Source organism: Triticum aestivum, chromosome 1A (genome assembly GCF_018294505.1).
Source record: "Triticum aestivum cultivar Chinese Spring chromosome 1A, IWGSC CS RefSeq v2.1, whole genome shotgun sequence".
In the NCBI taxonomy this organism is placed as follows: Eukaryota; Viridiplantae; Streptophyta; class Magnoliopsida; order Poales; family Poaceae; genus Triticum; species Triticum aestivum.
The window spans coordinates 598,313,600-598,385,688 of record NC_057794.1 but is presented as its reverse complement, the minus strand read 5'-3'; the positions used below and the strand labels follow the sequence as shown (position 1 = coordinate 598,385,688).

Sequence of the window (72,089 nt, the reverse complement as noted above, 5' to 3'; positions counted from 1 at the left end):
CCTTTGAAGAACAAGATGAGCTTGGCGCTGGGTTGGAGGTTCTCGTCAGAGGGATACCCGAGGTCCTCCATCCCCAGCTGCGCCAGCTCCCTGTCAATGTCTGTGGCAACATTCACAAGACTCTCCGTCCAGTGCTCCACAGTCTCCTTGAAAGCGTTTTGGGCGGCGGCAGCACTCTCCAGCAGCGCCTTGTCGGCCTTGATCTACTCCTTCAAGGCCACCTCCTGCTCCTTGGCGCCGTCCAGTGTCTTGGTCAAAGAGGTCAGCTTCAACTCAAGATCCGCGTTGGAGTCCTTGGCGGCGCTGAGCTCTTTGCCCTTCTCGGCGAGATCGGCCTCCAGCTGCGCCACCTTCATCTCCAGCTCCTTCTTGGCGGCCTTGGCGGCTGCGGCAGCATCCTCTGCTTGCTTGAGGGCTCCGCCGAATGTTCGCTCGCGCGCGGCAAGCTCCTCCTCGTGGGCGTCAAGGTTGACCTTCCGCTGCGCCAGCTCGCCTTCCTGCGCAGACAGCTTCTCAGCGGCAAGCCGCTGTTGCTCTTCAACTTCGGCCTTCTCGAGGAAGAAGGCCTTCTGCTCTTCGGCGAGTTGCTCCCGCTCCTCTGCCAGGGACCGGAGAGTTTCCTGGTGGAGACCCCGAAGCTCCTCCGTGCGCTTCTTGATGTCTGCTCCCGCCCTCGCGACAAGCGCCTCGCGGGACTCCACCTTGGCTTGCCGTGCGCGGTAGAGCGACAACAGCTTCCGCAACAGAAGCTCCTCTTCAAGCTCGCTGCTGCTGCTGCTCGGCGCGTCGACCAGCGTCAGCCCAGCGGAGGCGAGCACCTCTCCGTCGAAGCTCTCTCCCTCGACCGGCGCCCTGGAGCTTGACGCCTAGGGGAGGTTGATGAAGACGCCATTGCCGGCCTTCAAGTAGACGCCTGGCTGGGGCTCTTCGGAGCCTGGTGCTGCGGCAGCGGTGGACGGGTCGGCGGTCGACGTAGCGCCTGGCGCTCCTGCGGCCTCAGGGCTGTCAGTGCGATCACCAGACCCCCCGCCTACTTCGGTGGCAACGGCGTCGGCGGCGGCAACCTCAGCAGATGGGTCTGACGGCCGGAAAAGGGAGAAGGATCAAGCCAATATCCAAAAATAAGATCAAAAGAAGAAGAACCCAAGGGAAGTTTCGAAGCAAGAGGATAACCTGTACCGGGTTCTGCAGTCGTGGTCTCCGCCGTCGGGGGGCCGCTGGTGCTGTCTCTTGCCGGAGAACTCTCCCTTGTTGGAGACTTCTCCCTTACCGGAAAGCTCTCCCTTGCCGGAGGACTCTCCCTTGGCTCCTGGTGGGGCTGCTCTGCTCCTACACAGACCAGCAGTCAGATATCAGCAAAGACAGAGTATCCATGCGCACCTCACAGCGGAAAGCAAACCAGATACTTACGCTGGGGGCTGCTCTGGAGAAAAGTTGCCGGGTCCGGCAAGGTTGTCTCGGGTGCACCCCCCGCTGTCGCCGCGGGTTCGTCCTCGATGATAATCACCGGGGCCTTGGCTCTCTTTGCTGCTCTCTGGGCCAGAGTCCTGAAGAGGAACAAGTTCAGAGTAAAGCAAATGAGATACAAGAAAAAACAGCAAGAATTGAAGAGCTACAAGTACAACAAGAGGATCTTACTCTTCTTCTTCTTCCTCGTCGGAGCTGAACGCGGAGAAGTCGAAGTCCGGCTCACGTCCGGCGCGAGGAGGCGGAGGAGTGGCTTCCCTCGGCCGCTTGGCGGGAACAGTGGCGGTGGTCTGCGACGACCCCGCTCCAGCTGTCGCCGCGGCATGAGAAGCGGCAGGAGCAGAAGCGATGGTCCGGGAGGACCCCGCTCCAGTTGCCGCTGCAGCGTGAGATGCTCCCGTGGCAACAGTGCTTGCCGCGGTGAAGCGTGTCGCGCGGCGCGGCGGCTGTTCACTCGCTTGCTGCCCCGCTACGTCCCCGGCCTTGCGGAGACGCCTTCTTGGTGGAGATGGAGGCTCTACTTGTGGCGAGCTGCCCGAAGATGAGGAGGAAGAGGAGTTGATCTCCAACGAGCCGCTCGTATCATTGGCGGGCTTGCTCGACTCGACGTTATGCCCGACAAGCTCTTTCTCGCCGACGCGCTCCTCTTGCTCAGCACGGCTCCCCGCCTCTGCTGCATCTGCCTCCTCCATGGTGAATCCAAATTCGCCCGCGGCTGCGGCTGCCGCCGCCTCTTCCAGCCTAGTGGCGATGCGTGTCATCTCCTCATCGGTGGTGTCGCTGGTGAGGCTGTCCTTCTCGTCGGGGCGGATTGGCACTTCTACCAAGCCATCGAAGAATTGCTGCACGACGTCGTCCGCAGGCTCTTGCCAAGTTGGGACAATCCCGTGCGAATCGCATTGCGGCATCATTGCACGGATGCGGTCGAGCGAGGAATTGTTGCACAGCGGAACGACGCCCCCCGGCAACCTGAACACTTCGGGATGTTGAGGGTCGTATTTGAACAGCTCTTGGAGCATCGCGTTGAGCTCCAGAACAGTGAAGTTGAAGTTGAGGCCCGGCCGCAGCCTCATGATATCCGCCGCATTCTTGAACTCCCAGGCGGGTCTCCCCCGTTCCTGCAGGGGGGCGATGCGGGGATGAAGAAAATCCGCGCCAACAACGCCTACAGTGAGCCCGGCAAGCCTGAGGCGCAGGATCCGGGTGACGGCAATCTTCAGCCTATCGTCTTCCGGGGCCACGTCACTCCAATCGCTGCCGCGTGCTATTGGGGTTTGGCGCCGGGTGGTAAACGGCTGCGGGTTCTCCTCGTCAATCCAGCACCAGTATGCTCTCCATTCCTCCCACTTGCCGCGGAACTCTCCCTCCAGATAAGTGTCCTTCTTGCCGGCCCTCGAGATCCAGGCGATTCCGCCGGACAAAGGCTCTCCTCTCTCTACTCGGGGCATAAAGAAGTGGCGAAAAAGGGCTACATTGGGGTGGACTCCGACAAAGTTTTCGCAGAGATGTGCGAAAACTGCCATGGTCAGAACGGAATTGGGGGTGAAATCAAGGAGGTGGAACCCGTAGGTGTTCATGATGTCACAGAAGAACTCAGAGAAAGGCGGGCAGAGCCCGCAGTAGAATAACAAGGCGAAGAAAGAATATCCGTTTGGAGCCGTCTTCCAAGCGGTGGCTGGGAGTACCTGTTGGAAATATGCCCTAGAGGCAATAATAAAAGTATTATTATTATATTTCCTTGTTCATGATAATTGTCTTTTATTCATGCTATAACTGTATTATCCGGAAATCGTAATACACGTGTGAATACATAGACCACAATATGTCCCTAGTGAGCCTCTAGTTGACTAGCTCGTTGTGATCAACAGATAGTCATGGTTTCCTGGCTATGGACATTGGATGTCATTGATAACAGGATCACATCATTAGGAGAATGATGTGATGGACAAGACCCAATCCTAAGACTAGCACAAAAGATCGTGTAGTTCATTTGCTAGAGCTTTGCCAATGTCAAGTATCTCTTCCTTCGACCATGAGAGCGTGTAACTCCTGGATACCGTAGGAGTGCTTTGGGTGTATCAAACGTCACAACGTAACTGGGTGACTATAAAGGTGCACTACAGGTATCTCCGAAAGTATCTATTGTTTTATGCGGATCGAGACTGGGATTTGTCACTCCGTGTAAACGGAGAGGTATCTCTGGGCCCACTCGGTAGGACATCATCATATGCGCAATGTGACCAAGGAGTTGATCACGGGATGATGTCTTACGGAACGAGTAAAGTGACTTGCCGGTAACGAGATTGAACAAGGTATTGGATACCGACGATCGAATCTCGGGCAAGTAACATACCGATAGACAAAGGGAATTGAATACGGGATTGATTAAGTCCTTGACATCGTGGTTCATCCGATGAGATCATCGTGGAACATGTGGGAGCCATCATGGGTATCCAGATCCCGCTGTTGGTTATTGACCGGAGAACGTCTCGGTCATGTCTACATGTCTCCCGAACCCGTAGGGTCTACACACTTAAGGTTCGATGACGCTAGGGTTATAAAGGAAGTTTGTATGTGGTTACCAAATGTTGTTCGGAGTCCCGGATGAGATCCCGGACGTCACGAGGAGTTCCGGAATGGTCCGGAGGTAAAGATTTATATATGGGAAGTCCTATTTTGGCCACCGGAAAATGTTCGGGGTTTTTCGGTATTGTACCGGGAAGGTTCTAGAAGTTTCCGGAGTGGGGCCCACCTGCATGGGGGGACCCACATGGACGTGGGTAGTGGGGGCAAGGCCCCACACCCCTGGTCAAGGCGCACCAAGATCCCCCCTTAGAAGGAATAAGATCATATCCCGAAGGGATAAGATCAAGATCCCTAAAAAGGGGGGATAACAATCGGTGGGGAAGGAAATAATGAGATTTCTTTCCTCCCACCTTGGCCAACGCCCCAATGGACTTGGAGGGCAAGAAACCAGCCCCTCCACCCCTATATATAGTGGGGAGGCGCATGGGAGCTATACACGAAGTTCTGGCACAGCCCTACCTCTCTCCCTACTCCTCCTCTCCCATGGTGCTTGGCGAAGCCCTGCTGGATTGCCACGCTCCTCCACCACCACCACGCCGTTGTGCTATTGTTGGATGGAGTCTTCCTCAACCTCTCCCTCTCTCCTTGCTGGATCAAGGCGTGGGAGATGTCACCGGGCTGTACGTGTGTTGAACGCGGAGGTGCCGTCCGTTCGGCACTAGGATCATCGGTGATTTGAATCACGACGAGTACGACTCCATCAACCCCGTTCACTTGAACGCTTCCGCTTAGCGATCTACAAGGGTATGTAGATGCACTCTCTTTCTACTCGTTGCTGGTCTCTCCATAGATAGATCTTGGTGACACGTAGGAAAATTTTGAATTTCTGCTATGTTCCCCAACAGTGGCATCATGAGCTAGGTCTATTGCGTAGATTCTTTGCACGAGTAGAACACAAAGTAGTTGTGGGCGTTGATGTTGTTCAATATGCTTACCGTTACTAGTCCAATCTTGTTTCGACGTATTGTGGGATGAAGCGGCCCGGACCGACCTTACACGTACTCTTACGTGAGACAGGTTCCACCGATTGACATGCACTTGGTGCATAAGGTGGCTAGCGGGTGCCAGTCTCTCCCACTTTAGTCGGAACGGATTCGATGAAAAGGGTCCTTATGAAGGGTAAATAGCAATTGGCATATCACGTTGTGGTCTTGCGTAGGTAAGAAACGTTCTTGCTAGAAACCCATAGCAGCCACGTAAAACATGCAACAACAATTAGAGGACGTCTAACTTGTTTTTGCAGGGTATGCTATGTGATGTGATATGGCCAAGAAGAATGTGATGAATGATATGTGATGTATGAGATTGATCATGTTCTTGTAATAGGATTCACGACTTGCATGTCGATGAGTATGACAACCGGCAGGAGCCATAGGAGTTGTCTTTATTTATTGTATGACCTGCGTGTCATTGAAGAACGCCATGTAAACTACTTTACTTTATTGCTAAACGCGTTAGTCATAGAAGTAGAAGTAGTCGTTGGCGTGACAACTTCATGAAGACACGATGATGGAGATCATGATGATGGAGATCATGGTGTCGTGCCGGTGACGATGATGATCATGGAGCCCCGAAGATGAAGATCAAAAGGAGCAAAATGATATTGGCCATATCATGTCACTATTTGATTGCATGTGATGTTTATCATGTTTATGCATCTTGTTTGCTTAGGACGACGGTAGTAAATAAGATGATCCCTTACAAAATTTCAAGAAGTGTTCTCCCCTAACTGTGCACCGTTGCTACAGTTCGTCGCTTCTAAGCACCACGTGATGATCGGGTGTGATGGATTCTTACGTTCACATACAACGGGTGTAAGACAGTTTTACACAGCGAAAACACTTAGGGTTAACTTGACGAGCCTAGCATGTGCAGACATGGCCTCGGAACACGGAGACCGAAAGGTCGAGCATGAGTCGTATGGTAGATACGATCAACATGAAGATGTTCACCGATGATGACTAGTCCGTCTCACGTGATGATCGGACACGGCCTAGTTGACTCGGATCATGTGATCACTTAGATGACCAGAGGGATGTCTATCTAAGTGGGAGTTCATAAGATGAACTTAATTATCCTGAACATAGTCAAAAGACCTTTTGCAAATTATGTCGTAAGCTCGCGCTTTAGTTCCACTGTTTAGATATGTTCCTAGAGAAAATATAGTTGAAAGTTGATAGTAGCGATTATGCGATCAGTAGAAAGCTTATGTCCTTAATGCACCGCTCAGTGTGCTGAACCCCAACGTCGTTTATCGATGTTGCGAACATCGGACATACACGTTTTGATAACTACGTGATAGTTCAATTAAATGGTTTAAGTAGAGGCACCAAAGATGTTTTTGAAACGTCGCGGAACATATGAGATGTTTCGAGGGCTGAAATTGGGATTTCAGGCTCGTGCCCACATCAAGAGGTATAAGACCTCCGACGATTTTCTTATCCTGCAAACTAAGGGAGAAAAGCTCAATCGTTGAGCTTGTGCTCAGATTGTCTGAGCACAACAATCACTTGAATCGAGTGGGAGTTGATCATTGCCACCAAGCTGCTAGAGCTTCGTGATTAACTATAACATATCAGGGATAGATATGATGATCCTTGAAATATTCATGATGTTTGACACCGCGAAAGTAGAAATCAAGAAGGAGCATCAATTGTTGATGGTTGGTGAAACCACTAGTTTCAAGAAGGGCAAGGGAACAAAGGGATACTTCATGAAACGGCAATTCAGCTGCTGCTCTAGTGAAGAAACCCAAGGTTGAACCCAAACCCGAGACTAAGTGCTTCTGTAATAAGGGGAACAACCACTGGAGCAGCATTACCCTAGATACTTGGTAGATGAGAAGGCTGGCAAGGTCGATAGAAGTATATTGGATATACATTATGTTAATGTGTACTTTACTAGTACTCCTAGTAGCACCAGGGTATTGGATACCGGTTCGGTTGCTAAGTGTTAGTAACTCGAAATAAAAGCTACGGAATAAACGGAGACTAGCTAAAGGTGAGCTGACGATATATGTTGGAAGTGTTTCCAAGGTTGATATGATCAAGCATCGCACGCTCCCTCTACCACCGAGATTGGTGTTTGCGTTGAGCATAGACATGATTGGATTATGTCTATCGCAATACGGTTATTCATTTAAGGAGAATAATGGTTACTCTATTTTTGAATAATACCTTCAATGGTCTTGCACCTAAAGGAATGGTTTATTGAATCTCGGTCGTAGTGATACACATTTTCATGCCAAAAGATATAAGATAGTAATGATAGTACCACTTACTTGTGGCACTGCCATGTAAGTCATAATGGTATAAAACGCATGAAGAAGCACCATGTTGATGGATCTTTGGACTCACTCGTTTTTGAAAAGTTTGAGACATGCGAACCATGTCTATTGGTGTATATGCATGAAGAAACTCCATGCAAATGGATCGTTCGGACTCACTTGATTTTGAATCACTTGAGATATGCAAATCATACCACATGGGCAAGATGACTGAAAAGCCTCATTTTCAGTAAGATGGAACAAGATAGCAACTTGTTGGAAGTAACACATTTTGATGTGTGCAGTCGAATGAGTGCTGAGGCATGCAGTGAATATCATTATGTTCTTATTTCACAGATGATTCGAGTAAATGTTGAGTATATTTACTTGATGAAACACAAGTCTGAATTATTGAATGGTTCAAGTAATTTCAGAGTGAAGTAGCAGATCATTGTGACAAGAGGATAAAATGTCTATGATATGATCATAGAGATGAATATCTGAGTTACGAGTTTTGGCACACAATTAAGACATTGTGGAAATTGTTTCGCAATTAATACCGCCTGGAACACCATAATGTGATGGTGTGTCCGAACATCATAGTTGCACCCTATTGGATATGGTGCGTACCATGATGTCTCTTATCGAATTACCACTATCGTTCATGGGTTAGGCATTAGAGACAACCACATTCACTTTAAATAGGGCACCACGTAATTCCGATGAGATGACACCGTATGAATTATGGTTTAGAGAAACCTAAGTTGTCGTTTCTTAAAAGTTTGGGGCTGCGACGCTTATATGAAAAAGTTTCAGGTTGATAAGCTCAAACCCAAAGCGGATAAAATGCATCTTCATAGGAAACCCAAATCAGTTGGGTATACCTCCTAATTCAGATCCGAAAGCAATATGGATTGTTTCTAGAATCGGGTCCTTTCTCGAGGAAAAGTTTCTCTCGAAAGAATTGAGTGGGAGGATGGTGGAGACTTGATGAGGTTATTGAACCGTCTCTTCAACTAGTGTGTGACAGGGCACAGGGAGTTGTTCCTGTGGCACCTACACCAATTGAAGTGGAAGCTTATGATATTGATCATGAAACTTCGGATCAAGTCACTCCCAAACCTCGTAGGATGACAAGGATGCGTACTACTTCAGAGTGGTACGTAATCCTGTCTTGAAGGTCATGTTGCTAGACAACAATGAACCTACGAGCTATGGAGAAGCGATGGTGGGCCCGGATTCCGATAAATGGCTTGAGGCCATAAAATCCGAGAGAGGATCCATGTATGAAAACAAAGTGTAGACTTTGGCAGAACGGCTCGATGGTCGTAAGGCTAATGAGTACAGATGGATTTCAAAAGGAAGACGGACAATGATGGTAAATGTCACCATTAAGAAAGCTCGACTTGTCGTTAAGATGTTTTCCGACAAGTTCAAGGAGTTGACTACGATGAGATTTTCTCACTCGTAGCGATGCTAAGAGTCTGTTGGAATTATATTAGCGATTACTGCATTATTTATGAAATCTTGCAGATAGGATGTCAAAACATTGTTTCCTCGACGATTTTAATGAGGAAAGGTTGTATGTGATACAACCGGAAGGTTTTGTCAATCCCGAAAGATGCTAATAAGTATGCAAAGCTCCAGCAATCCTTCTAAGGACTGGAGTGAGCATCTCGGAGTTGGAATGTATGCTTTGATGATGATCAAAAAATTTGGGTTTGTACAAAGTTTATGAGAAACTTGTATTTCCAAAGAAGTGAGTGGGAGCACTATAGAATTTCTGATGAGTATATGTTGTTGACATATTGTTGATCAGAAATGACGTAGAATTTCTGGAAAGCATATAGGGTTATTTTGAAAGTGTTTTTCAATGGAAAGCCTGGATTAAGCTACTTGAACATTGAGCATCAAGATCTATAAGGATAGATCAAAATGCTTAATAATACTTTCAAATGAGCACATACCTTGACATGATCTTGAAGGTGTTCAAGATGGACCAGTCAAAGAAGGAGTTCTTGCCTGAGTTGTAAGGTACGAAGTTAAGACTTAAAGCTCGACCACGGCAGAATAGAGAGAAAGGACGAAGGTCGTCCCCTATGCTTAAGACGTAGGCTCTTCAGTATGCTATGCTGTGTACCGCACCTGAAGTGTGCCTTGCCATGAGTCAGTCAAGGGGTACAAGAGTGATCCAAGAATGGCTCACAGGACAGCGGTCAAAGTTATCCTTAGTAACTAGTGGACTAAGGAATTTTCTCGATTATGGAGGTGGTAAAAGAGTTCGTCGTAAAGGTTACGACGATGCAAGCTTGACACCTATCCGGATAGCTCTGAGTAGAGAGACCGGATACATATAATGGAGCAATAATTTAGAATAGCTCCAAGTAGAACAGTTGTTTGGAATAGCTCCAAATAGAGCGTGGTAGCTGCATCTAGGAGATGACATAGAGATTTGTAAAGCACACACGGATCTGAAAAGTTCAGACCCGTTGACTAAAACCTCTCTCACAAGCAACATGATCAAACATAAAACTCATTGAGTGTTAATCACATAGTGATGTGAACTAGACTACTGACTCTAGTAAACTCTTGGGTATTAGTCACATGGCGATGTGACCTGTGAGTGTTAATCACATGGCGATGTGAACTAGATTATTGACTCTAGTGCAAGTGGGAGACTGTTGGAAATATGCCCTAGAGGCAATAATAAAAGTATTATTATTATATTTCCTTGTTCATGATAATTGTCTTTTATTCATGCTATAACTGTATTATCCGGAAATCGTAATACACGTGTGAATACATAGACCACAATATGTCCCTAGTGAGCCTCTAGTTGACTAGCTCGTTGTGATCAACAGATAGTCATGGTTTCCTGGCTATGGACATTGGATGTCGTTGATAACGGGATCACATCATTAGGAGAATGATGTGATGGACAAGACCCAATCCTAAGACTAGCACAAAAGATCGTGTAGTTCATTTGCTAGAGCTTTGCCAATGTCAAGTATCTCTTCCTTCGACCATGAGAGCGTGTAACTCCTAGATACCGTAGGAGTGCTTTGGGTGCATCAAACGTCACAACGTAACTGGGTGACTATAAAGGTGCACTACAGGTATCTCTGAAAGTATCTATTGTTTTATGCGGATCGAGACTGGGATTTGTCACTCCGTGTAAACGGAGAGGTATCTCTGGGCCCACTCGGTAGGACATCATCATATGCGCAATGTGACCAAGGAGTTGATCACGGGATGATGTGTTACGGAACGAGTAAAGTGACTTGCCGGTAACGAGATTGAACAAGGTATTGGATACCGACGATCGAATCTCGGGCAAGTAACATACCGATAGACAAAGGGAATTGAATACGGGATTGATTAAGTCCTTGACATCGTGGTTCATCCGATGAGATCATCGTGGAACATTTGGGAGCCATCATGGGTATCCAGATCCCGCTATTGGTTATTGACCGGAGAACGTCTCGGTCATGTCTACATGTCTCCCGAACCCGTAGGGTCTACACACTTAAGGTTCGATGACGCTAGGGTTATAAAGGAAGTTTGTATGTGGTTACCGAATGTTGTTCGGAGTCCCGGATGAGATCCCGGACGTCACGAGGAGTTCCGGAATGGTCCGGAGGTAAAGATTTATATATGGGAAGTCCTATTTTGGCCACCGGAAAATGTTCGGGATTTTTCGGTATTGTACCGGGAAGGTTCTAGAAGTTTCCGGAGTGGGGCCCACCTGCATGGGGGGATCCACATGGACGTGGGTAGTGGGGGCAAGGCCCCACACCCCTGGTCAAGGCGCACCAAGATCCCCCCTTAGAAGGAATAAGATCATATCCCGAAGGGATAAGATCAAGATCCCTAAAAAGGGGGGATAACAATCGGTGGGGAAGGAAATAATGAGATTTCTTTCCTCAACCAGCCCCTCCACCCCTATATATAGTGGGGAGGCGCATGGGAGCTATACACCAAGTTCTGGCACAGCCCTACCTCTCTCCCTACTCCTCCTCTCCCATGGTGCTTGGCGAAGCCCTGCTGGATTGCCACGCTCCTCCACCACCACCACGCCGTTGTGCTGCTGTTGGATGGAGTCTTCCTCAACCTCTCCCTCTCTCCTTGCTGGATCAAGGCGTGGGAGATGTCACCGGGCTGTACGTGTGTTGAACGCGGAGGTGCCGTCCGTTCGGCACTAGGATCATCGGTGATTTGAATCACGACGAGTACGACTCCATCAACCCCGTTCACTTGAACGCTTCCGCTTAGCGATCTACAAGGGTATGTAGATGCACTCTCTTTCTACTCGTTGCTGGTCTCTCCATAGATAGATCTTGGTGACACGTAGGAAAATTTTGAATTTCTGCTACGTTCCCCAACAGTGGCATCATGAGCTAGGTCTATTGCGTAGATTCTTTGCACGAGTAGAACACAAAGTAGTTGTGGGCGTTGATGTTGTTCAATATGCTTACCGTTACTAGTCCAATCTTGTTTCGACGGTATTGTGGGATGAAGCGGCCCGGACCGACCTTACACGTACTCTTACGTGAGACAGGTTCCACCGATTGACATGCACTTGGTGCATAAGGTGGCTAGCGGGTGCCAGTCTCTCCCACTTTAGTCGGAACGGATTCGATGAAAAGGGTCCTTATGAAGGGTAAATAGCAATTGGCATATCACGTTGTGGTCTTGCGTAGGTAAGAAACGTTCTTGCTAGAAACCCATAGCAGCCACGTAAAACATGCAACAACAATTAGAGGACGTCTAACTTGTTTTTGCAGGGTATGCTATGTGATGTGATATGGCCAAGAAGAATGTGATGAATGATATGTGATGTATGAGATTGATCATGTTCTTGTAATAGGATTCACGACTTGCATGTCGATGAGTATGACAACCGGCAGGAGCCATAGGAGTTGTCTTTATTTATTGTATGACCTGCGTGTCATTGAAGAACGCCATGTAAACTACTTTACTTTATTGCTAAACGCGTTAGTCATAGAAGTAGAAGTAGTCGTTGGCGTGACAACTTCATGAAGACACGATGATGGAGATCATGATGATGGAGATCATGGTGTCGTGCCGGTGACGATGATGATCATGGAGCCCCGAAGATGAAGATCAAAAGGAGCAAAATGATATTGGCCATATCATGTCACTATTTGATTGCATGTGATGTTTATCATGTTTATGCATCTTGTTTGCTTAGGACGACGGTAGTAAATAAGATGATCCCTTACAAAATTTCAAGAAGTGTTCTCCCCTAACTGTGCACCGTTGCTACAGTTCGTCGCTTCTAAGCACCACGTGATGATCGGGTGTGATGGATTCTTACGTTCACATACAACGGGTGTAAGACAGTTTTACACAGCGAAAACACTTAGGGTTAACTTGACGAGCCTAGCATGTGCAGACATGGCCTCGGAACACGGAGACCGAAAGGTCGAGCATGAGTCGTATGGTAGATACGATCAACATGAAGATGTTCACCGATGATGACTAGTCCGTCTCACGTGATGATCGGACACGGCCTAGTTGACTCGGATCATGTGATCACTTAGATGACCAAAGGGATGTCTATCTAAGTGGGAGTTCATAAGATGAACTTAATTATCCTGAACATAGTCAAAAGACCTTTTGCAAATTATGTCATAAGCTCGCGCTTTAGTTCAACTGTTTAGATATGTTCCTAGAGAAAATATAGTTGAAAGTTGATAGTAGCGATTATGCGATCAGTAGAAAGCTTATGTCCTTAATGCACCGCTCAGTGTGCTGATCCCCAACGTCATTTATCGATGTTGCGAACATCGGAAATACACGTTTTGATAACTACGTGATAGTTCAATTAAATGGTTTAAGTAGAGGCACCAAAGACATTTTTGAAACGTCGCGGAACATATGAGATGTTTCGAGGGCTGAAATTGGGATTTCAGGCTCGTGCCCACGTCAACAGGTATAAGACCTCCGACGATTTTCTTAGCCTGCAAACTAAGGGAGAAAAGCTCAATCGTTGAGCTTGTGCTCAGATTGTCTGAGCACAACAATCACTTGAATCGAGTGGGAGTTGATCCTCCAGATGAGATAGTGATGTTTCCCCAAAGTCATTGCCACCAAGCTGCTAGAGCTTCGTGATTAACTATAACATATCAGGGATAGATATGATGATCCTTGAAATATTCATGATGTTTGACACCGCGAAAGTAGAAATCAAGAAGGAGCATCAATTGTTGATGGTTGGTGAAACCACTAGTTTCAAGAAGGGCAAGGGAACAAGGGGATACTTCATGAAACGGCAATTCAGCTGCTGCTCTAGTGAAGAAACCCAAGGTTGAACCCAAACCCGAGACTAAGTGCTTCTGTAATAAGGGGAACAACCACTGGAGCAGCATTACCCTAGATACTTGGTAGATGAGAAGGCTGGCAAGGTCGATAGAAGTATATTGGATATACATTATGTTAATGTGTACTTTACTAGTACTCCTAGTAGCACCAGGGTATTGGATACCGGTTCGGTTGCTAAGTGTTAGTAACTCGAAATAAAATCTACGGAATAAACGGAGACTAGCTAAAGGTGAGCTGACGATATATGTTGGAAGTGTTTCCAAGGTTGATATGATCAAGCATCGCACGCTCCCTCTACCACCGAGATTGGTGTTTGCGTTGAGCATAGACATGATTGGATTATGTCTATCGCAATACGGTTATTCATTTAAGGAGAATAATGGTTACTCTATTTTTGAATAATACCTTCAATGGTCTTGCACCTAAAGGAATGGTTTATTGAATCTCGGTCGTAGTGATACACATTTTCATGCCAAAAGATATAAGATAGTAATGATAGTACCACTTACTTGTGGCACTGCCATGTAAGTCATAATGGTATAAAACGCATGAAGAAGCACCATGTTGATGGATCTTTGGACTCACTCGTTTTTGAAAAGTTTGAGACATGCGAACCATGTCTATTGGTGTATATGCATGAAGAAACTCCATGCAAATGGATCGTTCGGACTCACTTGATTTTGAATCACTTGAGATATGCAAATCATACCACATGGGCAAGATGACTGAAAAGCCTCATTTTCAGTAAGATGGAACAAGATAGCAACTTGTTGGAAGTAACACATTTTGATGTGTGCAGTCGAATGAGTGCTGAGGCATGCAGTGAATATCATTATGTTCTTACTTCACAGATGATTCGAGTAAATGTTGAGTATATTTACTTGATGAAACACAAGTCTGAATTATTGAATGGTTCAAGTAATTTCAGAGTGAAGTAGCAGATCATTGTGACAAGAGGATAAAATGTCTATGATATGATCATAGAGATGAATATCTGAGTTACGAGTTTTGGCACACAATTAAGACATTGTGGAAATTGTTTCGCAATTAATACCGCCTGGAACACCATAATGTGATGGTGTGTCCGAACATCATAGTTGCACCCTATTGGATATGGTGCGTACCATGATGTCTCTTATCGAATTACCACTATCGTTCATGGGTTAGGCATTAGAGACAACCACATTCACTTTAAATAGGGCACCACGTAATTCCGATGAGATGACACCGTATGAATTATGGTTTAGAGAAACCTAAGTTGCCGTTTCTTAAAAGTTTGGGGCTGCGACGCTTATATGAAAAAGTTTCAGGTTGATAAGCTCGAACCCAAAGCGGATAAAATGCATCTTCATAGGAAACCCAAATCAGTTGGGTATACCTCCTAATTCAGATCCGAAAGCAATATGGATTGTTTCTAGAATCGGGTCCTTTCTCGAGGAAAAGTTTCTCTCGAAAGAATTGAGTGGGAGGATGGTGGAGACTTGATGAGGTTATTGAACCGTCTCTTCAACTAGTGTGTGACAGGGCACAGGGAGTTGTTCCTGTGGCACCTACACCAATTGAAGTGGAAGCTTATGATATTGATCATGAAACTTCGGATCAAGTCACTCCCAAACCTCGTAGGATGACAAGGATGCGTACTACTTCAGAGTGGTACGTAATCCTGTCTTGAAGGTCATGTTGCTAGACAACAATGAACCTACGAGCTATGGAGAAGCGATGGTGGGCCCGGATTCCGATAAATGGCTTGAGGCCATAAAATCCGAGAGAGGATCCATGTATGAAACAAAGTGTAGACTTTGGCAGAACGGCTCGATGGTCGTAAGGCTAATGAGTACAGATGGATTTCAAAAGGAAGACGGACAATGATGGTAAATGTCACCATTAAGAAAGCTCGACTTGTCGTTAAGATGTTTTCCGACAAGTTCAAGGAGTTGACTACGATGAGATTTTCTCACTCGTAGCGATGCTAAGAGTCTGTTGGAATTATATTAGCGATTACTGCATTATTTATGAAATCTTGCAGATAGGATGTCAAAACATTGTTTCCTCGACGATTTTAATGAGGAAAGGTTGTATGTGATACAACCGGAAGGTTTTGTCAATCCCGAAAGATGCTAATAAGTATGCAAAGCTCCAGCAATCCTTCTAAGGACTGGAGTGAGCATCTCGGAGTTGGAATGTATGCTTTGATGATGATCAAAAATTTGGGTTTTTACAAAGTTTATGAGAAACTTGTATTTCCAAAGAAGTGAGTGGGAGCACTATAGAATTTCTGATGAGTATATGTTGTTGACATATTGTTGATCAGAAATGACGTAGAATTTCTGGAAAGCATATAGGGTTATTTTGAAAGTGTTTTTCAATGGAAAGCCTGGATTAAGCTACTTGAACATTGAGCATCAAGATCTATAAGGATAGATCAAAATGCTTAATAATACTTTCAAATGAGCACATACCTTGACATGATCTTGAAGGTGTTCAAGATGGACCAGTCAAAGAAGGAGTTCTTGCCTGAGTTGTAAGGTACGAAGTTAAGACTTAAAGCTCGACCACGGCAGAATAGAGAGAAAGGACGAAGGTCGTCCCCTATGCTTAAGACGTAGGCTCTTCAGTATGCTATGCTGTGTACCGCACCTGAAGTGTGCCTTGCCATGAGTCAGTCAAGGGGTACAAGAGTGATCCAAGAATGGCTCACAGGACAGCGGTCAAAGTTATCCTTAGTAACTAGTGGACTAAGGAATTTTCTCGATTATGGAGGTGGTAAAAGAGTTCGTCGTAAAGGTTACGACGATGCAAGCTTGACACCTATCCGGATAGCTCTGAGTAGAGAGACCGGATACATATAATGGAGCAATAATTTAGAATAGCTCCAAGTAGAACAGTTGTTTGGAATAGCTCCAAATAGAGCGTGGTAGCTGCATCTAGGAGATGACATAGAGATTTGTAAAGCACACACGGATCTGAAAAGTTCAGACCCGTTGACTAAAACCTCTCTCACAAGCAACATGATCAAACATAAAACTCATTGAGTGTTAATCACATAGTGATGTGAACTAGACTACTGACTCTAGTAAACTCTTGGGTATTAGTCACATGGCGATGTGACCTGTGAGTGTTAATCACATGGCGATGTGAACTAGATTATTGACTCTAGTGCAAGTGGGAGACTGTTGGAAATATGCCCTAGAGGCAATAATAAAAGTATTATTATTATATTTCCTTGTTCATGATAATTGTCTTTTATTCATGCTATAACTGTATTATCCAGAAATCGTAATACACGTGTGAATACATAGACCACAATATGTCCCTAGTGAGCCTCTAGTTGACTAGCTCGTTGTGATCAACAGATAGTCATGGTTTCCTGGCTATGGACATTGGATGTCGTTGATAACGGGATCACATCATTAGGAGAATGATGTGATGGACAAGACCCAATCCTAAGACTAGCACAAAAGATCGTGTAGTTCATTTGCTAGAGCTTTGCCAATGTCAAGTATCTCTTCCTTCGACCATGAGAGCGTGTAACTCCTGGATACCGTAGGAGTGCTTTGGGTGTATCAAACGTCACAACGTAACTGGGTGACTATAAAGGTGCACTACAGGTATCTCCGAAAGTATCTATTGTTTTATGCGGATCGAGACTGGGATTTGTCACTCCGTGTAAACGGAGAGGTATCTCTGGGCCCACTCGGTAGGACATCATCATATGCGCAATGTGACCAAGGAGTTGATCACAGGATGATGTGTTACGGAACGAGTAAAGTGACTTGCTGGTAACGAGATTGAACAAGGTATTGGATACCGACGATCGAATCTCAGGCAAGTAACATACCGATAGACAAAGGGAATTGAATACGGGATTGATTAAGTCCTTGACATCGTGGTTCATCCGATGAGATCATCGTGGAACATGTGGGAGCCATCATGGGTATCCAGATCCCGCTGTTGGTTATTGACCGGAGAACGTCTCGGTCATGTCTACATGTCTCCCGAACCCGTAGGGTCTACACACTTAAGGTTCGATGACGCTAGGGTTATAAAGGAAGTTTGTATGTGGTTACCGAATGTTGTTCGGAGTCCCGGATGAGATCCCGGACATCACGAGGAGTTCCGGAATGGTCCGGAGGTAAAGATTTATATATGGGAAGTCCTATTTTGGCCACCGGAAAATGTTCTGGATTTTTTGGTATTGTACCGGGAAGGTTCTAGAAGGTTCCGGAGTGGGGCCCACCTGCATGGGGGGACCCACATGGACGTGGGTAGTGGGGGCAAGGCCCCACACCCCTGGTCAAGGCGCACCAAGATCCCCCCTTAGAAGGAATAAGATCATATCCCGAAGGGATAAGATCAAGATCCCTAAAAAGGGGGGATAACAATCGGTGGGGAAGGAAATAATGAGATTTCTTTCCTCCCACCTTGGCCAACGCCCCAATGGACTTGGAGGGCAAGAAACCAGACCCTCCACCCCTATATATTGTGGGGAGGCGCATGGGAGCTATACACGAAGTTCTGGCACAGCCCTACCTCTCTCCCTACTCCTCCTCTCCCATGGTGCTTGGCGAAGCCCTGCTGGATTGCCACGCTCCTCCACCACCACCACGCCGTTGTGCTGCTGTTGGATGGAGTCTTCCTCAACCTCTCCCTCTCTCCTTGCTGGATCAAGGCGTGGGAGATGTCACCGGGCTGTACGTGTGTTGAACGCGGAGGTGTCGTCCGTTCGGCACTAGGATCATCGGTGATTTGAATCACGACGAGTACGACTCCATCAACCCCGTTCACTTGAACGCTTCCGCTTAGCGATCTACAAGGGTATGTAGATGCACTCTCTTTCTACTCGTTGCTGGTCTCTCCATAGATAGATCTTGGTGACACGTAGGAAAATTTTGAATTTCTGCTACGTTCCCCAACAGTACCTTCGTGCGCGGATGCGCTCGCGTCTCCGTCGACCAGAAGAGATAGTAGTTCTCCCTCAGCTCCTTCGCGGCGAGCTTGGGGGGGGGGGGAAGACAGCCCACTCCTTTCGCAGCGCCGCAAGCCGCTGCGCCTCGGTCGACTTCACAACCTTCCCCTTGTCGGCTTTTGGAGCCATGGCGGAAGTGGTGGAGGAGGTTGACGGCGTTGGCGGTGCTGGTGGCGATGGGGAGCGAAGCACTGCTCTCTTTCGGCTTTGGGAAGATTAGGGAGCGGCGAAGATTTTCGAGATTGAAGCAGCAACCGGCGAATGGGCAAACTCCCCCTGTTTCCCCTGCTTATAAAGAGGGAGGGGGCGGACGTTCCGCATTTCCGAATAAAGAAACCACCCACGATCTCTCCCACGACGCCGCATTCAACGCGTGCCGTTCGGGGAGGGCGCGGTGGATACGGAGAGAGATACGGCGTAACCTAGGCCGTGCATGCCCGTGCACTGTTTTGGGCCTGGCCCAACAGCGCTCGGCACCGTGTATGGCCCAGGCCCAGGGGCTCCTGTCGGTGTACTAGAGTAGGGGTACCCTAGTATCCCGAACTTGTGCACGGGCAGTCGTAGCATCCCGCGGCAAGGCTTGCCGGGTGATCGCCAACATCCTCCGTGGTTCCTTTGGAGCCATTCAAGGACAAAGTATCCAAACCAAGGAGACAAGACCCCGGCAAGAGGAGCTTGCCGGGAAGGCCAACAAAGGCATCTCAAGACCCCGGCGAGAGGAGCTTGCCGGGAAGGCCAACCAAGGCATCTCAAGGAACTTGCCGCGACGCGCCACGCGTCCCGGCAAGGCCCGGTGAGCGACAAGCTCCCGGACGCGACAAGACAACGACCACGGCAAGGCGCTCGCCGTGGCAAGCCACCACTTCATGCACGCGCTCCAGCACATCCACCAACGTGTCGCTCTGGGACCCTTCCAGGCGTACGTGGCGGGAGGCTGTGCAGCCAGCGGTGCGCGGTGGCAAGCGGCGCTGACAAGATTGCCATCGTGGCGAGCGGTGGCGTCCCTGACGGTCCCTTTTACACTATTCAGGTGACACAGACGGGCATTTAATGCCCTTGTCCCCTGCCGTCAGGGTTAGGTATGATACACTGTAGCAGGTAGTTGTACCAACCGTAGCACCTTTTCCATTTTTTCCCTTGTCTACGTTGCCACCTGTCGGTGACCCCTTGAGCATATAAAAGGAGGCCCATGCGCAACGTAGGGGGGAGGGGAACACTCAGGATCGGTCTCGTAGCTGTTGGTGTGTACTGTAGCACTCCGCGCTCCCGAGCAAGAACTCAATACAAACCACAAAGCAGGAGTAGGGTTTTACGCATCCGTGCGGCCCGAACCTGGGTAAACTGCTCGTGTGCTTCGCCTCGATCCGCTCTTTGCACGACCTCCGCCCCCGCCGAACCGAAAGGGACTCGGTCCGCCGGTCCCATAGGTGTTCGTGGATTAGTCCCCCGACAGAGACTTTGGAGGCAGTCTGATCCATATGCTATAAGGAGGAGAACTGCAGTGGACTATAGGTTCCACACCAAAGAACAACAAGACTTTATGAGACCATTCTGCTTGAGAAGAAGCCAATTGTCAGTGATATGAGATGGGTCGATTGGGAATTTATTGATGAGAATGATGCTCACTTCCCAGGTGTACATAAAAGCTTCAAAGCTTGTGGAGTTGACAAGTTTGTTGAACAGAAGCTCACAAAATGGAATGATGAGCTAATCGTGCAATTTTACTTCACTCCTTATTCCTATCCAGATGGGAGGATAGTGTGGATGTCTGAAGGTACAAGGTACCAATGAACTGTAGATGAATGCGCCAAGTTGATCAATGCCCCAGAAGAGCAAGAGGATGATTTGGATGTGTATGCCAAGAAGAAGAAGGACCACAACTCAATGGCAAATATGTACAAGGAGATCCCCGATAAAGCTTTAGAGACACACAAGCTTGGATCTGTGCACTATTTGTTGTCCGGTCTGCCTACTATCAACACCATCTTAAGGCATACCCTATTATCCAAATCTAGAGATCACAAGAAGATAAGGGGACATTCCATCAACTTGCTGCAAATCTTTGATGTACCACAAAAATTCAAGGTCATGAGTCTGATTGTGGAGAAAATCAAGAGGACAGCTGCTGACCAGAAAAGATCTTGTGGGTATGCTCCACACATTCAGGTGCTCATCAACGCTAAGATGGGCACAGGCACTTACCTATTGGACAAGGAGCACCCCTGGAGGATCATTTCGCCATTTGTACAGAATCACAGGGGATGGCCAGCCAAGTCCTAGCGCCTGGGGCAAATGATAGCAGCCTACTCTTCTAGACAGGAGTGCTGGAGGCGCTGTCCAGCACTGTGGCTGAAATCGCAGCGGCAGATGGTGAAACTGAGAATAACGCCTTGCGATTTAAATTCAATGCAACCAAAAATCCTATACATGGCAACTCAAAAAAGAAACATAAAAAGAAAGGGGGGCGAACAAAGCTGAGGTTTCCCGCAAGCAAGTACTAGGGAAAAAAGGGGATATTCTTTTGGGGTTCGTCCGACGGGCAGTGACTTAGAGTTCTCCTTTGAGAAAGAGATGGATAGCTATGAGCGGATGTTGTATGGTGATGTAACCGTCTCATCCAAATCGGTGTGCACGGGTAGAGTGGTAGTTGTCCAGGACGAGGAGGGCGGGGCTTCTCACATTGCAAAGGAGATAGACGAGAAGGAAGAAGAATATGTTCCGCAAGGTGTGGAATCGGTTGGTGAAGAGAAAGACGAGATGAACTATGTATCATCCCATTTTATTGATATTGTTTTTATGTACGAGAATGTGGTTAAGTGGCGGTTCACGGGTTTTTATGGTCACCCGAAATGGAATGAACGCCATCTTTCTTGGGACGATATTCGCAATCTATATAGTAAGGGTAACCACCCCTAGGTACTTTTGGGGGATTTTAATGAAATTTTATACCCATCGGAAAAAGAGGGTGGTATGGCTAGACCACTTGGTATGATGAGAGAATTTCGTGAATGTCTAATGGATTGCGGGCTAGAGGACCTAGGCTATACGGGTGATCTGTTCACTTGGAGGAGAGGCGAAATACGTGAATGTCTTGATCGAGCGGTCTGTAATATAGCATGGGCAAACAAATTCCTGCGAGCGGCAGTGATCAACGAAGAACATGTTCATTCTGATCATCGCCCAATCATACTGGATGCAGATTACTTAGATGAAAAAATCTTTAAACAACCAGAGGGGCGTGTTAAACAATTTGAGGCAAGGTGGTTGAAGGAAGAGACGGTCACTGAAATTGTTAAGGCATCGTGGGAGAAAGCAAAACTTGTAGGTATTGGACCCTCACTTGTTGATCGTACAACAGCAGTGCATGCCGATCTGCATAATTGGGACAGGGAAACTCTGAAGGGACCAAAGGTGAGAATTAGGAAATTAAAAAACAATTGGAGAGAATAAGGCATGGCCTAATGAATGCGGAGTCTCGATGTCGTCAGAAGGAAATTATTGTGCTAATTGAGAATATCTTGGATCAAGATGAAATTTTTTGGTTACAGAAGGTTGCGGCAGTGTAAATAGGGTTTCGTGGTGCTCCAGGATGTTTTCGGGGTATATGAATATATATATAGGAGGAAGAAGTAGGTCGGTGGAGCAATGAGGGGCCCACGAGGGTGGAGGGCGCGCCTACGGGGGGTAGTCGCTCCCCCTGCCTCGTGGCCTCCTCGATTGTTTCTTGACGTCCACTCCAACTCCCCTGGATCACGTTTGTTCCAAAAATAACTCTCCTGAAGGTTTCATTCTGTTTGGATTCCGTTTGATATTCCTTTTCTGCAAAACGCTGAAATAGGCAAAAAAACAGCAATTTGCACTGGGCCTTGGGTTAATATGTTAGTCCCAAAAATAATATAAAAGTGTAAAATAAAGCCCATTAACATCCAAAACAGAATATATAATAGCATGGAACAATCAAAAATTATAGATACGTTGGAGACGTATCAGCATCCCCAAGCTAAATTCCTACTCGTCCTCGAGTAGGTAAATGATAAAAACGAAATTTTTGATGTTGAATGCTTTCTAGCATATTCTCAATGTAAATCTCTTTATTGTGGCATGAATATTCAGATCCGAAAGATTCAAGATAAAAGTTTAATATTGACATAAAGAGAGTAATACTTAAAGCATACTAACTAAGCAATCATGTCTTCTCAAAATGACATGGCCAAAGAAAGTTATCCCTACAAAATCATATAGTCTGGCTATGCTCTATATTCACCACACAAAATATTTAAATCATGCACAACCCCGATGACAAGCCAAGCAATTGTTTCATACTTTTGATGTTCTCAAACTTTTTCAATCTTCACGCAATATATGAGCGTGAGCCATGGATATAGCACTATAGATGGAATAGAATGGTGGTTGTGGAGAAGACAAAAAAAGGAGAAGATAGTCTCACATCAACTAGGCGTATCAACGGGCTATGGAGATGCCCATTAATAGATATCAATGTGAGTGAGTAGGGATTGCCATGCAACGGATGCATTAGAGCTATAAGTGTATGAAAGCTCAACAAAAGAAACTAAGTGGGGGTGCATCCAACTTGCTTGCTCATGAAGACCTAGGGCATTTTGAGGAAGCCCATCATTGGAATATACAAGCCAAATTCTATAATGTGAAATTCCCACTAGTATATGAAGGTGACAACATAGGAGACTCTCTATCATGAAGATCTTGGTGCCACTTTGAAGCATAAGTGTGGTAAAAGGATAGTAACAGTGTCCCTTCTCTCTTTTCCTCACTTGGGACAATGCTCTAATAATGATGATCATCACACTTTATTTACTTACGACTCAAGAATTACAACTCAATACTTAGAACAAAATATGACTCTATGTGAATGCCTCCGGCGGAGTACCGGGATACGCAATGAATCAAGAGTGACATGTATGAAAGAATTATGAACAGTGGCTTTGCCACAAATATGATGTCAACTACATGATCATGCAAAGCAATATGACAATGATGAAGCGTGTCATAATAACGGAACGATGGAAAGTTGCATGGCAATATATCTCGGAGTGGCTATGGAAATGTCATAATATGTAGGTATGGTGGCTATTTTGAGGAAGGTATATGGTGGGTGTGATACCGGCGAAAGGTGTGCGATATTAGAGAGGCTAGCAATAGTGGAAGGGTGAGAGTGCGTATAATCCATGGACTCAACATTAGTCATAAAGAACTCACATACTTATTGCAAAAACCTATTAGTTATCGAAACAAAGTACTACGCGCATGCTCCTAGGGGGATAGACTGGTAGAAAAAGACCATCGCTCGTCCCCGACCGCCACTCATAAGGAAGACAATCAATAAATAAATCATGCTCCGACTTCATCACATAACGGTTCACCATACGTGCATGCTACGGGAATCACAAACTTTAACACAAATATTTCTCAAATCCACAACTACTTAACTAGCATGACTCTAATATCACCATCTTCATCTCTCAAAACAATTATCAAGTATCAAACTTCTCATAATATCTAATGCACTTTTTGTATGACAGCTTTTATTATACCGATCTTGGATGCCTATTACATTAGGACTAAATTCATACCCAAAGAAAATTACCATGATGTTCTAAAGGACTCTCAAAATAATATAAGTGAAGCATGAGAGATCAATTATTTCTATAAAATAGAACCACCAGCGTGCTCTAAAAAGATATAAGTGAAGCACTAGAGCAAAATTATCTAGCTCAAAAAATATAAGTGAAGCACATAGAGTATTCTAACAAATTCCAATTTATGTGTGTCTCTCCCAAAAGGTGTGTACAGCAAGGATGATTGCGGTAAACTAAAAACAAAATACTCTAATCATACAAGACGCTCCAAGCAAAACACATATCATGTGGTGAATAAAAATATAGCTCCAAGTAAAGTTACCGATGGACGAAGACAAAAGAGGGGATGCCTTCCGGGGCATCCCCAAGCTTAGGATTTTGGTTGTCCTTGTATTTTACCTTGGGGTGCCTTGGGCATCCCCAAGCTTAGGCTCTTTCCACTCCTTGTTCCATAGTCCATCAAATCCTTACCCAAAACTTGAAAACTTCACAACACAAAACTCAAATAGAAAATCTCATGAGCTCCGTTAGTAAAAGAAACAAACTACCACTTCAAGGTACTGTAATGAACACATTCTTTATTTATATTGGTGTTAAACCTACTGTATTCCAACTTCTCTATGGTTCATAAACTGTATTACTAGCCATAGATTCATCAAAATAACCAAACAACACACGAAAAACAGAATCTGTCAAAAACAGAACAATCTGTAGTAATCTGTAGGTTTCGACTACTTCTAGAACCCCAAAAATTCTAAAATAAATTACTAGATGTGAGGAATTTATCTATTAATCATCTTCAAAATAATTAACTAAACAGTACTCTTCAATAAAAAATGGCAGCAATTCTCGTGAGCGCTAAAGTTTCTATTTTTTACAGCAAAATCACAAAGACTTTCCCCAAGTCTTCCCAAAGGTTCTACTTGGCACAAACACTAAATAAAAGCATAAAACCACATCTGAAAATAGGCTAGATGAATTACTTATTACTAAACATAATAAAAAAGCAAGAAACAAAAATAAAATTGGGTTGCCTCCCAACAAGCGCTATCGTTTAACGCCCCTAGCTAGGCATTGATAAAACACATGACAAACACATCTAAGTCTAACATACTTTCTATGCATAGGCATCTTATAGGCAAACAAATTATCAAGGCAAGCAAAAACTAGCATATGCAAGGAAGCGGAACGAAACAATAGCAATCTCAACATAACGAGAGGCAATTTAGTAACATGAAAATTTCTACAACCATATTTTCCTCTCTCATAATAATTACATGTAGTATCATAAGTAAATTCAACAATATAGCTATCACAAAACATATTCTTAACAAGATCCACATGTATGCAAAGTTGACACTCTTCCAAAATAATCGGATTAACATTAACTAAAGTCATGACCTCTCCAAACCCACTTTTATCAAAAACTTCATAAGATTGAACATTCTCCAAATATGTGGGATCTAAAGTTGACACTCTTCCAAACCCACTTTCAATAATATTGCAAATACCATTATCAATCTCATATTCATCATGGGGCTTAAATAAATTTTCAAGATCAAAAGAAGTATCACCCCAATCATGATCATTGCAACAAATAGTAGTCATAGCAAAACTAGCATCCCAAAGCTTGAGGTTTTGCATATCATTGACACAATTGACATTAAGAGAATTTATGATAACATCATTGCAATCATGCTTTTCATCGAAGGAACTATCAAGTATGGGTGCAATAGCAACGATCTCATGTTTAACATAAGAAACTATAGCAAATTCATCTTCATAAATATTGGCATCATGGCCACAAGAATAACAAGCATCATGTTCGTCAAGGGATATTTCAATCAAATCATCGGAATCATAATTATCTATAGATTCATGCATATCATTATTTTCTTTCGAAGCAACGGTCATTCTTTCAACAAATTCCTTGACATAGACATTATGAGCATAGTTTTCATGGAAATATTTAAGTATGTCAAGATTTTTAGATTCGTAGAGAGTAATATCATACTTTTCAATCAAAGAAGCAACTTCATAAGCACCCTTAAAAGCAACAAATTCTTCAATTTGTTCGATATCGTAGTAACTATAAACACCCTTTGCATAAGAAGATAAAATTTCATTATCATTAAACTCACATAGGTAGGGGAGGTGTTTTTTAGGATTCTTAGAGCAACAACTCAGATCACAAATTTCACAAAGATTCCAAGCATAACATAGCAATCTGTTTATTTGATCCCATAAGAGGATCCTTTTTTCAGACAAACGGTGACGCACGAAATGAGCATGCTCATCTAAAGATTTCCCATCAACTAGGCTAGTTGAGGTTTCAGCACGAGCGCATAGGGATCGAAGATGATCCAAGTAGAAAACTTTAAGTGAATCCATAACAATAGATTTTTAGCAACCAAAGATGCAAGCAAATAGAAGGCACATGGAAACACAAAGAAAGATACACACGGGAAGAAGGCGAACGGAAAAAGAGGGCGAATAAAACGTCAAGGGTGAAGTGTGGGAGAGGAAAACGAGAGGCAAATGACAAATAATGTAATGCGAGGGATAAGAGTTTGTGATAGGTACTTGGTATGTCTTGACTTGTGCGTAGACTCCCCGGCAACGGCGCCAGAAATCCTTCTTGCTACGTCTTGAGCACTGCGTTGGTTTTCCCTTGAAGAGGAAAGGGTGATGCAGCAAAGTAGCATAAGTATTTCCCCCAGTTTTTGAGAACCAAGGTATCAATCCAGTAGGAGGCCACACGCAAGTCCCCCGTACCTACACAAACAAATAAGAACCTCGCAACCAACGCGATAAATGGGTTGTCAATCCTTTCATGGTCACTTATGAGAGTGAGATCTGATAGATATGATAATGATAAGATAAATATTTTTGGTATTTGTATGATATAGATTGAAAGTGAAAATTGCAAAATAGATTGGAAACTTATATGATGGAGAATAGACGCGCGGGCCATAGGTTTCATTAGTGGCTTCTCTCAAGATAGCATAAGTATTACGATGGGTGAACGAATTACTGTCAAGCAATTGATAGAATTGAGCATAGTTATGAGAATATCTAGGAATGATCATGAATATAGGCATCACATCCGTGACAAGTAGACCGACTCCCGCCTGCATCTACTACTATTACTCCACACATCGACCGCTATCCGGCATGCATCTAGCGTATTAAGTTCATAAGAACAGAGTAACACATTAGGTAAGATGACATGATGTAGAGGGATAAACTCAAGCAATATGATATAAACCCCGTCTTTTTATCCTCGATGGCAACAATACAATACGTGTCGTTTCCCTTTCTGTCACTGGGATCGAGCACCGCAAGATTGAACCCAAAGCTAAGCACTTCTCCCATTGCAAAAAAGATCAATCTACTAGGCCAAACCAAACTAATAATTCGAAGAGACTTGCAAAGATAACCAATCATGCATAAAAGAATTCAGAGAAGATTCAAATATTGTTCATAGATAGACTTGATCATAAACCCACAATTCATCGGATCTCGACAAACACACCACCAAAAGACTTACATCGAATAGATCTCCAAGAAGATCGAGGAGAACATTGTATTGAGATCCAAAGAGAGAGAAGAAGCCATCTAGCTACTAGCTATGGACCCGAAGGTCTGAAGTAAACTACTCACACATCACCGGAGAGGCCATGGAGTTGATGTAGAGGCCCTCCGTGATCGATGCCCCCTCCGACGGAGCTCCGAAAAAGGCCCCAAGATGGGATCTCTTGGGTTAGAAGGTTGCGGCGGTGGAAATAGGGTTTCGTGGTGCTCCTGGATGTTTTCGGGGTATATGAATGTATATAGGAGGAAGAAGTAGGTCAGTGGAGCAACGAGGGGCCCACGAGGGTGGAGGGCGCGCCCCCTGCCTCGTGGCCTCCTTGATTGTTTCTTGACGTCCACTCCAAGTCCCTTGGATCACGTTTGTTCCAAAAATAACTCTCCTGAAGGTTTCATTCCGTTTGGATTCCGTTTGATATTTCTTTTCTGCGAAACACTGAAATACGCAAAAAAAACAACAATTTGCACTAGGCCTTGGGTTAATAGGTTAGTCCCAAAAATAATATAAAAATGTAAAATAAAGCCCATTAACATCCAAAACAGAATATATAATAGCATGGAACAATCAAAAATTATAGATACGTTGGAGACGTATCACCCCTCCTCCCACTCTTCACTCATGGAGAGAGCCATCAGAACATGCCTACACTTCCAACATTCATTTTCTGAGAGAGAACCACCTACTCATGTGTTGAGACCAAGATATTCCATTCCAACCATATGAATCTTGATCTCTAGCCTTCCCCAAGTTGCTTTTCACTCAAATCATCTTTCCACCGAATCCTAATCAGTGAGAGAGAGTTGAGTGTTGGGGAGACTATCATTTGAAGCACAAGAGCAAGGAGTTCATCATCAACATACCATTTATTACCTTTTGGAGAGTGGTGTCTCCTAGATTGGTTAGGTGTCACTTGGGAGCCTCCGTCAAGATTGTGGAGTTGAACCAAGGAGTTTGTACGGGCAAGGAGATCGCCTACTTCGTGAAGATCTACCCTAGTGAGGCAAGTCCTTCGTGGGCGATGACCATGGTGGGATAGACAAGGTTGCTTCTTCGTGGACCCTTCGTGGGCGGAGCCCTCCATGGACTTGCGCAACCGTTACCCTTCGTGGGCTGAAGTCTTCATCAACATGGATGTACGATAGCACCACCTATCGGAACCACGCCAAAAATCTCCATGTCCACATTGCGTTTGCTCCCTCCAAACTCCTCCCTTTACCTTCGTGTGCAATGTTTTACATTCCGCTGCTATACTCTTAGACTAGCATGTGTAGGTTGATTGCTTGACTTGTGCTAAGTTGTTAAAATCTGCCAAGACTTAAAATTGGGAAAAGGCTAGATTTTTATTTGGTCAAGTAGTCTAATCACCCCCCTCTAGACATACTTTCAATCCTATAGACACGCACATTATCTCAGCAAGAGATTGGATTGAAAAAATCTAATGAGATGGTTGCCCGTCTACTGCGAGAAGAGGAGATCAAATGCTACCAGAGATCCAAAGCTGATTTCATTTTGATGGGTGATAGTAATACAAGATACTTCCAATTGGTCGCCAATGGGCGGCATAGGAAGAAATGTATTTATAGTCTCCAACAAGATGAGGGGAGGATCGAAGGTCAGGAGGAGCTCAAAAAGTATATCACCAAATACTACAAAACTCTTTTCAGAGCGCCAACTGAAGGGAATTTCACCCTTGGTGAGACCCGAACAGATAATATTCCACATGTCATGGCAGAAGAAAACGGTATCCTAACGGCACCATTCTCAGAAGAGGAGGTGCGAGTTGCAGTGCTCCAAATGGAACATAACAAAGCTCCAGGCCCTGATGGTTTCCCCGTAGAATTCTATCAGAATTTCTGGGATATCATCAAGTCTGACCTTTTGGAGTTGTTCAATTGTTTTCATGCTGACCGACTTGACCTATTCAGACTTAATTTTGGCGAGATTGTCTTGTTGCCGAAGAATAAGGAGGCCGAACGGATTCAACAGTTCAGACCCATATGCCTCCTTAATGTCAGCTTCAAGATTTTCACCAAAGTGGCGACGAATAGATTAAACTCGGTAGCTGACCATGTTATCCGGCCATCTCAAACAGCTTTCATGCAAGGGAGGAACATACTCGATGGCGTAGTAATCATGCATGAGACCGTCCAGGAGATGCACCGAAAAAATATGAGTGGAGTGGTATTCAAAATAGACTTTGAAAAAGCCTATGACAAGGTCAAATGGTCTTTCCTCCAACAGGCCCTAAGGGTGAAAGGCTTCCCCGATAAATGACGCGAGTGGATCCAAAATTTTGTAACTGGAGGTAGTGTGACCATCAAAGTCAATGATGATGTCGGCCATTACTTTCAGACAAAAAAAGGACTACGACAGGGTGACGCCATATCCCCAATGTTATTTAACATTGTGGCTGACATGTTGGCTATTCTGATTGAGCGCGTCAAGCAGGACGGCCAGATTACAAGAGTAGTGCCACATCTAGTGGATGGTGGTCTCTCTATTCTGCAATATGCCGGTGACACAATTCTCTTTATGGAACATGACCTAGACAAGGCTAGAAACCTGAAACTTCGTTTGTCAGCGTTGGAGCAAATGTCAGGTCTTAAGATTAACTTCCATAAAGGTGAATTGTTCTGCTTTGGAGAAGCCGTTGAGGCAGCGGTCGATTATGCTGACCTTTTTGGTTGTGCACATGGACAATTCCCAATTAAATATTTGGGGATACCAATTCATTATCGGCGTCTCACCATTGCGGAGTGGAAGCATGTAGAGGAGCAGCTAGAGAAACTCTTGCGCAGCTGGAAAGGCAAGTTGCTCTCAGTTGGAGGACAATTGGTTTTAATAAACTCTGTCCTAACAAATATGGTTCTCTATATGCTTTTGACCTTCCAGCTCCCAAAAGGGGTCTTGCAAAGGCTAGACTATTTTAGGTCCAGGTTCTTTTGGTAAGGAGATGGCGAAAAGGAAAAATATAGGCTGGCCAAATATAGCATGGTTTGTAGGCCGAAAGACCAGGGTGGCCTCGATATTCATGTCCTGCAGGTCAAGAATGAGGCCCTACTTAGTAAATGGTTGCTCAAACTTCTTACCGAGGATAGTGTTTGGCAAACCATGTTGCGCAATAAGTATATAGGCCAAAAGGCAGTGTCTCAGGTATATTGAAAACCTAAAGACTCATACTTTTGGGCCGGCCTAATGGCGGCAAAGAAATATCTCTTTCGCTTTGGGTCTTTCGCGATAAAGGACGGGTCCAAGATTCGTTTTTGGGAAGACATCTGGCTAGGCAATGCTAGTCTCCGAGAACAATACACAGCCTTATACAGCATTGCACGCGATAAGAATAATACTATTGCGCAAGTGCTCAGCTCATCCCCACCAAATATTTCATTCAGACAGGATTTGATTGGCACCTGACTTATGTCATGGAATAATCTCTTGTCCCGTCTGGATTCGATTAACCTGACACAAGGTCGTGATGTGTTTCGTTGGAACCTTACTACATCGGGGTCTTTCACAGTAGAATCTATGTATCGTGCACTCACGCATTCTGAGGTACCGGTGAGTAATAACAAAAAAATGGAAAGCGAAGGTACCACTTAAAGTCAAAATATTTATATGGTATCTTTGTAAGGGAGTTGTGCTAACAAAAGACAAGCTCGCACAATGCAACTGGACGGGAAGTAAGAAGTGTTGTTTTGGTACTCATGACGAGACAATTAAACACCTCTTTTTTCACTGTAAGTTTGCGCGCTCTATGTTGTGAGTCATCCAAATAGCGTCAAATTTATATCCGCCCACAAGTGTTGCCAATATTTTTTTGTCATTGGCTGGACGGTATTACAAATAGGTACAAAACGCTAATAAGGGTGGGAGCGTATGCCTTACTATGGTTGCTTTGGCTTTATGAAATGATGTTTTTTAATGACAAAAATGCTTCTCCTTTGCAGCTTATTTTCCGTTGTACGCACTCGCTTTGTACGTGGTGTATGCAACAACAAGCGGAGTACCAACCGTTGTTTAAGGCGGTATGTACGCTGTTGGAGCAGGTGGCTATGGAGGTTTTTACCCAACATGGGTGGCAGCATAATCTCCGAATCGGTCCACCATCTCTTTCTACATAGGCATAGTGTCGGTCTATGAACTCTACTGTTGCCGAATTGTCGATCTGTTATGTTTTAGTTTATCAGACTACTGGTGTTTGGCTGTGTGCATCCTAGTTATGCAGAGGCCGGATGATACTCTTAATGATTTGTATCACTTTGATGCTACATTTTGAGATAATAAAAGTGCCCTTTATCAAAAAATGTCATGAAGAAACAAGCTTTCGGTGCAAACATGCTACTCCCTCAGTTCCATAACGTAGTACATATAGATTTCCTGAAAAGCCAAAGTTAAACAAACTTTGACCAAGTTTATAGAAAATCTATTTAGATCTACAATACCAAATATATACAATATGAACGTACGTATTGTGATGTATCTAAGGACATGTATTTGATATTCCATATGTATATTCACGAGGTAGAGAGGAACTAGGATTGGGGGACGCCGTCCACTAAGGCGACATGGCAATCGGCCTGAGCCACGTATGCAAAACCGGCTACAGAAACCATTCAAATGATCGTCTGGTGGTGCAAAACTATAGGTAGCGCCTGGCAAAGAGGGAATTCAGAGAAGAGAGAGCGAGAGAGAGATTCAGAGATGAAACACATAGAAAAACAGGGGAAGCTCAGCTTGAACAGTGAAAGTGTCCAATTTCTTCAGTAATCCTCAGACAGAGCTTCAGGGATGGAGATGGCTTGCTTAGTTGCTTCAGATTAATCCTCAGACACTAGGACTAACGACTCCGACTGTAGTACAAGATAACGAAATCATCCTCCATCCCTAGGACTGACTGACTATCACTATCTTCTAGGTGCTGTTGTAATCTTGTGATTTGATTTGGGATCATTCCCCCGTCAATCCATCCATCTGGTTCGCGGTGACCCCTCGTCTTTCCATCTTATGATCTATGATCTAAACTCTAGACAAAGCAAAAGAGGGGAAGCAAGGCTACATCACAAACTGCAAACAAAATCCTTCTTCCAAATACAATGTGGCAGCCATTTTAAGACAAGGATCTCGAGTCGAAGCCACTCAAATTCAGTTAATATAATGTGTAATGTTTCACCATTCAAGCATGTTTTTCATTATTTGCCCATTCTACTATGTATGTCTCACTTCGAAATTTCAAGTCTAGCTTTGTTTGACGCAAAGAAAAATAATAATTAATTATTTCATGCGACTAAGAATTACTGTTATTACTGTAGAAAATAGCAACAGCATTACTACTTATTATATATATGTGATCTGACACAAAATATAGATACATCATAAGAATTAAGGAAGGCGGCTTAGCTTACATGCATCAACCAATCGAGCACTCGCAGATTAGACTCAGATCACACATCCAGCATGCATCTTCAGCTCTGGTTTCCTACCCCCTTCTTGTATACGAGAAACAGATTTGGACTAGCTTCTTCAGACATGTCTCCAAACCAGGCCTGGTTTCAATCAAAGGTCAGTTGCTCTTTCCTTGGCCTCCCACGCCCTCTCTTCATCACCACCGACACAATATCACCTGCCGATGATGGCTTCTCAAGTGCTCCCTTGGTTCCAGTTGACACGACATAACCTGATATTGGATTCTCAAGCGCCCCCTTCATCCCAGTTGACACAGCATCTACAGCTTCAGTTTGAGCCAACATTGCTGCTGCTGCTGCTGCTGGCTTGTCTTTTCTTGGCCTCCCACGCCCTCTCTTGATCCCTGCAGACCGAGCATCCCCAGCTTCAGCAGGCATTGGTGCCGTTGGCTTGTCCACTTGTGGCTGCACGCCCTCTATCTTGATTCCGGACGACGCAGCATCTACAGTTTCAGGAGCACGTGTTGCATCTCCAGTTTCTGCTGATGGTCTGTAGATTCTTGGCCTCTTGATTTCTGACGGCATAGCATCAACAGACCACCTTGCTGCTGGTGGCAGCTTCTCTATTATTATTGGCCTCCGATTCCTGGGAGGCCCTCCGTGTGTCTCCAGATGAGATGTAGGAGCTAGCATTGGTCTCCCACATCCTACCTTGAACCCCCTTGATGCCGGTGGAGTTGGAAGAGGCATTGTTGCTTCCTGTGATTGTTGCTCCTCCTCCTTTCTCGGCCTCCCACGCCCTCTCTTGATCTTGATGATGCCACCAGTTGACGACGCAGTTGGAGTTGGAGGATGCTGTGCTGCTGCTGCTTGTGATTGTTGCTCCTCCTTTCTTGGCCTCCCAGGCCCTCTCTTGATCTTGGCGATGCCACCGGTTGACGACGCAGTTGGAGTTGGAGGATGCTGTGCTGCTGCTGCTGCTGCTGCTGCCTGTGATTGTTGCTCCTCCTTTCTTGGCCTCCCAGGCCCTCTCTTGATCTTGGCGATGCCACCGGTTGACGACGCAGTTGGAGTTGGAGGATGCTGTGCTGCTGCTGCTGCTGCCTGTGATTGTTGCTCCTCCTTTCTTGGCCTCCCAGGCCCTCTCTTGATCTTGGCGATGCCACTGGTTGATGACGCAGTTGGAGTTGGAGGATGCTTTGCTGCTGCTGCTTGTGATTGTTGGTCCTCCTTTGTCGGCCTCCCAGGCCCTCTCTTGATACGACCACCACCACCACCACCACCAGTTGAGGGGGACGGCCCAACTCGCTGTAGCTTCCTTGGTCTCCCACGGCCTCGCTTTGGTTTCCCAGACAGCAGCACAGACCCTAAACCAGCACCAGAATGCTCTGTTGGCTCTCCCTTTGCAGGAGCAGGACAGGGTTCTCCAGGCGTTGCAGCAGCAGCCTTGCGAGGACGGCCGGCAGCATTCGCCGGGGAACTATTCCGCGGTCGCCCCCGGCCCCGCTTCTCTCCCAGCACAGGCACAGGCACAGGCAGAGGCAGAGGCAGATGCAGATGCAGCAGAGGAGTGTAGGCATCATCGTCGTCGTCGTCGTCGTCACTGCTACTGTGGAGGTGGAAGTGGAACCCAGAACCAGATTGATCATCCGAATCGAGATCGGGACTGTTACTCTCGGGTGGCTGGTGGTGGGAAGAGAACAAGTAGGAGAATCCGGAGGTGCAGAGGACACCCTCGGCGACGAGGCGGCGGAGGTGGGCGGAGAGGAGCGCGTCGTGGCTGACGGGGAGCCCGGTGAAGCGTGCGGCGATGAATCCGGCGATGGCGGAGCGGGCGGAGGCGCCTCCCAGCTGGGCGAGCGCGTAAGTAATCATCTGCAAGAAAAGCAAGATCCATCTTATCCATGAGCGGGGAGGGGAGCGAGATTGGAGGACAAAGGAAGGAAAGGTGGGAGGGAGCTTGCGTTGGTGTAGGTCGGGTGGGGCCGCCCGGGTGCGGCGGCGGGCGCCGCCGACGCCATTGTCCGTCCGTCCTCTGCTTCTGCTTCTGCTTCTGCTTCCTTCCCTTGGAGTCCTCCGCCTCCTCCTGCTCCTCCTCCTATAGGGTTTTTTTTTTTTTTGAGGGAAGGGGTGCTCTTCCTCCTCCTATAGGCTATAGGTAGGTATAGGAAAAGGGAGCGTGGGTGGTGGGATTCATTCATTCATGGACCTGCACTACTGATTTTTTGGGTTAAATAATAGGAAGGAAGGAAGCTTTGCAATTGCTGGGCCGGATGGATGGATGGATGGGACCACCATTTACTACTTTCTCTCTCATCTCCTATTTTCTCTTTTGTCTCAAAAAAATTCTCCTATTTTCTCTCTCTACAAAAACCTCTCCATCTACTTCGCCGGCCCGAGGAATTCTATTCGTGGACCAGCCAACTTCGCGAGTGGGTGAGCGCGCCTCCCTCCTACTTCGCCTCCACGCCGGAAAAGGAGGCGGCGGCTCCCTGCTACTTCACCGCAATGCCGTCGTCGCCGCAGCAGACGTCGGAGGAAGCTGCCCCGGCGGCCTATCAAGGCGGTTTCGAATAGGCTGGGTCACCTCCCGTCTTCATCGGCCTCACCGACGGCGGCGACAGCTGTCTACTAGGGCGGTGCGTAGACATTTATTAGAGTTTTTAAAATTTTGGTTATGTTTAAGTGGACTTTGATCGGCGTTTGACCGACCATTTATGTATAAATTATGTTTAATTTAGTCAATGTCGGTGCACGTCGCCAAAGTAGTTTAATCTGATGTATTAAAGGGTGGCGACCCCTTTCTCTGAGTAATACCCTGTATCTGATTTAGTGGTTGATCTGATCTAATAAAAGGTGGCGACCCCTCTCTCTCAGTGAGTTACAAAATCAATCTCTATCTGAGGTTCCTCGCTCGCTCCCTTGTCTTGGGCTTGTCTTGAGGAGAGGAAACCTATATCTAATCTCTTGTCTTGGGATCTAATCGCTAGAGATAAATTTCAGAAAAAGACATTATTGAATAGGCAATCAAGCATGAATAGTTGTATGTCACGTGCCAATACATACAATATTTCTCTTTCAATTAATCACACTAGTCAAGGATATGATGGAAAGAAGACATTGGCATATAGATGATGGAGTTAATTGTGTGCTTTGTCCCACTCACACCAGGGAAGATAGGGATCATCTTTTCTTCAACTATAATTCTAGTCAGAGGTTTGGAATTTTCTCCAGATTGATTGGGAGGCTGGGAATGACATGGGCCAGATTGTGCTCAATGCTAAGAGAAAAATTTGCACAACCTTTCTTTGCTGAAGTGGTTTTCACTGCTTGCTGGAATATCTGGATCATCAGAAATGAAAAAGTTTTTAGACATGAAAGGCCCAGTTTTAATAGGTGGAGAGGGGCTTTTGTGAATGATATGCTTTTACTTTCTCACAGAATCAAGGTAAGGTTCAAGGAAGACCTGGTTAGATGGGTCTCCTTGTGAGGTACTTGGATCTAGCTCACATAGTCATGGCGAGAATTGGGGATTCGATCTAGAATTTGAATTCGCTGGCGTGTTCCTCCCAACCACCCACACGTCTGTTTCAGATACACATCGGCCGTAGCCGCCTAGTCCATCGCCAAAACGAAAAGGAAAACTACTGACGGCTATAAGTACTATTACACCGGAATCAACGGGCCCAGTTTGGGCTTGCAAGCCACTGGGGTGTCTTCTTGGGCCGACTGGACTTGGGCCTCGTCTCGGGCGCTGTAGCTGTCTTGCTGTTGTCGACACCAGATGTAGCCGATGCAGTTCCTCCTTCGTCAGCAGTCACCTGGGTCAACAGTGGTTCGCTGACATTCCCCCTCCGTTGAGAAACGGCTTGACCCCAAGCCGCAGCTCGAGGAAATTGTTGCCGTGGAGACTCCAGATCCTCCCACGTAGCTTCGTCCGGAGAAGAGCCACTCCACAATATCAGACCCTGCGTCACTGTTTTCTGGCCAACCTGACGCACTCTAGACTGAAGAACTTGTACTGGCACCTGCAGATCAGAAAACTGGGACGGAAGATTAGGAACAACCGCTGTACCAGGAGAGATCACCTGTTTGAGTTGTGAGACATGGAAAACTGGATGTATTTTGCTAGTAGCAGGCAATTCCAGCTTGTATGCCACTTCACCAATCTTGTCAAGAATTTTGTATGGACCAAAGTATTTGAAAGAGAGTTTATGATTTGCTCGGCGAACAACTGATGACTGGACATACGGTTGGAGCTTGAGAAAGACCAGTTCACCAACATCAAAAACACGTTCAGTCCTGTGTTTATCAACTTGAGCCTTCATTCTCTGATGCGCTCGGTGCAGATGTTGAGTGACATAATCCAACACAGTCTGTCTTTCTAATAGCCACTGTTGAATATCAGGGGAAGCTACAGTCACTAGTAGAAAACAGGGCTTTGGTCCAGGCCGGGTCAGCCCATTAGTCCCGGTTCAGTCCAGAACCGGTACCAATGTGGGCATTGGTCCCGGTTCGTGAGCCCAGAGGGCCGGCCAGGCCACGTGGGCCATTGGTCCCGGTTCATCTGGACCTTTTGGTCCCGGTTGGTGGGATGAACCGGGACCAATGGGCCTCGCTCCTGGCCCACCACCGTTGGTCCCGGTTGGTGGCTTGAACCGGGACCAAAGGCTCCCCTTTAGTCCTGGCTCATGTCACCAACCGGGACCAATGAGGTGCCTATATATACCCTCGCTCGCGAGCAGAGCACCCCAGTGCTCTGTTTTTCTCTGGCCGAGGGGGAGAGGGCTTGGTGGTGCTCTAGCTCACCTCCTATGCACACAAGGTGTTCGATGGAATGCCCGAGCCACACTACTTAAGCTTTCTCCTCTCCAAGCTCGACCTCCAAGCTCCATTTTCCATAATATTTGTCTAGGTTTAGCGGTCCGTCACGCCCCGTCCCCGTCTTCACCGCCGTCGATCACCCGCGCCGAGCTCATCGCCGGCACCACCGTGGTGAGCCTCTTGTTCTTATCTTCTTTCTGAAAGGAAAAATATTCTTACTTGTATGTTTACATAGATACTTGTATTATTTTCTTACTTTTATTATTGCATCTTATATAGTGCGATGGTTTTGGTATCCGCCCCCGTCGGCCCTCGTCCTGTCTATGATTCGGATGTGGTATATATATTATCTTTATAACTATTGGTTCATTTATTGTTTATGAAAATTATGCCGACCAACGTGACATAGATTTTATTTATGTAGGATGTATGTGAATCGGAAATGCCAACCGACCCTATTGTCGAGAGGTTAAATTTAGTTGAAGAAGAAAACAATTTGTTGAAGGAAAAAATAAAAAAATTGAGGAGGAGAAGATGATATTGGAGTTGCATGTTGCGGATGTCGTCGATGATCACAAGATCAAGATGGATGCAATGCGCTTGAAGATTAGAAAGATTAGAAAATATGCCATTCATACCGAGGCTTGGTATCATTATGCCGTTGGATCAATTGTTACCTTGGTTGCGATTATGATCGCATTTGTTTTCGCATTGAAATGTTTTACATAGTTTCAATGTATGGTTTAATTAATTAGATGCTCTGGAGAGCTATATGTTGTTAGATGAGAACTATGTATGCACTTTGGTTTTAATGTGATGATGAACTTCTATTAATTTGGACACTTAATTATATATAATGCACGCAGATGAACCGGCAATGGATGTACGGTGACAGACACACCCGCGAGTACATTAAGGGCGTGCATGAGTTTCTCGATGCGGCTGAGGCAAACAAGCAGAATGGTTTTATGTGTTGTCCATGCACTGAATGTGGGAATACGAGGTCTTACTCTAACCGGAAAATCCTTCACTCCCACCTGCTTTACAAGGGTTTCATGCCACACTATAATGTTTGGACGAGGCACGGAGAAATAGGGGTTATGATGGAAGACGGCGAAGAAGAAGAGTACGATGACAACTATGTGCCCCCTGAATACGGTGATGCTGCAACGGGGGGAGCTGGTGAAGATCAAGAGGAACCAGACGATGTGCCCAATGATGCTGCAACGGGTGAAGCTGCTGAAGATCAAGAGGAACCAGACGATGTGCCCGATGATGATGATCTCCGCCGGGTCATTGTCGATGCAAGGACGCAATGCGAAAGTCAAAAGGAGAAGCTGAAGTTCGATCGCATGTTAGAGGATCACAAAAAAGGGTTATACCCCAATTGCGAAGATGGCAACACAAAGCTCGGTACCGTACTGGAATTGCTGCAGTGGAAGGCAGAGAATGCTGTGGCTGACAAAGGATTTGAGAAGCTACTGAAAATATTGAAGAAGAAGCTTCCAAAGGATAACGAATTGCCCGACAGTACATACGCAGCAAAGAAGGTCGTATGCCCTCTAGGATTGGAGGTGGAGAAGATACATGCATGCCCTAATGACTGCATCCTCTACCGCGGTGCATACAAGGATCTGAACGCATGCCCGGTATGCGGTGCATTGCGGTATAAGATCAGACGAGATGACCCTGGTGATGTTGACGGCGAGCCCCCCAGGAAGAGGGTTCCTGCCAAGGTGATGTGGTATGCTCCTATAATACCACGGTTGAAACGTCTGTTCAGAAACGAAGAGCATGCCAAGTTGATGCGATGGCACAGTGAGAACCGAAAGAAAGATGGGAAGTTGAGAGCACCCGCTGACGGGTCGCAGTGGAGAAAAATCGAGAGAAAGTACTGGGATGAGTTTGCAAAGGACCCAAGGAATGTATGTTTTGCTTTAAGCGTGGATGGCATTAATCCTTTCGGGGAGCAGAGCAGCAATCACAGCACCTGGCCCATGACTCTATGTATGTATAACCTTCCTCCTTGGATGTGCATGAAGCGGAAGTTCATTATGATGCCAGTTCTCATCCAAGGCCCTAAGCAACCCGGCAACGAAATTGATGTGTACCTAAGGCCATTAGTTGAAGAACTTTTACAGCTGTGGAATGGAAACGGTGTACGTACGTGGGATGAGCACAGACAGAAGGAATTTAACCTTAAGGCATTGCTGTTCGTGACCATCAACGATTGGCCCGCTCTCAGTAACCTTTCAGGACAGACAAACAAAGGATACCACGCATGCACGCACTGTTTAGATGACACTGAAAGTATATACCTGGACAAATGCAGGAAGAATGTGTACCTGGGCCATCGTCGATTTCTTCCGACCAACCATCAATGTCGAAAGAAAGGCAAGCATTTCAAAGGCGAGGCAGATCACCGGAAGAAGCCCGCCATGCGCACCGGTGATCACGTGCTTGCTATGGTCAATGATTTACACTACGTAATCTTTGGAAAGGGTCCCGGTGGACTAGCTGTTCCGAATGACGCTGAGGGACACGCACCCATGTGGAAGAAGAAATCTATATTTTGGGACCTACCCTACTGGAAAGACCTAGAGGTCCGCTCCTCAATCGACGTGATGCACGTGACGAAGAACCTTTGCGTGAACCTGCTAGGCTTCTTGGGCGTGTATGGGAAGACAAAAGATACACCTGAGGCACGGGAGGACCTGCAACGTTTGCACGAAAAAGACGGCATGCCTCCGAAGCAGTATAAAGGTCCTGCCAGCTACGCTCTTACGAAAGAAGAGAAAGAAATCTTCTTTGAATGCCTGCTCAGTATGAAGGTCACGACTGGCTTCTCGTCGAATATAAAGGGAATAATAAATATGCCAGAGAAAAAGTTTCAGAACCTAAAGTCTCATGACTGCCACGTGATTATGACGCAACTGCTTCCGGTTGCATTGAGGGGGCTTCTACCGGAAAACGTCCGATTAGCCATTGTGAAGCTATGTGCATTCCTCAATGCAATCTCTCAGAAGGTGATCGATCCAGAAATCGTACCAAGGCTAAGGAGTGATGTGGCGCAATGTCTTGTCAGTTTCGAGCTGGTGTTCCCACCATCCTTCTTCAATATCATGACGCACGTCCTAGTTCATCTAGTCGACGAGATTGTCATCCTGGGGCCCGTATTTCTACACAATATGTTCCCCTTTGAGAGGTTCATGGGAGTCCTAAAGAAATATGTCCGTAACCGCGCTAGGCCAGAAGGAAGCATCTCCATGGGCCATCAAACAGAGGATGTTATCGGGTTTTGTGTTGACTTCATTCCTGGCCTTAAGAAGATAGGTCTCCCTAAATCGCGGTATGAGGGGAGACTGACTGGAAAAGGCACTCTTGGAAGAGACTCAATAATATGCAGGGACGGATATTCTTGGTCTCAAGCAAACTACACAGTTCTACAGAACTCTACCTTGGTGACCCCGTATGTCGATGAACACAAGAACAGTCTGCGCTCCAAACACCCGGAGCAGTGCGACGACTGGATTACATGTGAACACATCAGGACTTTCAGCAGTTGGTTGGAAACACGTCTCAGAGGTGACAACACTGTTTGTGATGAGTTGTACTTGTTGTCCAGGGGACCATCTTTGACTGTATTGACTTACAAAGGATACGAGATAAATGGGAATACATTTTACACGATCGCCCAAGATCAAAAGAGCACCAACCAAAACAGCGGTGTCCGCTTTGATGCAGCAACCGAGAGCGGAAAGGACACATATTATGGTTACATAGTGGACATATGGGAACTTGACTACGGACCTGATTTTAAGGTCCCTTTGTTTAAGTGCAAATGGGTCAATCTGTTAGGCGGCGGGGTACAGGTAGACCCACAGTACGGAATGACAACAGTGGATCTGAAAAATCTTGGGTACACTGACGAACCGTTCGTCCTAGCCAATGATGTGGCACAGGTTATCTATGTGAAGGACATGTCTACCAAACCGAGAAAAAGAAAAGATAAGGAAGCGAATACATCATACGATGAGCCAAAGCGCCACATAGTTCTTTCAGGAAAAAGGGACATCCTGGGAGTGGACGGCAAGACAGACATGTCTGAAGATTATGAAAAGTTTCATGAAATTCCTCCCTTCAATGTCAAGGCTGACCCAAGCATCCTGATAAACAATGAAGATTATCCATGGTTACGGCGCAATAAGCAAATGACACAAGCGAAGAAAAAGTGAAGACTTTCTCCCGCAACTATTATGATGATACCATGCCAACTTTGTAACACACGAACATGCTACCATTGTCCGTTTTGTACATGCACATGCTATGTGGGTGAAATTATGATACCATGCCAACTTTCAACTTTTTCAGAGTTCATTTGAAATGCTTTCATGTCTTATGGTTCGGCCCTCGTAATACCATGACCATTAGTCCCTGGCCCATGCCAACTTTCAATTCAACTTTCTAAAACTAATGGCACTAACAGAAAGTTTATAATTTTGCTCCTCGCCCTGGCCCATGACCATTAGTCCCGGTTGTGCCACAAACCGGGACTAAAGGGTTGGTCCTCGTTGCGGGCAGAGTTTAGTCCCACCTCGCCAACCGAAGGGGGCTCACACCGGTTTATAAGCCCTTCCCTCTCTGCCTTGTTGAGCTCCTCTCAAAGTGAAAATAGATGCCCTAATAGAGAAAAGTTTAACCTAAATTCATAGTGAATTTCTCTGAAATTCATAGAAATTTACTAGGAATTTAGGTTGAATTTTCTCTATAAGCGCATTATTCTCATTTTTTAGTAAGTTAATCACAAACTTGTGATTCAAACAATTTTCAAAGAATTCAAATTAAAAGCAAAAAGTTTATAATGGCACTAACAGAAAGTTTATAATTTTTCTAAAACTAAAGCAAAAAGAATAAAAAAATAAAGCAAAAAACAAAAGAAAATAAATAATGCAGAAAACAAACAAAAAACTGGAAAAAATAGCAACAATAAGTATTTTGTTGTAAGTAGAAACAAAATAAAATAAATAAAGCAACAGAAAGTTTATAATTTTGCTGACCTAAAAGCAAAAAGAATTAAAAAATAAAGCAAAAAACAAAAGAAAATAAATAATACAGAAAACAAAACAAAAAAACTGGAAAAAAATAAAAATAGCAACAATAAGTATTTTGTTGTAAGTAGAAACAAAATAAAATAAATAAAGCAACAAAGAAACAAAAAACAAAAAAAGTGTTTTCAAATTTGAAAACTAATGGCACTAACAGAAAGTTTATAATTTTTCTAAAACGAAAAGCAAAAAGAATTAAAAAATAAAGCAAAAAACAAAAGAAAATAAATAATGCAGAAAACAAAACAAAAAACTGGAAAAAAATTAAATATAGCAACAATAAGTATTTTGTTGTAAGTAGAAACAAAAAAAACAAAAAAAGTGCCACCTACTGGGCATCCACGGCCTGAATACGACTAGAAACCCTACCATGGGTCAGGATTCAGGCCCGCGGGAGGCCCAGTAGGCCCACAGACACACATTGCACGGTTAGGCCCGAAAGCCTGCTTTAGAGAGGAGCTCGAGAGGGAAGGCGCACCGCACCTTATAAACAGGTGCGGCTCCCTCTCAACTAGCGAGGTGGGACTAAACATTTGGGCGCGGGGCAGCACAAGGCCTTTGGTCCCGGTTGGAGGCACCAACCGGGACCAAAGAGCGGTGCTTCCTGCCCTTTGGGCTGCTGAAAATTGGCCTTTGGTCCCGGTTGGTCGTACCAACCGGGACTAAAGGTGGCATTAGTCCCGGTTGGTTTCACGAACCGGGACCAATGCTCTTGCTATATATATAACACTTAGCAGTTTTCGACCAAATCCATCCCTTTCTTCTCCGCCCACACCCGCTGCTCTACCTCGTCGCCGTCGCCGCCGAGCCGTCAGGCTGCTCCACCTTGTCATCGCCGCCGCCTCCGACGCCGTCAGGCTGGTCCACCTCACCGTCGTCGCCGCCTCCGACGCTGCCTGCCTCCTCACCATCGTCCCTGCACCCCGATGCCGCCCGTCGTGCTCCGCCACCCCTCTATGAGCACCTGCCTCGCGCCCCTGCCTTGCCTCGCTCCCGCACCCCTGCCCTGCCCTGCCCCGCCGGCGCCACCGCTGCTGCCATGCCCCTCTGCCCCGCCGGCGCCACCACTTTGGTTATTAGTTTAATTTTTTTTCATATATATATAATGTATCTGTATGTATGTGGCTATATGTTTTTGTTCATATGTTGCAATATGTTTTTTTTATTTTTATTAGTTTATTTTTTTGTTCATATGTGATGTATATGTGTATGTGGCTATAATGTATATGTGTATGTGATGTATGTGGCTAGAATTTGCTAAATATATATGTTAAACATGTTTTTTTGTTCATAGAAAGTTTTTTGTTCATATATAGAAAGTTACAATTTTAGAAAAGTTTTATATATGCAAAAGTTACAATTTTAGAAAAAAGAAGGATAGGAAAGAAGAAAATAAGAAGAGGAAAGAAAGAAGAAGAGGAGAGGAAAAGAAGAAGAAAAAAGAAGGAAAAGAAGAGGAGAAGAAGAAAGGAATAGTGGAGAGGAAGAGAAAATAGAATATTCCTTTCTTCGAGGGTTCTATAGGGTCGAGGGATCGAGGGTCGAGGGTTCCAGGGTCGTCTAGGGGTCGAGGGTTCCAGGGTCGTCGAGGGTTCGAGGGGTCGAGGATCGCCGAGGGGTCGAGAGAGGTTTCCTAGTGTCAAAGTATTGAAGAAATCCATGGCTTCATCATTAGCCGGAAGTAACCAGGGCATGACGAAGTCCTCCAAAGTTATTTTGGAATGGTGTCCCGGATAGGATAATTTGCCTTTTTGTATGAATTTCAGCAAAGGCCTTCCAAATAACGATATCTGGAAGGTTCTTGCTGAACTTTGTACCAAAAAGTGAATTATCTTATCTGGGACTCCGTTCCAAAATAACTTTGGAGAGCTTCGTACCATCATGCACCTGTTACTTTCGCCTAATGATGAAGACATGGTTTTATTGAATCCTTTGACACTAGGTAACCTCCCGACCCCTCGGCAATCCTCTCGAACATGAGAGGAAGAAGAGGATAAAAAAAGAAGAGGAAAAAGGAAAAAAAAGAGGAGAAGAAAGAATAGAGGAGTTCTTCTCCACTATTCTTTCTTCTCCTCTTTTTTTCTTCTTCTTCCTATTTTTTTATCGGGAACGAGGGTCGTCGAGGGTCGCCGAGCGGTAGAGGAGAAACCCTAAATAGTAACGATATCTGGAAGGTTCTTGCTGAACTTTGTACCAAAAAGTGAATTATCTTATCTGGGACTCCGTTCCAAAATAACTTTGGAGAGCTTCGTACCATCATGCACCTGTTACTTTCGCCTAATGATGAAGACATGGTTTTGTTTAATCCTTTGACACTAGGCAACCTCCCGACCCCTCGGCGATCCTCTCGAACATGAGAGGAAGAAGAGGATAAAAAAAGAAGAGGAAGAAGAAGAAAAAAAGAGGAGAAGAAAGAATAGAGGAGATTCTCCTCTATTCTTTCTTCTCCTCTTTTTTTCTTCTTCTTCTTATCGGGAACGAGGGTCGTCGAGGGTCGCCGAGCGGTAGAGGAGAAACTCTAAATAGAAAGTAGAAGAAGAAAAAAAGAGGAGAAGAAAGAATAGAGGAGATTCTCCTCTATTCTTTCTTCTCCTCTTTTTTTCTTCTTCTTCCTCTTCTTTTATCGGGAACGAGGGTCGTCGAGGGTCGCCGAGCGGTAGAGGAGAAACTCTAAATAGAAAGTATCGCCGGTGTGAGATACATGTACCGTCGGTGTCGGACACTACATCCACGTCCCACAAGTGGCGCGGGCTTCGACGCCCACGTCACTTGTGGGACGTGGATGTAGTGTCCGACACCGACGGCCACATGTATCTCACACCCACGATACTTGCTATTTAGGGTTTCCTCTATCGCTCGGTGACCCTCAACGACCCTCGTTCCCAATAAAAAGAAAGAGGACTCCTTTATTCTTTCTTCTCCTCTTTTTTTCTTCTTCCTCTTCTTTTTTTATCCTTGAAGCGTTGTCGAGGCCATCCCAAATCCTAGAGAAGGAGACCGTGAGGACGGCTCCGGTGACCCAATGCCGGTGCAAGAAGGAGACCGTGATGACGTCTCCGGTGACCTAATGCCGGTGCAAGAAGGAGACCGTGAGGATGGCCTCGGTGACCCAATGTCGGTGCAAGAAGGAGACCGTGATGACGTCTCTGGTGACTGAATCGAGTCCGGCCAGGTATATATATTAGTTAAGCTTCTGCTGACTAGATAATTGATGCATTCATTGTTTTGGTATGTACACATATTAATTAAGTCTTTGTTCTTTTTTCTAGCCCTCCGGATCGAGCACAACTTCGGTAAAGAGACGAGGCCCGAAGAAAAAGTTGAGCTCGGATGAAAAGTTTGAGATCATAGCAATCGCGCCCGACGACCAACCGATTGAACCCCTCCGGACAAAGAGCGCATTTGTTGCTCAATGCGGGGTTTTGGTTAGGGACAAGATCCCGATCAGCATCCAACAATGGTTTAAGCCGGCTATAGAAGACCCTGAGGTGTCTTATGTTAATGATATGCAGAAAAATGATCTTTGGACTGAGCTGAAGTCAAATTTCACCCTACCGCCAGAGGATAATCCAGAGAAGCCAGTTAAAGAGAAATTAATCAAGTCTTTTGCTCTTAAGAGGATGGCAGAACTATTCAGGAGGTGGAAGAAAGAGCTGAATAAGTTTGTCGAAAATAATGAGACACCAGAATTCAAGGGCAGATATGAGAAGATCAGAGATCACTGGCCCGCATTTGTGGCCCACAAGACATCGGAAAAGAGTAAGAAGATGTCGGCGACAAACAAGCAAAATGCTGCGAAGAAGAAGCATCACCATCGCACGGCGTCAGGTGGCTACCTCGTAGCCCGGCCTAAGTGGGCCAAGACTGAGAATGATCTGGTTGATAAAGGGATCGAACCAGAGACAATTAACTAGCCAGACCGTTGCCGGACTTAGTTCTTCGGGGCTGGCGGAACCTTGGACCTTGTAACAGGCAAGTGCATTTGGACGAACGATCAAATGGACATACCAGTCAGGAAGCTTCAGCACTATATCGAAGCAGCGCAGCAAGGGACGTTCTTTCCAGACAGAGAGAACGACGAGCTCACAATGGCCCTCGGGAATCCTGAGCATCCTGGACGGACACGAGGCACGCCAGGCTCCATTCCGTGGAAGGTTGGGTTTCCGGACACTACAAGAAACCTGTTAATCCATGACAGATTTCTCATGACGTTTTCGGAAACCGTCATCGATGTTCTAATTCAGCCGTGCAAACCCACCCGAGCCCGCCCAAAGCCCACTTGAGCTCGCCCAAACCATTCCTGTATAAAACCTAACCCTAACAGGCTAACACTCCCTTCCCCAATCTCTTTCTCCTCCCCGCCGCCGCCCCCTCATCTTATCCCTCATCCTCGATCCCCTCCACTATCCCTCCTCCGCACCCTCACCGTCCCTACGATGCCTCCTTCCTCCACCTCCCCACATGCACCTTCTCTCTTCCCCGGAATCTCCTAAGCTTCCTCCACTCCAATGGCACACATCCCCCATCCCTCGTACTAGGTGTAGTGGCAACGACATCCTGGGCGCGCGCAGATTTGGCACGGAACAGAACCCCGACGTCGGCCTTGTCGAACCGGAGCGGCCGTGCGGTGGTCGACGATCTACTGCGACGGCTGGAAGCAGCAGCAAACCCTAGTCGCCACTGGTTACCAGCGCGGCTCCCACCTGTCCTGCTGGCTTCCTCGACGTCGTGGCCTCGTACTCCTCCGCGACCCCCGTCTAGGTTCTTTTGCCGGCTCCGACTAATGCTGTGGTCGTGGATCCCTGTAGAGGAAAGGTTGCTCGCGTCCCTCTCTCTGATGTACGGACGCACGCGTCCCTTTGGCTGTCGGTGGCAAGCAGCCAACATAGAGCAGCACAGCAGGAACGGCGGCCGTGCATCTACCTCGAACTCCACCAAACACCAGCCACCATAGGTAACCAGCTCTGCTCCTGCTCTTCTTTTTTGGATGGTTGTTCTTGTTGGCAATGTATGTCTGCTCTGACGTATGTGATTTCAGTGGCGGTGGCAGGATCCGAACATTGCTTTGTCAAGTTTTTTAAATGAAAAAATTATAGACAAAATAAACAGGAACAGAAAAGACCACACATATTTTTGGTTGCAGCTTTTTGCCAAATTTATCCATTTATCATTGGTGTCATTACCAAATACAAGACCTAACAAGTCAAAAACAAGCGTTTTACTATGAAAAACAAGATCTTGATTTCTTAATAAGAGAAAAAATTGGAAGAGGAAGAAGATGTAGCGTACAAATAGAAGAAAAAGGACCTTGTGCTAGACTCCTTGTGCACTCGCCGATCACCAGAAGTACAGTACTGTAGAGAGTCGGAGACTGGCTGAGGACGTGGCCATGCTCACGGAGGTGTTTCCGGACAGCGGGCGGTTGGCGGCCGGCAGCATCAACGCTGCTTGGTGTGCAACATGCGCATCCATGCATGATGTGCTCCAACCTGCCGGTATTGTGCCCCCGTTGGCCTTTAGGGATTACATGGGAAGGTGAAAAGGAGAGAAGTAGTAGTAGTAAGAGTAATCACAGGATTTGAGGATTGGCTGATTAGGGAAGCTATATAATTAGGACGGCTGCGTAATTTCCTTTGCTATATTGGGCCAGCCAAATCATAGGCAAAGCAAATAACAAATGGGTCTGTTGTAGTCAGTTTATAGAACTTGTTTTTTACCGATGGGGGAGGCAGGCGTGGTAGTCTCTGGCATGTCAAATTGTTGTGTAGTCGCTTGACTACCCAGCTATAGCGTGGCTTCGCCACTGTGTGATTTCCTGCCTAAATTAAAGTACACATAGGGTTGTGAGACTTGATCATGCTGTCACCACTGGGTAATGTGAATTGAATGGATAAATGCTATACTGGACCTTATGGTTTGAGCACTACAACAAATCTGAATGTTTTCACATGTCTCTTTCACAAGTATGCACATCAACTGTTTAATTACTATAATATATTGCAACGAATAATATCTGTTACATATTTAATGCCAACCGTCTACTTATGTAACTGATAATTGGTTATAGCAGTGTATGTTTATTTAGTTTAATATGAGTGTACTTAATTAAGTCTCAATTTTCTTTCCTTTTCTTGCCTTATTTTCGTAGAGTTTTGTTCTGTGTAACTTGATCTCAGCTTTCAAATCAGTATTGAACAGATGAAACTCCTACAATCATCCACTACAATTGTGGGTTGAGGTTAACACCCTAGCATCTCCTGAGGTTTACAATGCATTAACATTCTTGCATGTCCTGAGGTTTAACTTATCTTCATGTATTTTGCAATATTATCAAATTTTTTTGCCTGCCCTTTAGAAGTGCATTTCTCTACAAACCTTTTCTATTATCCATGTGAATGGAGCTAAGCATGTGAAAGCTTTAAAGGGCTGTTTGGATCGCTGCTCGCAGCCGCCTGTCCAAAATATTGGTAGTTGACCAAAATATTGGTAGTTGACCAGGCTGGCGAGTTCGTTTGGATGAGCGCTGATGTTTTGGCTCGCCCTGCCCACCATAGCTCTTCTAGTCTATATTTGCACCAACTATTTGGCGAGGCGCCGGCGGCCAAATCGCTCGCCAATTATTTGGCGTGTCCTCCTTTGGCGAGGCTGACTCCGGCACAAACCAAACAGATCCTAAATCTTGCACTCATCCGTGTACATTTCTGCCCTTGTTCTGTAATTCAACAATTACCATAGAACTAATAAACTTAGAGCACCAAAGTATATATTTCTCTTTCCGAAGTATACATGTTTAATAATATTTCATTTTTCTTTATTTTAATAGGACATTTATTTCAATGATCTTAGTAAAGATTTGTTCTAGCCACATATAGTAACTGAATGATGCTAGAATTTTCCAGGATAGATATTCCACCAACCATCTCACTATTAGTATTTATATTTGATTTATTTCTTTGTGATACTAAGATGTGCCTATGTGTTCTTTCTGCATGCCAAATCCTTTTCTGCCTGACGATAAAATGTCCATGTTGACTGACAAATGCAATGTTGCCGTATATTGTTCCTTGTACTTTTCATTTATTGCGGGTGAGCTAATTAGTGTCATTTTAAATAAGGGTTTGTATGAATCTTTCCCATAATTTATTCCTCATGTGGATAGTTCTCACATTTTTTTAGCTATTCTTTTGCAGGTAACTGAGATAGAACAGAAGACAGTTGGGTTTGGTTTAGATGGGTTACTCCACTTGGATAGGAACAATGATACTACTGCGAACACGATTACATATTATGTTTATCTAAATGTCCAGTGTGACTGATTTGTAATTTTAATGTTATTGTGATCATTATTTTGTAGTTGTGAATTTGTAATTGTGCACTACAGTATTGTTTCTAGTTTAATAGAGATTCTTTACTTATTTTGTGTGGATAAGTATTTCGCATCCTGGGCCGAAGATGGGATGGAGCAGGCCAAGGCCAATAATAATCCAGTAAAATTAATGTGGACATAAGGCATACTATAAAGAATATTAAAATATTAAAAAATGGGTGAAGGCCCAATAAACAAATGGACTATATGGGCCTAAATTAATGATTGTACAAATATAAATGGGATGTATTGTTGGGCTGCCACGTCAGATCCACCATGATGCCACATCAGCTGCCACGTCATGTACATCCATGACGGATAGGTCTGTCATAGAGGTTTGGGCCTGTTTAGGGCCGAACGGGCCTAGGGTAGATCGATGACGGTCAAACATCCGTCATGGAGGGCATGGTGTCAAATTATGGTGTCAAATTATGACGCGATATACGTGACGGATTTCAAATCCGTCATGGACAACCATCCATGATAGTTTTTCACTAGTTTGTGACGGACCGAAGCTGTCATGGATTAACAGATTTCTTGTAGTGGGACGCAGGCGGTTACAAATCCCATGAGAGGAGGAAAAAAGTGCAGCAGACCCAAATGCAGGCGCTGCAAGCAAGGGTACAAGCGATAGAAGAACGAGAAGCAAATCGCAGCAAACGTACTGCCGAAGCTTCCCCCGACGCTACCCCGCCATCTCAGCGGAGAAGCAGCGTGGCTTCCACCGAGCTGCTTCAGCCGGAGCATGCCTTGACGGCTCCTGCCAGCTATCCTGTGGATGCTATCACGGAGTCTCAAAATTGCCACCTTATGATGCAACAGATGAATTTGAAGGTCAAGGCGGCTGTTGGCTCTGTTTATCCTACTGAACCCGGCGCAACTTTTCACTGCCGGCCGATTCCAGAAGGATAAGCTAGGGTGATGGTGGATGAAATAATGGAGGGATTTGAGGATCTCCAGCTTGACCACCCTACCGGTGAAGGGGAGACTAGGCTGGGGTCTGCTCTGAAGACTCCATGCCTATGACGGAAGGAGCTCATCAACCTTCCGAACTGGATGCCTCCGCCTCCTCCTCCTCCTCCGGCAAGTCAGGGCACTCCGCCTCCTCCACCGCCTCCTCCTCCGACGAGTCAGGGCACTCCGCCTCCTCCACCGCCTCCTCCTCCGGCGAGTGACGATCAGGGCACTCGACCGACTCCTTCTCTAGCGCGTGGCGGCACTCCGCCTCCTTCTCCGCCTGCGCCAACGCGCTCGAGCAGCCAGCCTCCTCCTTCTCCGCCTCGTCAGCAAGGGCGGAAGAGACCTGCCGCCGCTCCGGCTGCTCTGGTGCGTCGTAGTCCTTCTCCTCCGCCTCGTAAGCAAGTAAAGAAGACAACCGCTCCGTCTACTCGGCCGGCGTCTAGCAGTACAGTCAGAGGCGGGAGGACATACAGATTCGGTCCTTCTCTGAAGACTCCAGAGAAGTTACCATATGAGAGGACCCCGGAGGAGAACGCCGAGATCGCACGAACCGAAGTGGATGACTGGTTTCAAGGGTTGAAAGCAAAGAGACATCCACTTCCGGAGGAGAAGGTAGATCCGGTGAAAGCGAAGCGCACTCTGGCTGCCCTGACAAAACCACCCAAGTCTCTGCTGAAAGGAAACTATGAGCGCATTATTGGAAAGGAATTTGCCGAAGCGGAGCGGTCGGGAAGTACTGTCACTGATCAAAGGCTGAAAGAACGACGAGCTGGGAAACAAATTGCCCAGCTCGGCGAACAAGCAAAGCAATCGTGCCCCCCACTCAAGGTGCCTAGCGACAAGGTCGCTAATGATCTGAGGATGGTGCCCGGTTATAGCAATCTTGCCGATTACCTGCCCGACGATGTACATTATGAACCCATGGAGGTGCAGATACAAAGATACGAGTACGGGAAGCCTCTCGTCAAAGATGAAATATCTCTATCAACGATGATGCAAAGATTGCATGATTGGTACTTGAAAATCTGCAGAGACTCTAGGGGGAGGAGTACTTTGTATGTGAAAGTTAAAAAGGAGCATGACCTCGTTGGAATTGAACTGTTGCCTGTTCCATTTGAGGAGTTCTTTCAGTTTTTCAATCAATTGGCCCTCAATAAAACAACGGTCGCCTGCTACTGTCTGTAAGTAGTACTACTTCTGTCATTAAGTCTCTCTATATAGCTCAGCTCTTTCATTGCATGCATTTATAATCATCCTCACTATATTATGCAGATTGAAGATCGCCGAATTGAAGAAAAGACAAGTCGGTGATATTGGGTTCATTAACACATATCTCATAGATGCAACTCAGGTTAAATTTCATGCCGCAGCTACCGAGGCCAACTTGCTACGATCGTTGGTAATAAATGAAAACAAAGATATAATACTCTTTCCTTACAACTTCAAGTGAGTTTTACTGTCTTGTGCGTATTCGGTTTCCCTTATATATTAGTCAAGGTTATAGTAATGTAATTGATGAGTTATGCATGCGTGTGCAGTTTCCACTATATTCTCCTAGAGATTAATCTTGAGCAGGGACTAGTAACCATCTTAGACTCAAGACGAAAAGATCCCCAGGACTATGCAGACATGACTCAAATACTCGAGAAGTAAGTTAAATCGATCATTATCCACCATATCAACAACTTTGTTCATTTCCTGATATATCAAGTAATTGTTTTCTTTGTCCGGCAGGGTTTGGAGAAAATTCACCAGAAAAGCTCTGGGACTGCCGAAGGAGCTGCAATTTAGACACCCAAAAGTAAGTACTATAGTAGCATGTTTCGCGCATCTACTAGTGATTCAAGCGCTAGTTTCATCAATACCATTTGGCATTCTTGCTTATCAGTTTGATTGACCTCTATTTGTTGTAAAGTGGTTGTGGCAGGAACAAGGGAATGATTTCTGTGGATACTACGTTTGCGAGTCCATCCGCCACATGACCTGTGAGCGGGGATACACTGACGAACAATATGAAGTACGTAAATAACAACATTCACAATTTTATTTTATTACCATCATTTGTGTTGAGTTTCATTCATTCATATATATATGTATTGACCCCCTTCTTTAAATTAGATGTTTCGGAAGCGGGATGAACTCCTAGCACCATCTCGCATGCGAGCAATTCAAGAGGAATTGGAGGCATTCTTTCTTGAACACATGATCGCAGAAGACGGAGAATACTATGTGGACCCTGAGTCCGTATGATTATATTTGTAAGAGATAATTATTGTATATATGTAGCCGGTAGTGTCGGACAGATATACGAAAACTTGTTGTTCGACCTGTTGGGTTTCATAGTAATTTCAAAAAATTTCCTACGCTCACGCAAGATCATGATGATGCATAGCAACGAGGGGGGGGAGTGTGATCTACGTACCTGGTAGATCGACAATGGAAGCGTTTGGTTGATGTAGTCGTACGTCTCCACGGCCCGACCGATCAAGCACCGAAACTACGGCACCTCCGAGTTCTAACACACGTTCAGCTCGATGACGATCCCCGGACTTCGATCCAGCAAAGTGTCGGGGAAGAGTTCCGTCAGCACGACAGCATGGTGACGATCTTGATGTACTACCGTCGCAGGGCTTCCCCTAAGCACCGCTACAATATTATCGAGGACTATGGTGGAAGGGGGCACCGCACACGGCTAAGAGTATGATCACGTGGATCAACTTGTGTCTCTAGGGGGTGCCCCTGCCTCCGTATATAAAGGCTTAAGGGGGAGGCCGGCCGGCCAGGAGAGGCGCGCCAGGAGGAGTCCTACTCCCTCCGGGAGTAGGACTTCTCCCCCAATCCTAGTTGGAATAGGATTCGTGAGGTGGAAAAGAGAGAGAGAGAAGGAGGAGGGCGCCGGCCCCCTCTCTCATTGTCCTATTCGGACTAGGGGGAGGGGCGCGCGGCCCAGCCCTGGCTGCCTCTCCTCTTCTTCCACTATGGCCCATTAAGGCCCATATAGCTCCCGGGGGGTTCCGGTAACCTCCCGGTACTCCGGTAAAATCCCGATTTCACCCGGAACACTTCCAATATCCAAACATAGGCTTCCAATATATCAATCTTTATGTCTCGACCATTTCGAGACTCCTCGTCATGTCCGTGATCACATCCGGGACTCCGAACAACCTTCGGTACATCAAAATGCATAAACTCATAATATAACTGTCATCGTAACCTTAAGCGTGCGGACCCTACGGGTTCGAGAACAATGTAGACATGACCGAGACACGTCTCCGGTCAATAACCAATAGCGGAACCTGGATGCTCATATTGGCTCCTACATATTCTATGAAGATCTTTTATCGGTTAGACCGAATAACAACATACATTGTTCCCTTTGTCATCGGTATGTTACTTGCCCGAGATTCGATTGTCGGTATCCAATACCTAGTTCAATCTCGTTACCAGAAAGTCTCTTTACTCGTTCCGTAATACATAATCTCACAACTAACTCATTAGTTGCAATGCTTGCAAGGCTTAAGTGATGTGCATTACCGAGAGGGCCCAGAGATACCTCTCCGACAATCGGAGTGACAAATCCTAATCTCGAAATACGCCAACCCAACATGTACCTTTGGAGACACCTGTAGAGCTCCTTTATAATCACCCAGTTACGTTGTGACGTTTGGTAGCACACAAAGTGTTCCTCTGGCAAACGGGAGTTGCATAATCTCATAGTCATAGGAACATGTATAAGTCATGAAGAAAGCAATAGCAACATACTAAACGATCGGGTGCTAAGCTAATGGAATGGGTCATGTCAATCAGATCATTCAACTAATGATGTGATCCTGTTAATCAAATGACAACTCTTTGTCCATGGTTAGGAAACATAACCATCTTTGATTAACAAGCTAGTCTAGTAGAGGCATACTAGTGACACTCTGTTTGTCTATGTATTCACACATGTATTATGTTTCTGGTTAATACAATTCTAGCATGAATAATAAACTTGTATCATGATATAAGGAAATAAATAATAACTTTATTATTGCCTCTAGGGCATATTTCCTTCAGTCTCCCACTTGCACTAGAGTCAATAATCTAGATTACACAGTAATGATTCTAACACCCATGGAGCCTTGGTGTTGATCATGTTTTGCTCGTGGAAGAGGCTTAGTCAACGGGCCTGCAACATTCAGATCCGTATGTATCTTGCAAATCTCTATGTCTCCCACCTGGACTAGATCCCGGATGGAATTGAAGCGTCTCTTGATGTGCTTGGTTCTCTTGTGAAATCTGGATTCCTTCGCCAAGGCAATTGCACCAGTATTGTCACAAAAGATTTTCATTGGACCCGATGCACTAGGTACGACACCTAGATCGGATATGAACTCCTTCATCCAGACTCCTTCGTTCGCTGCTTCTGAAGCAGCTATGTATTCCGCTTCACACGTAGATCCCGCCACGACGCTTTGTTTAGAACTACACCAACTGACAGCTCCACCGTTTAATGTAAACACGTATTCGGTTTGCGATTTAGAATCGTCCGGATCAGTGTCAAAGCTTGCATCAACGTAACCGTTTACGATGAGCTCTTTGTCACCTCCATATAAGAGAAACATATCCTTAGTCCTTTTCAGGTACTTCAGGATGTTCTTGACCGCTGTCCAGTGATCCACTCCTGGATTACTTTGGTACCTCCCTGCTAGACTTATAGCAAGGCACACATCAGGTCTGGTACACAACATTGCATACATGATAGAGCCTATGGCTGAAGCATAGGGAACATCTTTCATCTTCTCTCTATCTTCTGCAGTGGTCGGGCATTGAGTCTGACTCAACTTCACACCTTGTAACACAGGCAAGAACCCTTTCTTTGCTTGATCCATTTTGAACTTCTTCAAAATCTTGTCAAGGTATGTGCTTTGTGGAAGTCCAATTAAGCATCTCGATCTATCTCTATAGATCTTTATGCCTAATATGTAAGAAGCTTCACCGAGGTCTTTCATTGAAAAACTCTTATTCAAGCATCCCTTTATGCTATCCAGAAATTCTATATCATTTCCAATCAGTAATATGTCATCCACATATAATATCAGAAATGCTACAGAGCTCCCACTCACTTTCTTGTAAATACAGGCTTCTCCAAAAGTCTGTATAAAACCAAATGCTTTGATCACACTATCAAAGTGTTTATTCCAACTCCGAGAGGCTTGCACCAGTCCATAAATGGATCGCTGGAGCTTGCACACTTTGTTAGCTCCCTTTGGATCGACAAAACCTTCCGGTTGCATCATATACAACTCTTCTTCCAGAAATCCATTCAGGAATGCAGTTTTGACATCCATCTGGCAAATTTCATAATCATAAAATGCGGCAATTGCTAACATGATTTGGACAGACTTAAGCATCGCTACGGGTGAGAAGGTCTCATCGTAGTCAATCCCTTGAACTTGCCGAAACCCTTTTGCGACAAGTCGAGCTTTGTAGACAGTAATATTACCGTCGGCGTCAGTCTTCTTCTTGAAGATCCACTTATTCTCAATTGCTTGCTGATCATTGGGCAAGTCAACCAAAGTCCACACTTTGTTCTCATACATGGATCCCATCTCAGATTTCATGGCTTCAAGCCATTTTGCGGAATCTGGGCTCACCATCGCTTCTTCATATTTCGTAGGTTCATCATGATCTAGTAGCATGACTTCCAGAACGGGATTACCGTACCACTCTAGTGCGGATCTTACTCTGGTTGATCTACGAGGTTCAGTAGTATCTTGTTCTGAAGTTTCATGATCATTATCACTAGCTTCCTCACTAATTGGTGTAGGTGTCATAGAAACAGTTTTCTGTGATGCACTACTTTCCAATAAGGGAGCAGGTACAGTTACCTCGTCAAGTTCTACTTTCCTCCCACTCACTTCTTTCGAGAGAAACTCCTCTAGAAAGTTTCCGAACTTAGCAACAAAAGTCTTGCCTTCGGATCTGTGATAGAAGGTGTATCCAATAGTCTCCTTTGGATATCCTATGAAGACACATTTCTCCGATTTGGGTTCGAGCTTATCAGGTTGAAGCTTTTTCACATAAGCATCGCAGCCCCAAACTTTTAGAAACGACAACTTTGGTTTCTTGCCAAACCATAGTTCATAAGGTGTCGTCTCAACGGATTTTGATGGTGCCCTATTTAACGTGAATGTGGCCGTCTCCAGAGTATAACCCCAAAACGATAGCGGTAAATCAGTAAGAGACATCATAGATCGCACCATATCTAATAAAGTACGATTACGACGTTCGGACACACCATTACACTGTGGTGTTCCGGGTGGCGTGAGTTGCGAAACTATTCCGCATTGTTTCAAATGTACACCAAACTCGTAACTCAAATATTCTCCTCCATGTTCAGATCGTAGAAACTTTATTTTCTTGTTACGATGATTTTCAACTTCACTCTAAAATTCTTTGAACTTTTCAAACGCTTCAGACTTATGTTTCATTAAGTAGATATACCCATATCTGCTTAAATCATCTGTGAAGGTGAGAAAATAACGATATCCGCCACGAGCCTCAATATTCATCGGACCACATACATCTGTATGTATGATTTCCAACAAATCTGTTGCTCTCTCCATAGTACCGGAGAATGGCGTTTTAGTCATCTTGCCCATGAGGCACGGTTCACAAGTACCAAGTGATTCATAATCAAGTGGTTCCAAAAGTCCATCAGTATGGAGTTTCTTCATGCGCTTTACACCGATATGACCTAAACGGCAGTGCCACAAATAAGTTGCACCATCATTATCAACTCTGCATCTTTTGGCTTCAACATTATGAATATGTGTGTACTACTATCGAGATTTAATAAGAATAGACCACTCTTCAAGGGTGCATGACCATAAAAGATATTACTCATATAAATAGAACAACCATTATTCTCTGATTTAAATGAATAACCGTCTCGCATCAAACAAGATCCATATATAATGTTCATGCTTAACACTGGCACCAAATAACAATTATTTAGGTCTAATATTAATCCCGAAGGTAGATGTAGAGGTAGCGTGCCGACCGCGATCACATCGACTTTGGAACCGTTTCCCACGCGCATCGTCACCTCGTCCTTAGCCAATCTTCGCTTAATCCGTAGTCCCTGTTTTGAGTTGCAAATATTAGCAACAGAACCAGTATCAAATACCCAGGTGCTACTGCGAGCATTAGTAAGGTACACATCAATAACATGTATATCACATATATCTTTGTTCACCTTGCCATCCTTCTTATCCGCCAAATACTTGGGGCAGTTCCGCTTCCAGTGACCAGTCTTCTTGCAGTAGAAGCACTCAGTTTCAGGCTTAGGTCCAGACTTGGGTTTCTTCTCTTGAGCAGCAACTTGCTTGCTGTTCTTCTTGAAGTTCCCCTTCTTCTTCCCTTTGCCCTTTTTCTTGAAACTAGTGGTCTTGTTGACCATCAACACTTGATGCTCCTTTTTGATTTCTACCTCCGCAGCTTTCAGCATTGCGAAGAGCTCGGGAATAGTCTTATTCATCCCTTGCATATTATAGTTCATCACAAAGCTCTTGTAGCTTGGTGGCAGTGATTGGAGAATTCTGTCAATGACGCAATCATCTGGAAGATTAACTCCCATCTGAATCAAGTGATTATTATACCCAGACATTTTGAGTATATGCTCACTGACAGAACTGTTCTCCTCCATCTTACAGCTATAGAACTTATTGGAGACTTCATATCTCTCAATCCGGGCATTTGCTTGAAATATTAACTTCAACTCCTGGAACATCTCATATGCTCCATGACGTTCAAAACGTCGTTGAAGTCCCGGTTCTAAGCCGTAAAGCATGGCACACTGAACTATCGAGTAGTCATTAGCTTTGCTCTGCCAGACGTTCACAACATCTGGTGTTGCTCCAGCAGCAGGCCTGGCACCCAGCGGTGCTTCCAGGACGTAATTCTTCTGTGCAGCAATGAGGATAATCCTCAAGTTACGGACCCAGTCCGTGTAATTGCTACCATCATCTTTCAACTTTGCTTTCTCAAGGAACACATTAAAATTCAACGGAACAACAGCACGGGCCATTTATCTACAATCATACATAAACAAGCAAGATACTATCAGGTACTAAGTTCATGATAAATTTAGGTTCAATTAATCATATTACTTAAAGAACTCCCACTTAGATAGACATCCCTCTAATCCTCTAAGTGATTACGCGATCCAAATCAACTAAACCATGTCCGATCATCACGTGAGATGGAGTAGTTTCATTGGTGAACATCACTATGTTGATCATATCTACTATATGATCACGCTCGACCTTTCGGTCTCCGTGTTCCGAGGCCATATCTGTATATGCTTGGCTCGTCAAGTATAACCTGAGTATTCCGCGTGTGCAACTGTTTTGCACCCGTTGTATTTGAACGTAGAGCTTATCACACCCGATCATCACGTGGTGTCTCAGCACGAAGAACTTTCGCAACGGTGCATACTCAGGGAGAAAACTTCTTGATAATTTAGTGAGAGATCACCTTATAATGCTACCGTCAATCAAAGCAAGATAAGATGCATAAAAGATAAACATCACATGCAATCAATATAAGTGATATGATATGGCCATCATCATCTTGTGCTTGTGATCTCCATCTCCGAAGCACCGTCGTGATCACCATCGTCACCGGCGCGACACCTTGATCTCCATCGTAGCATCGTTGTCATCTCGCCAAGCTTGTGCTTCCACGACTATTGCTACCGTTTAGTGATAAAGTAAAGCATTACAGCGCGATTGCATTGCATACAATAAAGCGACAACCATATGGCTCCTGCCAGTTGCCGATAACTCGGTTACAAAACATGATCATCTCATACAATAAAATTTAGCATCATGTCTTGACCATATCACATCACAACATGCCCTGCAAAAACAAGTTAGACGTCCTCTACTTTGTTGTTGCAAGTTTTACGTGGCTGCTACGGGCTTAAGCAAGAACCAATCTTACCTACGCATCAAAACCACAACGATAGTTTGTCAAGTTGGTGATGTTTTAACCTTCGCAAGGACCGGGCGTAGCCACACTCGATTCAACTAAAGTTGGAGAAACTGTCACCCGCAAGCCACCTATGTGCAAAGCACGTCGGGAGAACCGGTCTCGCGTAAGCGTACGCGTAATGTCGGTTCGGGCCGCTTCGTCCAACAATACCGCTGAACCAAAGTATGACATGCTGGTAAGCAGTATGACTTATATCGCCCACAACTCACTTGTGTTCTACTCGTGCATATAACATCAACATATAAAACCTAGGCTCGGATGCCACTGTTGGGTTATGTAGTAATTTCAAAAAAATTCCTACGCTCACGCAAGATCATGATGGTGCATAGCAACGAGGGGGGGAGTGTGATCTACGTACCTGGTAGATCGACAACGGAAGCGTTTGGTTGATGTAGTCGTACGTCTCCACGGCCCGACCGATCAAGCACCGAAACTACGGCACCTCCGAATTCTAGCACACGTTCAGCTCGATGATGATCCCCGGACTCCGATCCAGCAAAGTGTCGGGGAAGAGTTCCGTCAGCACGACGGCGTGGTGACGATCTTGATGTATTACCGTCGCAGGGCTTCGCCTAAGCACCGCTACAATATTAGCGAGGACTATGGTGGAAGGGGGCACCGCACACGGCTAAGAGTATGATCACGTGGATCAACTTGTGTTCCTCTGGGGTGCCCCTGCCTCCGTATATAAAGGCTCAAGGGGGGGGGGTGCGGCCGGCCTAGGAGAGGCGCGCCAGGAGGAGTCCTACTCCCTCCGGGAGTAGGACTTCTCCCCCAATCCTAGTTGGAATAGGATTCGTGAGGTGGAAAAGAGAGAGAGAGAAGGAGGAGGGCGCCGGGCCCCTCTCTCCTTGTCCTATTCGGACTAGGGGGGAGGGGCGCGCGGCCCAGCCCTGGCTGCCTCTCCTCTTCTTCCACTATGGCCCATTAAGGCCCATATAGCTCCCGGGGGGTTCCGGTAACCTCCCGGTACTCCGGTAAAATCCCGATTTCACCCGGAACACTTCCGATATCCAAACATAGGCTTCCAATATATCAATCTTTATGTCTCGACCATTTCGAGACTCCTCTTCATGTCCGTGATCACATCCGGGACTCCGAACAACCTTCGGTACATCAAAATGCATAAACTCATAATATAACTGTCATCGTAACCTTAAGCGTGCGGACCCTACGGGTTCGAGAACAATGTAGACATGACCAAGACACGTCTCCGGTTAATAACCAATAGCAGAACCTGGATGCTCATATTGGCTCCTACATATTCTACGAATATCTTTTATCGATCAGACCGCATAACAACATACGTTGTTTCCTTTGTCATCAGTATGTTACTTGCCCGAGATTCGATCGTCGGTATCCTATACCTAGTTCAATCTCGTTACCGGCAAGTCTCTTTACTCATTCTGTAATACATCATCCCGCAACTAACTCATTAGTTGCAATGCTTGCAAGGCTTAAGTGATGTGCATTACCGAGAGGGCCCAGAGATACCTCTCCGACAAGCGGAGTGACAAATCCTAATCTCGAAATACGCCAACCCAACATGTACCTTTGGAGACACCTGTAGAGCTCCTTTATAATCACCCAGTTACGTTGTGACGTTTGGTAGCACACAAAGTGTTCCTCTGGCAAAAGGGAGTTGCATAATCTCATAGTCATAGGAACATGTATAAGTCATGAAGAAAGCAATAGCAACATACTAAATGATCGGGTGCTAAGCTAATGGAATGGGTCATGTCAATAAGATCATTCAACTAATGATGTGATCCTGTTAATCAAATAACAACTCTTTGTCCATGGTTAGGAAACATAACCATCTTTGATTAACAAGCTAGTCTAGTAGAGGCATACTAGTGACACTCTGTTTGTCTATGTATTCACACATGTATTATGTTTCCGGTTAATACAATTCTAGCATGAATAATAAACTTTTATCATGATATAAGGAAATAAATAATAACTTTATTATTGCCTCTAGGGCATATTTCCTTCACGACCAATCTCTTGGAGAAGGAGAGGCGGTCGATATCACTTCTCTCTGTATACATATATGTTCATGACGATCTTCTATTTCCTTCGTTTGCTTACTAGCTAGCTAGCGTGTCTAGTCCTCTCTATACGTATGTATAGTACGTAGCATCGACCAAGCACGGACATAAGAGAGGACACTTCTCTCTATTAATTATAGCTACCTAACACAATATATGAAACACCTAAATTAACCCCCCAAAACCCCCAACCCCCCCCCCCTTTCAAAAAAAAACAAAAACCCCAGCCACAGAAATGCTGACGCGTGGATGCCTATTGGTCCCGGTTGGTGCCACCAACCGGGACCAAAGGGTCTCCTGCCTGGGCTCCGCGCATAGGCCACGTGGAGGCCCATCTGTCCTGGTTCTGGATTGAACCGGGACTAAAGGGACAGGGCATTAGTACCGACCCTTTAGTCCCGGTTCCAGAACCGGGACAAAAGGCCCTTATGAACCGGGACAACAGGCCCTTTTTCTACCAGTGAGTGTCACTAACAGAGATGCCAAAATACCGAGGAGAGTGGCCATACAAAATCTCAAAGGGAGTCTTGCCCACTGCAGAGTGCCAGTTAGTGTTATACCAGAATTCACACATTGCAAGCCACCTGCTCCACTGTTTAGGGTGTGCACTGATGAAACTCCTGAGATAGCACTCAACCTGTTGATTCACTCTCTTAGTCTGTCCATCAGTAGCTGGATGGTAAGCAGAACTCATGTTGAGTTGGGTGCCAGTTCTTTTGACCAAAGTTTGCCAAAATGTACTAGTGAAAACAGGGTCCCTGTCAGATACTATATACTCTGGCATCCCATGCAACTTGTACACATTATCTAGGAACACCTCAGCAACCTTAGCAGCAGTGAAGGGATGTTTCAAAGGCATGAAATGTCCATATTTAGTGAACTTGTCAATAACCACGAATATGCAATCAAATTGGCCTGAAACTGGCAGACCAGAAATGAAATCCATAGTAACATATTCCCAAGCTTTCTTAGGAACTAGCAGAGGGGACAACAATCCTGGGTAGTTAACTCTTTCTGGCTTAGCTTGTTGACAGATAATGCAAGATTGCACCTTATCTTTAATGAATTTCTTCATTCCTGACCATCTAAACAGGGAATGTATCCTGTGATAAGTAATAGGAAATCCTGAATGGCCACCTACTGGACTGTCATGGAAGGCAGCAAAGATTTTTTCATGTAACTCCTTCTTATTGCCTATCCATATGGCTCCTTTATACCTAATTATCCCTTGCAGTAATTGGTGATCAGGTTTAGCAGCAGGATCCAATGCTAGCTGTTGCAATAACTCTATAGCAGACTTGTCATCACTGTAACTATCAGTTACTTCAGTCATCCACACTGGCTGTATCTTAGATATAGAAAACAGTTGTTGATCTGGTGGTCTCCTGGACAGAGCATCTGCTGCAGAATTCTCAACCCCTTTCTTATATATAATCTCATAATCCAATCCCATCATTTTGGTAAGAGCTTTCTGTTGCCAAATAGTATGCAACTTTTGGTTCTGCAGATGGACCAAACTCTTCTGATCTGTTTTGATCACAAAATGTTGCATTTGTAGATAAGGTCTCCATTGTTCCACTGCTAGTAAAATAGCCATGTATTCCTTCTCATATACTGATAGTCCTCTGTTTTTGGGGCCTAGAGCTTTACTGACATAAGCCAGAGGATGCCCCTCTTGCATTAAGACTGCTCCAATCCCCTTGTCACAGGCATCTATTTCAATAACAAAAGGTTTATTAAACCGAGGAATAGCTAAAACATGGGCCTCAATCAGCTTCTGCTTCAGAATAGAGAATGCTTCTGCAGTAACTGGAGACCACACAAATGGTACTCCTTTCTTAAGGAGTTCAGTCAGTGGTTTGCTGATTATGCCATAATGCTGTATGAATTTCCTGTAATACCCACTGAGGCCAAGAAATCCTCTCACTTCTTTTACATTAGTAGGAGTAGGCCAGTTCTGAACAGTGGATATTTTGGAAGAATCAGTGGATACACCTGCAACACTAATAGTGTGACCCAGATAATCAATTTGTTGTTGAGCAAAAGCACATTTGGACAACTTAACCTTCCACTGATCAGCTCTCAGTAATTCCAGTACCCTTCTGACATGAGCAAGGTGCTCCTTGTAGGTTTTGCTGTAGGTGAGGATATCATCAAAGAAACAGAGTGTTTTTTTTCTATTGACAGGTTTCAATGTATTGTTCAGAGAACCCTGGAAGGTGCCAGGACCACCACTCAATCCAAAGGCCAATACATTAAATTCATAGTGACCAATATGTGTAGAGAATGCAGTCTTGTACTCTTCTCCAGGAGCTAACCGAATCTGATGATAACCAGCCCTCAAATCCAACTTAGTAAACCATGCAGCACCAGCTAACTCATCCAGTAGCTCATCTATGACTGGGACTAGAAACTTACCAGTAACAGTAATTGCATTTAACATCCTATAATCCACAACTAGCCTCCATTCTCCTCCCTTCTTCTTGACAAGTAAAACTGGAGAAGAGAAAGGACTTTTGCTAACTCTAATCAGTCCAGCTGCAAGTAGTTCGTTGATTTGCTTCTCAAGTTCATCCTTCAACTGAGGAACAATTCGGTAAGGTCTTGAAGTGACAGGCCTTGCCCCTGGAATTAGGGGAATCTTGTGATCACTTTCTCTCCTAGGTGGTAATTCTGTAGGAGCTGCAAACACATAAGCAAACTCATCATAAGTTGTTGCATCTCTTCAGGAATTGCAGTGGGTTCTGTAACTTGGATGGTTGAAATGGACACACATGCATAGGTGTATTCTGCTGCATTTATACCCTGTAAAGTGACCACTCTTCCTTCATAACTAAAAGACATCCATTGCTCCACCCAATCAATTTTCACGGGGCTATGCTGGGCTAACCAATCGAGACCAAGTATACTATCATAAGTGTTGAGAGGTAATAGCTTGAAGTTAGATGTGAACTGTACTCCATTACTGATCCAGTTACAAGCCTCCATACTGTGCTGACAAGCTATAACAGTCCCTCCTGCCACTGTAACTTTAACAGGAGTAATGGGAGCAACACCTGACAATGTTACAAATTTGCTGTCAAGAAATGAATGAGTGCTGCCAGAATCCACGAGAAAACTCAAATTATGTCCCTGGATATTCACTTGTAACTGCAGAACAGGGGCCTCTGGTTCCCTTCCCATAGCAGCAGCAGAAAGTCTGATGGAGTGCACTGAAGATGAAACTGAAGAAGGGTGTTCATTGTTCGAAGTTTCAGATTCATCAGGTGAACTAGTTTGCAATTGTTCAATCATTTCTTGGACAAAGTGTAGTTGCACGATTGACTTGCACACATGGTCTCTGGACCATTTCTCACCACAAACAAAACAAAGTCCCTTGGATCTCCGAAATTCTCTCAACGCTGACCATTTATCTTCAGTTCGGTTGGGTTTAGTAGCTTCAGTCCTCCTCTTTTCTTCTGCAGTTTTGACAATGGAAGGGGAAGTAGCAGGTGCAGGAGTTGACAGGCGCTTGGTTGAATAGCTATTGATTGGTGTGAACCCTTCACCAAGTTCTTCATGCAACAGAGCCAATTCATATGCAGCATCTAAGTTCTTAGGCTTCTGCAGTGCTACAGCGATCCGGACCCCTGGTTTCAGACTGTCAAGGAATCTGGTGGTATAATGCAAATCATTGGGTGTATCCTCATAGGCTGTCAGTTGGTCATACAGATCTGCGAAACGATCCACATAATCTTCTACAGTACTTGTCTGCGCAATTCGAAACAGCTTGCGCAGGAGAGTTTGGTGCTGGTTGCGGCCAAACCTGGCTTGCAGAGCAGAGTAGAATTCAGTCCAACTGGAGTTTGGCATTCGGCGCTGCACCGACTCCAGCCAACGCGCTGCTGCTCCTTCAAATTGCGCTATAGCCAGAGAAATCCATCTATGGGCAGGGACACTCCATAACCTGAACTGATCCTCATAACGATTTTCCCATAATCGAGGATTGGTTCCATCGAATCGAGGCATCTCCAGATGCAAAGAGAAAGGAGACGACTAAGCAGTATCCAGAACAGAAAATTCGCGAGGCAAAAATTTTTTGGGCGAAGGATTTAGATCTCACGCACCTCTTGCCGGTGGAGGCACGTAGATGTTGTGGGACTTGCCGCGGTGGTCGCTCTCGAACCCCAGCCCGTCGCTGTCTGCGCCTCCGTGAGATGGCCCGCCTTGACGAGATGGTAAACTCCCCTCCATCCTGGGTCCCTGATCCGTGGACTCGAGCTTACTGACGTCGGCTCGCATCTGCTCGATGTCGAGGGCGATCTCCTCACGGATGCCGTCAGCTCTTGCTGACATGAGGTTGTCGAGCGCTGAATTGTTGGCTTCCAGCATCTTACTCATGGATTTGAGGAGAGACTCGCCTTGCGCCTTGAGCTTCTGGTCCAGATCGATGTCGATTTCATGGCGAAGGACCTCGAACACGGCGCGACTCTCGTCGCTGAGCTCCTCCATAGCTTGGCTTCGGCGGCGGTCGCTGAATCTGGTGCGGTGGTGATGCGGCGGGATCTCCAGGACGAACAACTCTGATTACCAACTGTGAGGTACTTTGATCTAGCTCACATAGTCATGGCGAGAATTGGGGATTCGATCTAGAATTTGAATTCGCTGGCGTGTTCCTCCCAACCACCCACACGACTGTTTCAGATACACATCGGCCGTAGCCGCCTAGTCCATCGCCAAAACGAAAAGGAAAGCTACTAACAGCTATAAGTACTATTACACCCAAATCAACGGGCCCAGTTTGGGCTTGCAAGCCACTGGGGTGTCTTCTTGGGCCGACTAGACTTGGGCCTCGGCTCGGGCGCCGTAGCTGTCTTGCTGTTGTCGACACCAGCTGTAGCCGATGTAGTTCCTCCTTGGTCAGCAGTCACCTGGGTCGACAGTGGTTCGCTGACACTCCTTTCTCCCTCCTTAAATGTATTTTCTGTTTTCTTTTTCCTTTTTAGCTACTCCTGGTAGCCTTTGTAATCTTTGTAATTATGTTTTTTAAATCAATAAATGGCTGTGGGGGCTTTCCGTACAGTGTTCAGTAAAAAAAAACCTCTGTTTAGGAACAGAGGGTGTACATGATTGGAAAGAAACCCAATCTTGGTTCCCAACTAAATCCAAGAATCAATCAGTAACAGAAAAGAACTGCTATCCCATCAACAATGTAACAAAGTCTAAGTACGCAAACCAAGTAACTCACGCAAGGTTGAACAGAACTCACATGGCGCTAGAAGGTTGCACGGAATTGTACGGGAGCCTTCAAGACAGCACTATGGGTAGAATAAGGCATAGCCTAGTGATGGAAAGGGGTTGATGCCTTCCCACCCACCTAGGTTTAAGGCATGATATTTGCAATTTAGATTTGTTGCACCAATTATATTTTAGAGGCCTCCTTTATAGTTTTTCTGTAAAAACAAAGACATCATCATGAAGACCGGCGTCACCATATGGGGGAGAGCGCGGTGCAGAAAAGACCTATAGATGCCTAGAAAGTCACAAGGCACACACGAGTCCCCAAGCCGACAGAAACCAAGGAGCCCAATCAGAAAGGAAAATGTACCCCCCCCCCCCCAAAATCCCCAACTAATACACCTGACAACCATTGATTAATCACTTAAAACGTAGTAAAGAAGCTCCAGAAAAACACATAAAAGAACTTAACGGGAAATAGAGAATCTAGTACTCCCTGCGTTTTTATTTACTCTGTATATTAGAGTTGACTGAAGTCAAATTTCGTAAAGTTTGACCAAATTTATAGAAAACAACATAAACATTTATCATAACAAATCTATATGATGTAAAAGTACATTCAATAATGGATCTAATGATATTAGGTTGTTATTGTATATGTTAATATTTTTATTTATAAACTTAGTCAAAGTTTACAAAGCTTGACTTTGACCAAAGTTAATACGCGAACTAAATAAAAACGGAGGGAGTACTAGTATGTGATATGAATTTGACACCAGAAATAATAACTAAGGAGACTAAGATTTAGCAAACAAGCATGCATGTACAGCCTCGATAGGAGCAGCAAAGCAATCTCTACAGAAACCGGTACGCATCCCGCGTCTTCTTCTTTGCTCTCTTGTTTGCGAACATCCCACCAGACCCAGTTCCAAAGACTTTTTCTTCTTCAACCCTAGGCCTGGTTTTGTCCCCTCCCTCTTCCACTTGTTGTTTACCACGACTAGCTTCTGTCATGTCTCCAAACCAGGTTTCAAAGGCCGGCCCGCACTCTCTATTCATCACCATCGACACAATATAACAGGCCGATGGTCTTCGAATTGGATTCTCAAGCGGCCCCTTCATTCCCGTTGACACAGCATCTCCATCTTCAGCTGATGCTGGATTATACTTTCTTGGCCTCTCACGCCCCCTCTTGATCCCCGCCGATGCAGAATCAGGCTTCTCCTTTCTTGGCCTCCCACGCCCTCTCTTGGTCCCGGCCGACGCAGCATCCCCAGCTTGAGCAGACATTGCTGCTGCTGCTGCTGGCTTCTCTTTTCTTGGCCTCCCACGTGGTCTCTTGATTCCCGCTGAAGCAGCGCCTCCAGTTTCAGCAGGCGTTGCATCTCCAGCTTCTTTAGCAGGCGCTGCATCTCCAGCTTCTTTAGCAGGCATTGGTGCTGCTGGCATTTCCGTTTCAAAGTCCAGCTGCAGCTGCTCTGTCCTTAGCCTCCCGCTCCCGCACCCTCTCTTCATCACCATGGACACAATATCACCTCCTGTACATTCCTGGCCTCCCACGCGGTCTCTTGATTCGTGGCGATGCAGCAGGAGGATCGACAGACCACCTTGCTGGTGGTAGCTGATTCTCTATTATAATTGGCCTCCAACTCCTGGGAGGCCCTCCATGTATCTCCAGATGAGATGTTGGAGGTAGCATTGGTCTCCCACACCCTAGCTTGAACCCCCACCTTGACGACGCAGGTGGAGTTGGAGGAGGCTTTGTTGCTTCAGACTGTTGTTCCTCCTTTCTCGGCCTCCCACGCCCTCTCTTGATGCCACCGGTTGACGACACGGACGGAGTTGGAGGAGGCTCTGCTGCTGCTGCTGCTTGTAGTGATTGTTGCCCTCTCTTGATGCCACCAGTTGACGACGCGGTTGGAGTTGGGAGGATCTGTTGCTGCTGCTGCTTGTGATTGTTGCTCCTCCTCCTTGGTCGGCCCTCTCTTGAGGGTACCACCAGTTGATGGAGAGGTCTCCCACGGCCTCGCTTGGTGAATGGGGAGGAGTGTATTATTCATCATCATCATCATCATCATCATCATCATCATCATCATCATCATCATGCTCACCACTGTAGGCAACAACATCATCATCCTCGCTGGTGTTACTCTGGAATCCATCCAGATTGGGAACCGAATTCTGGTGGGATATTCCGGAAACAGAATTGGGATCCCAATCTGGATTTACGCAACTAGCCAAGGGGGGCGGCGAAATCGTCTCGTCGTCGTCGTCCAAATTTAGATTCTTGGGGAGGCGAGTTGCGGCCTTGCGTGGCCGTCCACGCCCGCACGTGTTGGAGGCGGGGAAGACGTAGCAGGCTCTCAATTCTGATCCGTAGATGCGGACGACGCCCTCGGCGACAAGGCGGCGGAGGTGGATGGCGAGGAGCGCGTCGTGGTCGTGGGTGGCAGGGAGGCCGGTGAAGCGCCCCAAGATGAATTCGGCGATGGCCGCAGGTGCCCCCCCCCCCCCAGCTCCGCCAGCGCTCGGCGTCGGGCGGCTGAAAGCAAAGAACCGAAATCGTCTGGAAGGCTATTGCATGCTCTACTCCGACTACTTCGCCGACGCTCCACTGCACGACCACAAAGTATTTCGGCGTTGTTATCGGATGAGCCGAAAGCTTTTCCTCATGATTGTGAATTCCATCTGGGAGTTCGGCAGCTACTTCAAGTGCAAAGAAGGATTGCACCGGCAATCTTGGATTCACCTCAATCCAGAAGTGCACGACAACTATGAGGATGCTTGCATACGGAGCTCACGGTGATTCACTCGATGATTATGGGCGCATGGCCGAGTCCACGGCCATTGAGTGTTTCTACAAGTTCTGTAGGGCATTGATGGCAGTGTTTGGACCGCAATACTTGTGATCACCCAATGCTGAAGACACTGCTCAGATCCTGGCACAGAATGCAACAAGAGGATTTCCTGGGATGCTTGGAAGCATCGACAACATGCATTGAAAATGGAAAAACTGTCCATTTGCTTGGCAGGGGATGTACAAAGGCGCCAAAGGCGGTTGCAGTGTGGCACTTGAGGCAGTGGGCACACAGGACCTCTAGATTTGGCACTCCTTCTTTGGTATCCCAGGAACTCACAATGACATCAACATGTTGCAGTGCTCCCCTGTCTTTGCCAAGCTTGTTGAAGATCATTCTCCTTTGGTGAACTTCGAGGTCAATGGGCGACACTACAACAAGGGATACTACCTAGAAAATGGCATCTATCCAAGATGATCTACATTTGTGAAGACTATATCAAACCCTGTACCAGGTGAAGGAAAGATGCCCTAGAGGCAATAATTAAGTTGTTATTTATATTTCCTTATATCATGGTAAATGTTTATTATTCATGCTAGAATTGTATTAACCGGAAACTTAATACATGTGTGAATACATAACAAACAAATTGTCACTAGTTTGCCTCTACTTGACTAGCTCGTTGAATCAATGATGGTTATGTTTCCTAACCATAGACATGAGTTGTCATTTGATTAATGGGATCACATCATTAGGAGAATGATATGATTGACTTGACGCATTCCGTTAGCTTAGCACTTGATCATTTAGTTTGTTGCTATTGCTTTCTTCATGACATAACGGAATGGGTCAAGTCAATCACATCATTATCCTAATGATGTGATCCCATTAATCAAATGACAACTCATGTCTATGGTTAGGAAACATAACCATCTTTGATCAACGAGCTAGTCAAGTAGAGGCATACTAGTGACACTCTGTTTGTCCATGTATTCACACATGTATTATGTTTCCGGTTAATACAATCTAGCATGAATAATAAACATTTATCATGATATAAGGAAATAAATAATAACTTTATTATTGCCTCTAGGGCATATTTCCTTCAGTCTCCCACTTGCACTAGAGTCAATAATCTAGTTCACATCACCATGTGATTTAATACCAATAGTTCACATCACCATGTGATTAACACCCATAGTTCACATCGACATGTGACCAACACCCAAAGGGTTTACTAGAGTCAATAATCTAGTTCACATCGCTATGTGATTAACACCCAAAGAGTACTAAGGTGTGATCATGTTTTGCTTGTGAGAAAAGTTTAGTCAACGCGTCTACCACATTCAGATCCGTATGTATTTTGCAAATTTCTATGTCAACAATGCTCTGCACCGAGCTACTCTAGCTAATTGCTCCCACTTTCAATACGTATCCAGATTGAGACTTAGAGTCATCTGGATGAGTGTCAAAACTTGCATCGACGTAACC

General features: G+C 45.4%; 1 protein-coding gene and 1 long non-coding RNA gene across 2 annotated transcripts; one reads left to right on the top strand and one right to left on the bottom strand.

Moving 5' to 3' along the window:
• Window positions 1-33,095: 33,095 nt before the first annotated feature.
• Window positions 33,096-35,427, bottom strand: LOC123071255 (treacle protein). The gene is made up of 2 exons (XM_044494789.1): window positions 35,203-35,427; window positions 33,096-35,113 (listed from the first exon to the last, which is right to left on the bottom strand). The coding sequence occupies exons 1-2, from the start codon at window positions 35,257-35,259 to the stop codon at window positions 33,386-33,388; spliced, it is 1,785 nt and encodes a 594-aa protein (XP_044350724.1). The 5' UTR covers window positions 35,260-35,427; the 3' UTR covers window positions 33,096-33,385.
• Window positions 35,428-47,463: 12,036 nt separating this feature from the next.
• On the top strand, window positions 47,464-50,520 carry LOC123071251 (uncharacterized). Its single transcript, XR_006434201.1, has 2 exons — window positions 47,464-48,121; window positions 50,358-50,520. It is a non-coding gene; the product is annotated as an uncharacterized lncRNA (long non-coding RNA).
• Window positions 50,521-72,089: the final 21,569 nt, after the last annotated feature.

What these genes read in the sequence shown, in the direction of transcription:
- LOC123071255 (XM_044494789.1), bottom strand. Translation starts at nt 35,259, where the DNA reads ATGGCGTCGGCGGCGCCCGCCGCCGCACCCGGGCGGCCCCACCCGACC. An exon ending in CCCACCCGACCTACACCAAC is followed by an intron (nt 35,114 to 35,202) that starts GCAAGCTCCCTC and finishes CTTTTCTTGCAG; the next exon opens with ATGATTACTTACGCGCTCGC.